The 72,089-nt window shown below is 41.8% G+C and overlaps 1 protein-coding gene and 1 long non-coding RNA gene across 2 annotated transcripts; one reads left to right on the top strand and one right to left on the bottom strand.

Annotated features, from left to right (window-relative positions):
• The first annotated feature begins 9,385 nt into the window (after positions 1-9,385).
• Positions 9,386-10,745, top strand: LOC118964840. Its single transcript, XR_005052020.1, has 2 exons — positions 9,386-9,502; positions 9,727-10,745. It is a non-coding gene; the product is annotated as an uncharacterized LOC118964840 (long non-coding RNA).
• LOC110524413 (eukaryotic translation initiation factor 4 gamma 2) lies at positions 10,144-38,258 on the bottom strand. Its single transcript, XM_036979394.1, has 21 exons — positions 37,841-38,258; positions 36,541-36,649; positions 29,954-30,019; positions 29,558-29,683; positions 29,192-29,294; positions 28,912-29,043; positions 28,675-28,741; positions 28,414-28,565; positions 28,115-28,225; positions 27,743-27,925; positions 27,063-27,198; positions 26,640-26,815; positions 26,323-26,436; positions 15,979-16,107; positions 15,647-15,751; positions 15,312-15,527; positions 14,920-15,178; positions 14,449-14,653; positions 13,503-13,729; positions 13,181-13,302; positions 10,144-11,511 (listed from the first exon to the last, which is right to left on the bottom strand). The coding sequence occupies exons 8-21, from the start codon at positions 28,495-28,497 to the stop codon at positions 11,446-11,448; spliced, it is 2,133 nt and encodes a 710-aa protein (XP_036835289.1). The 5' UTR covers positions 28,498-28,565; positions 28,675-28,741; positions 28,912-29,043; positions 29,192-29,294; positions 29,558-29,683; positions 29,954-30,019; positions 36,541-36,649; positions 37,841-38,258; the 3' UTR covers positions 10,144-11,445.
• Between the last annotated feature and the right edge of the window lie 33,831 nt (positions 38,259-72,089).

Here is a 72,089-nt window from a genome sequence, read left to right on the forward strand (position 1 = left end):
TGGTGATCCTAATTGACCTGAGACAGGGAATTTTTACTAGGATTAATAACTTTTCCTGTTTATAATTGTGTACTCTCCTCAAACCATAGCATGGTATTCTTTCCCTGTAATAGCTACTGTAAATTGGACAGTACAGTTAAAACATCTCTAGGGTAAGTGGGACGCTAGCGCCAAATTCAAAAACAGAAATACTGATTATAAAAATTCAGAAAACATACAAGTGTTATACATAGGTTTAAAGATTAACTTCTTGTGAATCCAACCACGGTGTCAGATTTCAAAAAGGCTTTTACAGCGAAAGCATACCATGCGATTATTTGAGAACATCGCCCAGCAGACAAATCATTAACAGTTACCAGCCAAGAAGAAGAGTTACACAAGTCAGAAATATAATAAAATTAATCACTTAACTTTGATGATCTTCATATGGTTGCACTCAGAAGACATTCATTTACTCAATACATTTTCATTTTGTTCGATAAAGTCTCTCTTTATATCCAAAAACCTCAGTTTTGTTTGCGCATTTTCTTCAGTAATCCACAGGCTCAAACGCAGTCACAACAGGCAGCCAAAATCCAAATTGTATCCGTAAAGTTCATAGAAACATGTCAAACGATGTTTATATTCAATCCTCCGGTTGTTTTTAGCCTAAATCGATAATACTTCAACCGGACAATAACGTGGTCAATATAAAAGGTAAACAAGAAACGCGAGCTCTCGGGATTGCGCATGAAAAAGCTCTGTGGCACTTTAGGGTCCAGTCATTCAGACTGGTCTTACTCCCTCATTTTTCAGAATAAGCCTGAAACAATTTCTAAAGACGGTTGACATCTAGTGGAAGTCATAGGAACTGCAATTTGAGTCCTAAGTCAATGGATACTGTAATGGCATTGAATAGAAAACTACAAAAAGAATAAGATCCTACTTCCTGGATGGATTTTTCTCAGGTTTTCGCCTGCCAAATCAGTTCTGTTATACTCAGACATTATTCTAACAGTTTTGGAAACCTTAGAGTGTTTTCTATCCAAATCTACCAATTATATGCATATCCTACCTTCTGGGCCTGAGTAGCAGGCAGTTTACTTTGGGCACGCTTTTCATCCGGAGGTGAAAATAGTGCCCCCTACCCTAGAGAAGTTAAATTAACAAGAATTTAAGCTTTATGCCAATATCAGATATGTCTATGTCCTGGGAAATTGTCTTACTTACTTACGACCTCATGCTAATCGCATTAGCCTACATTAGCTCAACCGTCACGTGGAAGGGACACCGACCCGAAGACGTTTTAAGCCCCCCCACACACACACACACACACACACACAAAGCAATACATTTCAAAGACACTCCTCTCTCCGTCATACTGAGCACCACCTAACCCAAACCCTTACCCTACCCCTTACCCTGAATCAGGTTTGAATCATAACTCCAGTCGCACCCCTTGCCTTAAACCGGGTTCATATCCAAACCCCAACCCTACCCTGCCCATACACTAATACATCCCTTCCTTGAGCCCATCCTTCTCTTGTTTTGTCTGATGTTGTTTTGATTCCTGTTTTTTGGGGGTTTAATTTCTACAATTGTAAAGTAAAAACTTTGGGTTCGTGCTATATAAGTCCCATGTATTATTGTGTAGATCTGAAAGACTTGGATAGGTTTAATCAATATAGTAGTAGCCACAATTCGTCAACTATCCAGTCCTCTCAGATGTTGGGATTAGAGGCTAGGTAATGTTTTGGGACAGGTCATATTTGTCTTCTAGCTAGTCTCTCGTCCCTGACTCCTAACCCTGGTGCAGTTTGATCTCGTGTTCACAGCAAAGGGAGACCGGAGCAGTCTGCTTCCTTTAACTTTTTATGGCTGGGGGGCAGTATTGAGTAGCTTGGATGAATAAGTTGCCCAAAGTAAACCGCCTGCTCCTGTGTGTAATCAAGTCTCCGTATAAATGCACCTGCACTGTGATAGTCTCAGAGGTCCGTTAAAAGCGCAGAGAGCATTATGAAGAACAAGGAACACACCAGGCAGGTCCGAGATACTGTTGTGAAGAAGTTTAAAGCCGGATTTGGATACAAAAAGATTTCCCAAGCTTTAAACATCCCAAGGAGCACTGTGCAAGCGATAATATTGAAATGGAAGGAGTATCAGACCACTGCAAATCTACCAAGACCTGGCCGTCCCTCTAAACTTTCAGCTCATACAAGGAGAAGACTGATCAGAGATGCAGCCAAGAGGCCCATGATCACTCTGGATGAACTGCAGAGATCTACAGCTGAGGTGGGAGACTCTGTCCATAGGACAACAATCAGTCGTATATTGCACAAATCTGGCCTTTATGGAAGAGTGGCAAGAAGAAAGCCATTTTTTAAAGATATCCATAAAAAGTGTCGTTTAAAGTTTGCCACAAGCCACCTGGGAGACACACCAAACATGTGGAAGAAGGTGCTCTGGTCAGGTGAAACCAAAATTGAACTTTTTGGCAACAATGCAAAACGTTATGTTTGGCGTAAAAGCAACACAGCTGAACACACCATCCCCACTGTCAAACATGGTGGTGGCAGCATCATGGTTTGGGCCTGCTTTTCTTCAGCAGGGACAGGGAAGATGGTTAAAATTGATGGGAAGATGGATGGAGCCAAATACAGGACCATTCTGGAAGAAAACCTGATGGAGTCTGCAAAAGACCTGAGACTGGGACGGAGATTTGTCTTCCAACAAGACAATGATCCAAAACATAAAGCAAAATCTACAATGGAATGGTTCAAAAATAAACATATCCAGGTGTTAGAATGGCCAAGTCAAAGTCCAGACCTGAATCCAATCGAGAATCTGTAGAAAGAACTGAAAACTGCTGTTCACAAATGCTCTCCATCCAACCTCACTGAGCTCAAGCTGTTTTGCAAGGAGGAATGGGAAAAAATGTCTGTCTCTCGATGTGCAAAACTGATAGAGACATACCCCAAGCGACTTACAGCTGTAATCGCAGCAAAAGGTGGCGCTACAAAGTATTAACTTAAGGGGGCTGAATAATTTTGCACGCCCAATTTTTCAGTTTTTGATTTGTTAAAAAAGTTTGAAATATCCAATAAATGTCGCTCCACTTCATGATTGTGTCCCACTTGTTGTTGATTCTTCACAAAAAAATACAGTTTTATATCTTTATGTTTGAAGCCTGAAATGTGGCAAAAGGTCGCAAAGTTCAAGGGGGTTGAATACTTTCGCAAGGCACTGTATGAATATTATTGGTATTAGATAGTTGAAATCAAAACAGGAAGTGAGAAATCTGATCTTTGTATGTATTCACCAGAGTCCCCAATGAAATCCCCTGGAGATGATGTTGCACTGCCTAGGGGTTCCACTAGATGTCAACCAATAATATACATTTTAATGAGACTTCTATGGTGTTGTGGGAGTGAATGAGAGCAGAATGTATCAGGTGTCCATCAAGCAGCCATTTTCTGATCACGCTTATTCCTCATGGTGCCCACTTGCGTTCCAGTGCTCATGAAGACAATAAGGAATACTCCATGTGGAACTTTATTGAAGCTATATGTTAAAAACATCCTAATGATTGATTCTGTACTTAGTTTGAAATGTTTCTTCGACCTGTAATATAACTTTTGGAAGTTTCTGTCCGATGTAACGCTGGCCAGAATGAGCGTTTGGATATGTATAACAAACACGCTAACAAAATAAGGTATTTGGACATAAATAACAGATATTATTGAACAAAACAAACATTTATTGTGGACCTGCGATTCCTGGAGTGCTTTCTGATGTAGATCATCAAAAGTAAGGGAATATTTATCATGTAATTTGTTGTTTATGTTGACGCCATCGTTGCGGCTATTGTGATTTTTTTACTTCTGAGCGCCGTCTCAGATTATTGCATGGCTGGCTTATTCCGTAAAAAAAATTGAAATCAGACACAGCGGTTACATTAAGGAGAGGTATAGCTATAATTCCATGTGTATAACTTGTATTATCATCTACATTTATGATGAGTATTTCTGTTGAATGATGTGGCTATGCAAAATCACTGGATGTTTTTGGAACTAGTGAATGTAACGCGCCAATGTAAACTCATATTTTGATAAATATGAACTTTATCAAACAAAACATACATGTATTGTGTAACATGAAGTCCTATTAGTGTCATCTGATGAAGATCATCAAAGGTTAGTGATTAATTTTATCTCTATTTGTGCTTTTTGAAACTCCTCTCTTTGTCTCGAAAAAAAAAATGGCTGTGTTTTTCAGTGGCTATGTGGTGACCAAACATAATCATTTGTGGTGCTTTTGCTGTAAAGCATATTTGAAATTGGACACTGTGATGGAATTTACAACGAGAATAGCTTTAATATGGTATGAGATACATGTACGTTTGAGGAATTTAAATTTTTGATGTTTTCAAAATGGCGCCCTACACTTTGACTGGCTGTTGTCATATCGCTCCTGTTAACGGGAAAGCCATAATAAGTTTGAACTACTATATAAAAAAAGCTTTTTTAATTTAAATCAGTATTTTGCACTGATTAAATGTTTTATTTGTCTGTTCATATTTTATTCATAATTATGATGGGACAAAAACAAGATGTTTGAAGTCAGCCTTTGGATGTACTTGGGTTGCTGCAAGTCATCTCTCTGTCTGAATACTGCAAGCATAGGTTTAAAAAAAAAATTAAGAGAATTTCTTAGCAATTAATAGTTGTATGAAGAGAATGGCTTTACAATGTTGGAGTGTATAAGGACTCTCCCGACAAGGTTGTTAAAAATATAAATATATTTTGAACCTTTTGTATCTATTTTTCAAACATTTATTTTAGTATTGTTTCAGATGAAAAAAATGCCTTTATTATATATGTTAATGTTGTACTTTAATGATTTACATGTGAAATTATCATTACACTATTTGTGAGAAAATGAAAGAATTGTATTTCATGTAAAGGTTTACCCAGTCATTAACCACGCCCATGTTAGCACAGACATTATGACCAAAGGAGAGAATGCCCTTGTTCCCCAATTGTTTATAAAAAGGACTCCTAACTAAATTTACATCAGACCAGCGTGACTGACAGCGTGAGATTAAATGGTTAGAAACTCTCAAACTTTCAACAGAGAAGAAGAACATCTCCACAAGACCAGAAAATGTGGAGACCCTGAAACTCTCTCGAAGAAGACTGCACAGGCACATTCAGCCTGCAGCTGTTTATGCACTGTTAGCCTAGGAAACTCAACCGAAGACAAGAGACAAATAACAATATCCTCTCACCTCTATAGGTATCTCTAGGGTATCTATTATAAACAAACAGAGCGAAGGACAAGGACCGCTGAACACCACGTGGTACACCTCTGGAAGATCCGTTCTGAAAGATACTCCGAGACCAACCTACTACAACTACAAAGGATACATCTGGTGGACAACCAGAGACTTTTACTCTCCACAGACTGATCTGGGGATTTCACCAGAGAGCGACGACAAAGACATACAAGCGTAAATATGTACTTTGCATTTCCAAATCCGAATGAGCGGTTGTTAGGGTGCTAAATATCCACATTTACAATGGTTGAATTCCTCTGTCTCTCCTCCTACCGCTCTTTCGTTCCCCACCCCCTTTCATTGTGTAACCAAGCCGTCATATCGGGTTAGTCCACTAGGGACTTTTCATTGCATCATGTTAGTAACCAATGTATAATCTATCCTGTGTGTGTTTATGTAATTCTGTGTGATTATTTAGTTAATTAGTAAATAAATAATTAAGGCAATTTTTGTATCGCTGATTCATCATGGAGACTAGGGTTGGTGCAGATTTGAAGTCAACGACATTCAGAATGAGACTGAGGTAATAATGATAAATAATGGTTGACTTGAAAACGACATATTTATATCGGTAGAGTTAATTCGGTAAACGGTAACTCACTAAACAAACTTTTTCCGTGGTGCCCCAAGATTGCTAATGAGTTAATTGTTACATGATTAATTTAATCATCGTAATAATTAAACATAGTTAATTGATTTGATGAAATAATCATCATCACATTAATGGTACTAATGTCACGACAACACCTATGTAATCCTCCTAGATTAGAGCACAGGGTTTAGATGCTAGTGGTTGATTTGGGACTGGGCTGTAGGCTAAAATAGAATCAGTCTAAATTCAGCCATCACTCAGAGCTTAGGTTAACCAGGGAAGACTAACACTGACATAGTTCTCTCACCTATTAATAGACACCAATACATAAAACATCTGTGTGAATTCACTTACCTATATAGTACATAACAAATATGACTGAAGCAGTGATATGGGTGTGTGTGGACTATGGCCGCTTCATGAGTTATGACAACTGGAATGATGATGAAAATGTGGTTGAACCATTGACACTGTGTTGATAATCGTCAATATTTGATGGTGATATTAGTGCTGGGGCCTTTCAGGGGAGTGCAAAATGTCACAAAATGTTCACATAGAAATGTATTGTGTAGCACAGATATGTGTAGAACAGATATGGGAATATCTGTCATGTAGAATAGGCTATTGTGTTGGCTCAATTCACTACATTTCTACATGCAGTTTTCAGAAAGTTTCTTTTTTTTAAACTAGGCAAGTCAGTTAAGAACAAATTCTTATTTACAATGACGGCCTAGGAACAGTCAGTTAACTGCCTTGTTCAGGGTCAGAACAACAGATCTTTACCTTGTCAGCTCGGGGATTCGATCTTGCAACCTTGCGGTTACTAGTCCAACGCTCTAACCACTACCTCCCGTCCCTGCCCCTGCTGCCTGGAGGCATGTCCATGTGCTTTGGTACAATGGATCCTAACAATACCAAAGTTGCAAGACAGAGAGGAAGAGGACGACAACAACAAAGACAAGTAATCTCAGATGAAATTTGTTCCACCCTAGTTTATCATGTGCCCAAACATGGGAGGACTATGAGAGAAGTTGGACAGCTAGTGCAACCCAACCTAAGCCGTTACACGGTTGCATCCATTGTCTGTACTTTCAGAAGGGAAAACAGGTCATTTGCCTTGTTGTTACTGTGGTACATGTAATATTGTAGTGCATATAGACTGAATCTCCACTTTGTTCTCAGTGTAGTTTTTACCACGGTAATGGATGACCATAATTTTTGCAGAACTGAGAGGCAGCTGAGCAGGAGACTGCCCTGGTGAATATGGGGATTGCCAATAATGCCATCCGTTTGAGGGAATTTCAAACCCAAATAGTTGAAGACCAGGTAGTCTTCCAAGGAATTGACAGCATCAGCATTTCCACCATTGACCGGATCGATCAGAAGAACCACATAAGGACAAAGCAGCTGTACCGTGTGCCTTTTGAAAGGAATGCAAACGATTCCAATATGTTCAGGTAATATGTGCTGTACTGTACAGAATTCTTACAGTATGTAGAGTATGGCCCATCTCTCCAGCATATCAATAAGGTACTGTATAGTAATGTGTTACAGTAACTTCAGTACACAATCTTTCATTCCAGTACAGTATTAAACTAAAATGTGTGGTTTTTTTTTATTACTTTTGTAGAGAATCTTTGAGCTGGATGCCATGGCTGACCCACAGGAGTACATCTTCATCGACGAGGCAGGGTTCAACCTAACAAAAAGGCACAAAAGGGGGCGCAAAATCATTGGTCATGATATCATACCGTGCCATCATACAAGTTCCTTGCCAAAAGGGAGGCAACATCACCCTATGTGCTGCAATCGTGGCGTCCTCCCAACGCCATGTCAAAGTGGGTCCATACAACACGGCACAACTCCTTCAATTTCTAGATCATCTGCACAATAACATTCTTCAACAGGAAGGGGAGCCAGGGCAACCAGAGCCCAATATGTTGTCATTTGGGATAACGTGAGTTTTCATCGGGCTGCTCTGGTTCGCTCCTGGTTCAATGACCACCCCAGGTTCACTATTATTATTTTTTGCCAGCATATTCCCCATTTCTGAATCCGTTTGAGGAATTTTTCTCAGCATAGTGGTGAAGAGTGTATGACCGCAACCCCTACGCACAGCAAAACCTCCTGGAGGCAATGGTGTCTGTGAAGTCTCTCCAGGGTTTTCTAAGTCACACAAGGGCATTTTCCCCATGCTGCCTAGCAAGAGCAAACAATGTGTGACGTTGATGAGATATTATGGCCTGACCATGATGAGAATGCAGATGTTGAGTAACCTGTACATTTGCTGCATTTGGAAATAAAGCTTTTAGAAATTGGGTATTGTACTGTGCATGGACTCTTACTTACATGTTCTGTCAGTGTGACATTTCAAAGGTCAGGTTTTTGACCAAAACAGCACATACAATAGTATTCCCTTATCCAGTAATGTAAGAGGTACTTATTACAGTACTGTTTTGAATTTCTCTCACCAGGGTGTTCCTGAAAGTGTTATCTGGATAGTTAGTGCTGTGATTTTAACACGTTCCAAATTATTTCTCTGAAAACCTATTCTAAACATTTTGGTAGCAGTGTTTTGAATTAATCCCTCCAGTGCGTAACAAACAGTCATGTAGTCTATGTTTTTGACAGCTTGTGTGTATTGTCGGAGGGAAAAGTTTGAATTGGGACCCAGAAGTTAGATGTTTAAATCGTTGGGTGTGAGTTTTTACAATTGTGTGTGAATGAGTTGTTCCAGGAATTGCGTCTAAGCAATTGAGAAACTATAATATGGACACAACCTTACATGCCATTCCAGGGTTTAAGGCTCAGCTATACTCGTTAGACCACACAGTTTGTGAATGAGACTATCCACTGTGATGTCTTTCCTTAGGAAGATGAGTTCCAGACCCAGGGCATTGGTGGCGGAGGAACAGAGGGCAGCCAGATGAAGCAGGAAGCTGACCTGGAGAAGCGCACAACTAAGTGTCTCAACTGGAGGGAGAAACAGGCGCTGCCAGACATCTTCAGCGCTAAGGAGGACCTCAAGTCTCAGAAGCAGAACAAAGCAGTGGGCCAGACTCTGACCCCTTCTGCAGCACCCAACGTATCAGCAATCATCCTACTTTTCTCAGGTAGCTGAGATGTGATCAGAATGACAGACAATAGCGCCATCTAGCTGTTGACCAAGCTAATGGTTGTCAGGCCATGGGTAAATTCCTCACTTACTAGTTATTCATTTGATTTGAGTTGACTTACTTCTCCCCAGTGTCGAGCTAATATGAGGAGCTTTTTCCCTGTGCATGAAGGAGTGACTAGAGGGTGAAGATTCTGAAAAACCAAGAACCCAGGAACATAATGGTGAGAAGGTTTAAACTACCATTTGACAGGATCAAATCAAATTTTATTGGTCACATGCAGATGTTATTGCGAGTGGAGCAAAATGCTTGTGGACATTAGCGAGTAGTATACTCAGAAGTGGTGGGTGGTGTGTGCGCCTTCGAAGTCTGACCAGAAGACCATTGTTTTGTGTCAGCCTCTGGAATCAGCTCAAATGCCCTGGGAAGTTCGGACAAAGGACCCGCTTCGGGAAAGCCGTATTCCTGGTCGTAGTGCTGGTAAGTTGACGCCGCTCTGATATCTAATAGTTCTTCCTGGCTGTATGTAATAACACTTAAGATTTTCTGGGCTAACAATGTAAGAAATAATACATAAAAACAAAATACTGCAAAGTTTCCTAAGGACTAAAAGCGAGGCAGCTCTGTCGGTGCCATTTTGAACATCACTAGGTCAAGTGATGAGGTTTGTACAAAGGTTATTCTACCCCACTCCCCTCTCTCAGGAAGGGGACCCTGTCTTAATCTCCACACGAGAGCCTGGGTTCGAGGATGCTGACAGGAGCTCATCCAGGTAACCAAGCGCATAATCAAATTTGGCACTCGTAAGATGCCTTGACCATTTTTTCCATTCCTTTAAATATTTTTCTTTCTCCTGGCATGGGGGGGGGGCATCCACAGAGAAGCAGGAAAGACTGCATTACACACGTCGTTCAACACTGACTAGTTACAACCCACTTCAGAATAGCCTCTTGATCTAATGATATATTGCAACAATGTTTTGTTTGTTATCCTTTTCTTTTTATAAAGGGAAAAATGTGAAGTCAACTTTCATCATGCAAAATAAAGCCAAAATTAATCATAATCAGCATGAGAAAATGTAACATTTGAATTAAAATAGTGCAAAGGACAACAAAAATGTGTCAGTGCTCAAGTATTGGACTTTATTGACGGTTAAGCAATATCAGTGCACAATACTCATCACTTGAATACAACATGATCAAAATCCATTGCTTTCTACATACACATGGTTTGTGAGCACATTGGCTAATCTTGTTGGGCAAAGTGAAGATTTTATTTCATGACTTCATTAAGATTTAAGTTCAGTATGGTAAGCCTTTATGCGCTATACAACTTTCTCACAAGCTTTTTTTTATTCGCCAATTAAAAGACAGTATAAAATTCACTTAAACATATCGGTATAAACTCAATATGCTGGGGAAAATATATTCCTGTACCCCCACCTTTGACAAACTTTACAGGCAAAAGGGGGAGGTAAGAAGTTATCCAATTAATTTTAAAAAAGGTGACTTTTGTTACGTTCTTAGACGTTCACACTAGTAAACCAGATCGAGCTTCATTGGAAGTCCAATACAGGGGTTGTATTGTGTTAGTAGGCCAGGATATTTATATCAACATTTCTGCATTGGGCTGGGCTTTCTTGTATAGGCATTTCTCTAAAAACAAAAAGGATATTCTGTATCCCAACATGAAACACAAAGCCCATCTAAGAGGTAAAAACAAAGGCAACTTTTGAAACGTTACGGCAGCACACCAATGATTAACTTACAGTTTATGTAACAATTAAAGAATGAGTATTGCAACCACTACAGCCTTGCGTGGGAAGAATAGAATTTCCATAAACAAAATGCAACATGCTCCTTTATCAGCAACAGGGCATTCGAAGAGATCTTTGGTTTAAAACAAAGATTTTAGGCAAGATTCAGTTGACTAAGACCATGGACTTACTCTCTAGATTGGACATATTTTGCATGCCCTTTAGGGAAAAGACCCTAAACAGGTGTCAAATAAACATTTTCTTTAAAGGGGATAACAAATCATATCAAATAGTGTTAATGCAATACTTGTCAGTCAGTTATTGTGGCAAAACTAACTCCGTGGTTACAGTAGGAGCAAAACAAGAAAATTACAGATGTGGTTTGAGACAGTCCATAGGCTACATTAAATTCATAATGCAGAAACGGGACAGGGACCCAAAACAAATCAACCATTAAAATAAAGGTGAAAGGCTTCAGTGCCTATACAGAGCTCGATGGTTATCTACTATGCCATGATAACATGCTTGGCTAATTATTGCAGGACATAAGCAGTCTCTAGCAGTGGTTAGTTAAAGGGGAGATTAGGGTGGTAATAGATAGATAGCTGTACTGTATGTCAAGGTATGTTTCTCTACTCTATGGTGCCTGACAGTTCTGGTTTGTTTCTCAGTCAGCCTCTTCTTCTGACTCCTCTTCCTCAGCTGTTTCCAGCCAGGTTAGCCACTGGTTGACCTAACAGGGGAGAGAGGTAGAGGGTTAGCAACTGGTTGACCTAACAGGGGAGAGAGGTAGAGGGTTAGCAACTGGTTGACCTAACAGGGGAGAGAGTGTTATACAGGGTCATGTTAAATAGGGCAGAATGTTAAGCAGAAATATGTGTTGTTATTGAACAAGTTCGGGTAGGAGGCTACCTCCCTGTTTCACTCAGTTTCCAAATGCTTTCCACATACTGAGCGTAACCCTGTTGTGGTTGCAAGCACAATTGTCATGATTTACTCACAAAAGAATAAAGGACTGGGTACACATGTTTAAGTGTATAATCGACTACAGCTCAGCATTTAACACCATAGTACCCTCAACTCGTCGTCAAGCTCGAGACCCTGGGTCTCGACCCCGCCCTGTGCAACTGGCTACTGGACTTCCTGACGGGCTGCCCTCAGGTGGTGAGAGTAGGTAACAACATCTCCACCCCGCTGATCCTCAAAACTGGGGCCCCACAAGGGTGCGTTCTGAGCCCTCTCCTGTACTCCCTGTTCAACCACGACTGCGTGGCCATGCACGCCTCCAACTCAATCATCAAGTTTGCGGACAGCAAAGGTAGCACCCCCCCTATCTACATCGACGGGACAGTAGTGGAGAGGGTAGTAAGTGTTAAGTTCCTCGGCGTACACATCACGGACAAACTGAATTGGTCTACCCACACAGACAGCGTTGTGAAGAAGGTGCAGCAGTGCCTCTTCAACCTCAGGAGGCTGAAGAAATTCGGCTTGTCACCAAAAGCACTCACAAACTTCTACAGATGCACAATCGAGAGCATCCTGTCGGACTGTATCACCGCCTGGTACGGCAACTGCTCCGCCCAAAACCGTAAGGCTCTCCAGAGGGTAGTGAGGTCTGCACAACGCATCACCGGGGGCAAACTACCTGCCCTCCAGGATACCTACACCACCCAATGTTACAGGAAGGCCATAAAGATCATCAAGGACATCAGCCACTGCCTGTTCACCCTGCTATCATTCAGAAGGCGATGTCAGTACAGGTGCATCAAATCAGGGCCCGAGAGACTGAAAAACAGCTTCTATCTCAAGGCCATCAGACTGTTAAACAGCCACCACTAACATTGAGTGGCAGCTGCCAACATACTGACTCAACTCCAGCCACTTTAATAATGGGAATTGATGTAAAAAAATGTATCACTAGCCACTTTAAACAATGCCACTTAATATAATGTTTACATACCCTACATTACTCATCTCATATGTATATGTATATACTGTACTCTATATAATCTACTGCATCTTTCCATCTTTATGTGATACATGTATCACTAGCCACTTTAAACTATGCCACTTTTATGTTTACATACCCTACATTACTCATCTCATATGGATATACTGTACTCGATACCATCTACTGCATCTTGCCTATGCCGTTCTGTACCATCACTCATTCATATATCTTTATGTACATATTCTTTATCCCTTTACACTTGTGTATAAGGTAGTAGTTGTGGAATTGTTAGGTTAGATTACTCGTTGGTTATTACTGTATTGTCGGAACTAGAAGCGCAAGCATTTCGCTACACTCGCATTAACATATGCTAACCATGTGTATGTGACAAATAAAATGTGATTTATAAGCTACCAGTTGGTCAACTGACAGATTTCTCAACAAAAAATACCTGGAATAAAGCTTTTCCCTTTCCAGGGAATTCTTGGGTAATATCTTCTTTCCATGCAAGGAAGGCTTCTTCTTCAATGATCTCCATATCGTAGAAGTGGACATAGTAGCGCAGCAGCATACCTGAAATAAACACACACAACACGCAGCAGCAGAGACGCAGTTGCAATGAAGTCGACAGAAGAATATCCTACTCGCATGTCCAAAAACGATCAAATAAATTCAAATCTTGATCACTGACAACTAAAGCAAAAGTTAATAGGTTTCCACCAAAATATTAGTTTCAATGACAGCCTGGCAAGTGGAGTGGGGCAGTAAATTACCTCTGGGAAAGTGGCTGGCATGGCAGTGCACCTGCAGGGCGTACAGGGCTGAGACCTGCAGCTGGGGTTGGTCGTGTAGGAACTTCTGCATGACGGGTTTGAAGGCCAGCAGCAGCTGCTTCTCTTGGTCCAGCTGCTCTTTGGAGGGCCCCACCGCCTGCTCCTCTCCACCACTGCCCTCCTCCTCCTCCACACAACACAGCTCCCCTGAGATGTACTGCAAGAAACTGGGAGGAGAGGGGAAGCAACAGTAAGAGCATGGTAAAATGGATACACTAATGAATGCTCCCAAAAGTGTATTTTACACATCCCATTAGTTTGTGTCTTTACCCACCACAGTGTGCATGAAATATTGTGCAAAAATAGACTGAAAGGGCAATTCTGTATTGTGACAAGTACAGTTTAGACTCCACTGTCATATTGGTCTCAAGCCTTGAATGAATACCTTTATTCAACCATAAGCAGTCTAAATAAGATTTCAAACGTAGTCTCCGGGCCTCCGGAGTGGCGCAACGGTCTCAGGCACTGCATCGCTACAGATCCATGGACGACCCCGGGCTGTGAAGCAGCCGACCGAGACCGGGAGACCCATGAGGCGGCGCACAATTGGCCCAGCGTCGTCTGGGTTAGGGAAGGGTTTGGCCAGCAGTAATGTTCTTGTCCCATAGCGCTCTAGCGACTCGTGGCGGAAGGGCGATTGCACACTGATTTCGGCTCACCAGCTGTACGGTGTTTCCTCCGACACATTGGTACGGCTGGCTTACAGTTTAAGCAAGCAGAGTGTCAAGAAGCATTGCTCTCGACCTTCGCCTCTCCCAAAACCGTATGGGAGTTGCAGCAATGGGACAAGACTAAATACCAACTGGATATCACAAAATTGGAGAAAAAGGAGTGACAATTTTTTTAAAACAAAAAGTAGTCTCCATCATGGAGGTTCAGTACCTACCTGGTCATGAGGATGTTGACAAAACCCTTGTCGGTGTGGAGCTTGGGGGAGATGTTGTCTTTGATCCACTTGTAGATGGCCTGCGGTGAGGGGTCTGCCTTGATCTGCAGCAGCAGGTCCTTCTCAAGCTTCAACAGGGGGAACAGGAAGCTCAGGCCTTTACCCTCCAGGATCTCCAACATGCGGTCCTTGTTCTGGTCAATCTCTGGAGGACCAGAACGGACAGACAGGTCAGATTAGCCATAGCATCACTGTCATGGAAGATGAATGTGCTGCAGTCTCTGCTGATACTGTTCAGATATTGTAATCATTAGTCTCTTTCGTTGGTCATCCGTGATATCAAGTGCCTTTAGTCTAATGATTATGAGATGTCATCACATGACAAATTTAAAATCACAGTGAAATCCTTCCATTTCAGTCACTAAAGCACCTTTAGAGGGAGTATGTGGAGAGAGAGGGTTGTCAACCTACCGGGTAGCATCTTTTGCATGTTGACCTTGCTCTGTTGGAAGAGGTCAGTGAGCCACTCCTTGTCCGTGAGCTTGGCAGTCTGCTGCAGACAGAGCAGGAAGAGGGGGAAGTGGGTTCCATTCTCCAGAGGGTGGGCCAGCTCAGACACGCTCACCAGCTCAGATATGAGGGCCAGGGCTGCAAACTGGGCTAGGTAGGATTTCACAAGCGGCACGTCCACCTCGATCTTAGGGCACTGGTCAAGCACATTGAGGAAAGCCTTGGAAGCGAGGATGTAGGGAGAGAGACAAAGTTAGGACAAAGACATTAGTGAGATGAAAACAAAGCTTTACCAAGCGCATCAAAAGTATTTGACATGAATGTCAAAAATATTGCGTGGAAGAGACACATACCTGCATGAAGTTATCCCCGGTAACGAGGCCTTCTGTGCGTAGCGTGTGTATGAGGGTGCTGGCATGCTCCTTATCCTCATCTGACCGGTCCAGCGATACCACAATGATCTTACTCAGCATCTCCGGCAGGAAGTGCTTGGGAGCCTTCATCTCTCTGACACCGTTCACAGCATCATCAATGTTTTTGCTGTTCAGGTATTCCGTTACAACAGTCTCCTAAAGGGGGAGAGTGAAAAGTGAACCTTGTTTAGTGTTGCACGGTGCCAATAATATACATTGTGATAAAGAGTCGTGATACCAGAATTCAGTCACATCGGTACTAAATTGTTGCCTACTGTCATTTTCAGCAGCTCCTCCCTAGCCGGCGGTGGTTTCTTGCTGGTCTTATGAGGTTTCTCATGAATGTGAGGAGGGTTGCTTTTGAGGCCGAGCTGTGGAGACTGGGGGAGAAGTGGGAAGACTAGGTGAACTACATTGGAACAACAAACATGGCAAGCCCTCAAAAGCCCAGTTGGATTCAGAGTTGGGGTCAATTCCAATTTCGTCATTGAACAGCAACGGGAAGAATTTGAATGTCAGTTTTCTTCCAGAATTGAAAATGAATCGACCCCAACCCTGGTTGGGGGTTTTAAAAGGTGAAGTGGGGTGTGCTCTGCTGATCCCTTACCTGTCCCAATGGAGGGGTGTTGGTGCGGGGGGGCTGGGCACTGGGGGGGATCATGGTGGGGATTTGGGGCTGCAGCTTGGGAACCTGGTTCTTATTCAGGAGGAACGACTGAGCTGGTCTCAGGCTGATCTACAACACGAGGGGGGGTAGCAGAATGGTTAGCATGTTAGAATGGAAACACGTGAACATTTTAATAACAATGTGATACTATGTCAAGTATCACGATACCGTGAAGTATCATCACACCACAGGATTTGCCCCGGCCACCCCTCCCCAGGATGCCTGTTCTTCTCTATACGTTCTGCACATGTGCTGCACAAAAACAGTGTCCATGATATTCACACCTCTACTCAATACAAGACATTGAATTTAACTTCATGCTTTTTACTTTATAATAGAAAAGGCAGGACTTGACATTAACTCTTTTTTTTGCCACTTGTCCCTTGGACAAGTAGGACAGATTTTTTTAGTTGTCCAAAAGATCAAGAGACTTCTAACACCATTTTAACGTCATTGTATGATGCAAGGAACCACTTTACAAAATTAAATGCATCACTATATTTTTTTACCATAGAGAATCAGACAAAAATGTAGCATATAAAATAGTGCAACATTACAATTACAACCAAATACTTATGGCTTAATAAAATGAATTCCCTCCAGGGCTCGAAATTAAGGGCGTCCGGTCGTCTGTGACCATAAAAACAAAGCAAATATGTCCACGGTTCAAAACAGAATCTGGAACAGTTCTGGGACCACTGCACATAAAAACATTTTAAAAAGCAAGTGAGGCTGATGCAACAAATCAAACCCTTTAGCTTAAACCGTTCATAAAGTTATATTTCTAAATATTATAAACTCAACAATGCGCTGTGTGTGAGAATGTCCCAAAATGCAATTAGCAGGAAAACACTTCCCAAAAGTGCACAGCACGCCGAGCGGTTATGTGACAGATGAAAATATTTCATAGAAATAAAGTGGAGATCTAAAGATGGGTCAACTAGCATGGGTTACTACTGCAATATGACTATGATTATGCCGTGGGCTGCTGGACAATAAAAGGAACATTGATTCGAAAAACAGTAGAACGTGAGAAATTCTGGTTTCAATGGCATATTTGTTAACTCGAAATGACACAATGACAAGGTTCCAGTTGAACAAAGTTTACTATACGAACACACTACAAGGTAGCTATTCCACTCATGGCTAGGTCCATCAACAACAAGACTCAGGCGTACTCTTGACTGAGTGATAGCCCCGTAATAACAGAAATATAGGGATACTTAAAACATTAACTTAACAATCTCCCCCTTTTCTTTAAAGACAAATAAAACATAATTAAATGTCTAAGTATTATTCAAGATCCCCATTACAAATGGGTTGTGTGACAGTTTTTAAATTTGTATTACTCAAGCTGCCACTTTCCATTACTGAGAGCCTGTAGGAGCACAAGACCAGATGCTCCTTTTTTAGTCAGACAGTCAGCAAGCTGTTCCTTTGTGGTCGACCACAGAATCCGCTGGATTCTCTGGGCTTGAATAAGTTCCTTGATGCTGTTAAGCTCAAGACAAAGTATTTTCTCTGTGACAGACTTGGTTGACTTCCCAGCATCAACTAATGAGTAGTTGTCAGTGACACAAACTACAGGTAGAAAGTGCCGTTTTGTCTCACCAGTGGTTAGCTCTGAGAACAGAATTGCATGAAAGATAGCATTGTCAATTCCATCTGCAAGAGCAAGGGTTTCTCCAGCAAGTGTGCTTCGGACAACCCTTCTGATCCTTTTTGACTGCCAACAGATAGGTGAGAATCTTCCTCCTTCACCTATTAACACGATTAGATGTCCACCGTGTGCCTCCATCTGTAAGGTTCCCTAGCGAAGCATCACTGAAGACAACTAGTTTCAAAGAGTCATCTTTTCCAACATGCTGAAACTTCAGTCACTTGTTGTGATTTCAGTTTACGAACAACTTTGTTCGCCTCATGAATGGTTTGTACAGTGGCGTGTTTTGTGTTAGATGCCAAGTTGCAACCATCAAACATTACATCAGGTCTACTCGGTCTAGCAACCCATAAAAGGTGTCCTATCTTTGACCTCAATTGATCAGCTTCAATTTCACAGAGGGGAATTCCTTTGTACGGCTTTTGAAGAATCCAGGTGAATGGGTTGAAGATTCTTGATATAGCTCTCCTGTTGCATCAGTATTTTTCCATCAACTGTAATAAACTCTATTCCAACATAACAAAAATGATCATGCCTCTCACGGCCGATGTAGAAAACAGCTTTGAGGTGTGGAATCACAGTTGAAGCAAAGGTCTGTGAGCCACCCCAGATGAAGTCATCAACATGACAGGCAAGTACTCCAGTCACATTGCAGTCTTGATCAAGCCAATAGAAGACTGCAGGATCCACTTGTGACATTTTTCCACCTGTATTCAGCATTGCTGCCTTGACTTTGTTGTACCAGTAGTGATGCATCTGCCAGTCCATACACACACTTTTTTGGTTTCCACAGTGTTCCTTCGCTTTTAGCTTCAGGTGGAGGTCGGATGTGAATGTCCCTTGACAGCTCTGTTCCCTACAAAAATGCAGATTTGATGTCTATGGAATTAAGTTTCAATTTTTTCTGGCAGATCACTGACATCAGCAATCTGAGTGACTGAGGCGCATGTCGGTGAGTCTTTTGGGAGTTCTTTAGCAGCCAGCTCCTCAAAACCTCTAGCCACTAGACGTGCTTTAGGCACTATTCCAGTTAAGGATTATTTTAGGGTACACACCCACCTTGTTGAGACACATTTTTGGCCAAGTCTTTGATTTCCTCAAACACTTCATTTTTCCTCCAATTACTGCACTCATCTAGCTTAGCTGAGTCAAATGACACATCCTTTGTTTCAAGTACATCATCATTTTGAATGTCATTGTTTTTCTAGATTTTCCATTGGTTCAATTCTGATATGATCTACAAGTGACAGGTCTAGACAGCTATTTCAGAGTACTACAAGTTGTACCAGTTCTGGTGTTTTCCTTTGGCTTTTCCTGCTCGTCCAATGACGGTTTCTGTATGTGGAACACCACTTTCTCTGTCCATGTATTTAAGTTTGTCCAGTTTTCAGATTGGAACAACCATGTTCTCTTAATACATGTGGTTGTTGTTGAATGTTTTCCTCATTTGAACACTCAACAGTATTACAGGGGCATGGTTGTAGGTCTCTGTTCCATTTCCTGTGTCAGTTTCAGTGTCCATATCATTGGATGCGACATCTGGTAGGTTTGTGTCTGTGTCTGTCATTTTCATTAGGAGACTGATTCTCAGCAACAGCCCCTCTATCTTGTTGATCATTTACTTTCCGCAATCTTGAGTGATGCACCCTGACAATGATGCCTCCGTACCTCAAAAAATATCACACCATCTTGACCAATGACTACTCCCAGTCCTTTCCACTCTTGACAGTCAACTCGTTTGTAGTACACTTTGTTTCCAGTTTCGTACTTCTCATCATCATTATTCCCTGAACTGCTGAGTAACTTCTGAAGTCTGTCAACTGTAGCATGTCCAAACTGTTTGTGAAGCTTGAACAATACTTTGTGTTTTTCTTTTGTTCATGTTCTCTGTGACTTTCAGAATCTCCATGTGCTCTGTCAGTCAGAATCTCATTTTTGCATGGACTCTGTGTGATGTCTGTGTCTAAAATGTTTACACAATAGTGGCCTGAGGTAGTAAGTTCAAGAGTCACTGGTTGTTTAAACATCACTACCTTGTCATTTTTATATCTAGTACAGCCTCTGCCTTCTTGAGGGTAGCTTTGCTACTCTCAAGGATCTGTAGGCTCCACCTCTGTTTCAATGTGACACTTTGTCTGACCAATTTTTGCTGGTGTCTTAACTCTTGGTAGAATGGACAATTCTCCCATCTCCAAAGTTGAAAGTTCTGTTGCTTGGTGTGTCAATCATATTTTGTACTTCTTTCATATTTAGTTCACTGACATAGCTATCAAGCCATTTTGCACCACACACTGTCCGTGTGCATGCAGTATCAATCACAGCAGATCCTAAGGATTCAACTATAAAAATCTCAGTGTCAGAAGCAGATTCATTTGAAAACAGTGTAATGATACACTGCTCTGTGTTTACATTTTCCTCTGTTAGTTTAACTAATTTTTATGAGGACAGCCCTTAACCCAATGGTAAGTGCTTTGACAAATAGCACATTTTGATCTTCCATATTTGTCCAGTGGATTTGTGCCGGGAAATGGCACCCTCTTCTGGTTGTCTTGAGAATGTGACTTGTTGGCGCCTTTTCTCTGCTGCTCAGTGTAATGTGCTGCGTCACTCACTTGCATTCCATCTGCTATTGGCGCGACAGACATTTTTTCACCAAAAATTATTTTAGGTGCCAACTTCATTGATGCAAAAGTCAGCACAGTACAAGCAGTCAAAGCCAACTGTTTCTCCCTACCATCCAGACAGGCAGTATCTAGCAACTTGAAAGATAACACTGCATCCGGGAGAACCATGTCGTACTTGCGCATCCTATTGTACCTCTGTTCGAAATCAATGATGTAGTCAGTCATTGCAACCGAAATATCTCTCGTAACACTGTCAAAGTTTGAATATGCCTCGTAGGCACAGTCTTTCTCTTCTTTAAGAAATATAGAATCCAGTGCTCTGATCAAAGTTCCCATACCGTCATCCTTGTTCAAATCCTCAACGGATATTTCCAGTGCTGTATCTCTCGCTCTTCCTTCGAGCGATAATACCACCGCAAGTGCTTGTTTTTTCTCGTCCAGATTAGTCCAGATTCCAAGTTCATTTTTCCAACTTTCGTACGGCCTCTTCTCGTCGAAGCGAGGTGGCACATTGGTAGCAGAGGATGGTTAATAACTACAATGTTAACTCAAATGACACAACGACAAGGTTACAGTTGAACAAAGTTTAATATACTATATGAACACACTACAAGGTAGCCATTCCACTCAAGGGTAGGTCCATCAACAACAAGACTCCCTGCGCAGGCGCACTCTTGACTGAGTGATAGCCCCGTAATAACAGAAATATAGGGATACTTAAAACAAAAACTTAACATATTACGTGTTAATAAAATAATTCCCTCAACATTTCTATAGTTATATTTTGGCTAGGCTACTTTGAAGGTAAGACATGTCTTCCGGCACTGACAGAGATGGCCGCCTCGCTTCGCGTTCCTAGGAAACTATGCAGTTTTTTGTTTTTTTACGTGTTATTTCTTACATTGGTACCCCAGGTTATCTTAGGTTTCATTACATACAGTCGAGAAGAACTACTGAACATAAGAGCAGCGTCAACTCACCACCAGTACGACCAAGAATATGACTTTCGCAAAGCGGATCCTGTGTTCTGCCTTTCACCCAGGACAACGGAATGGATCCCAGCCGGGGACCCAAAAAAGCGACTTCGTAAAAGGGGGAAACGAAGCGGTCTTCTGGTCAGACTCCGGAGACGGGCACATCGTGCACCACTCCCTAGCATACTTCTCGCCAATGTCCAGTCTCTTGACAACAAGGTTGATGAAATCCGAGCAAGGGTAGCATTCCAGAGGGACATCAGAGACTAACGTTCTTTGCTTCACGGAAACATGGCTCACTGGAGAGACGCTATCGGAGTCGGTGTAGCCAGCTGGTTTCTCCACGCATCGCGCCGACAGAAACAAACATCTTTCTGGTAAAAAGAGGGGCGGGGGCGTATGCTTCATGGTTAACGAGACGTGGTGTGGTTACAACAACATACAGGAACTCAAGTCGTTCTGTTCACCTGATTTAGAATTCCTCACAATCAAATGTCGACCGCATTATCTACCAAGGGAATTCTCTTCGATTATAATCACAGCCGTATATATTCCCCCCCAAGCAGACACATCGATGGCTCTGAACAAACTTTATTTGACTCTTTGCAAACTGGAATCCATATATCCTGAGGCTGTATTCATTGTAGCTGGGGATTTTAATAAGGCTAATCTGAAAACAAGATGCCCTAAATTGTATCAGCATATCGATTGCGCAACCAGGGCTGGAAAAACCTTGGATCATTGCTATTCTAACTTCCGCTCCCAGGCAGACTAAATAACTTTTTTGCCCGCTTTGAGGACAATACAGTGCCACTGACACGGCCCGCAACCAAAACATGCGGACTCTCCTTCACTGCAGCCGAGGTGAGTAAAACATTTAAACATGTTAACCCTCGCAAGGCTGCAGGCCCAGACGGCATCCCCAGCCGCGCCCTCAGAGCATGCGCAGACCAGCTGGCTGGTGTGTTTACGGACATATTCAATCGATCCCTATCCCAGTCTGCTGTTCCCACATGCTTCAAGAGGGCCACCATTGTTCCTGTTCCCAAGAAAGCTAAGGTAACTGAGCTAAATGACTACCGCCCCGTAGCACTCACTTCCGTCATCATGAAGTGCTTTGAGAGACTAGTCAAGGACCATATCACCTCCACCCTACCTGACACCCTAGACCCACTCCAATTTGCTTACCGCCCAAATAGGTCCACAGACGATGCAATCTCAACCACACTGCACACTGCCCTAACCCATCTGGACAAGAGGAATACCTATGTGAGAATGCTGTTCATCGACTACAGCTCAGCATTTAACACCATAGTACCCTCCAACTCGTCATCAAGCTCGAGACCCTGGGTCTCGACCCCGCCCTGTGCAACTGGGTACTGGACTTCCTGACGGGCCGCCCCCAGGTGGTGAGGGTAGGCAACAACATCTCCACCCCGCTGATCCTCAACACTGGGGCCCCACAAGGGTGCGTTCTGAGCCCTCTCCTGTACTTCCTGTTCACCCACGACTGTGTGGCCACGCACGCCTCCAACTCAATCATCAAGTTTGCGGACGACACAACAGTGGTAGGCTTGATTACCAACAACGACGAGACTGCCTACAGGGAGGAGGTGAGGGCCCTCGGAGTGTGGTGTCAGGAAAATAACCTCACACTCAACGTCAACAAAACTAAGGAGATGATTGTGGACTTCAGGAAACAGCAGAGGGAACATCCCCCTATCCACATCGATGGAACAGTATTGGAGATGGTAGTAAGTTTTAAGTTCCTCGGCGTACACATCACAGACAAACTGAATTGGTCCACCCACACAGACAGCATCGTGAAGAAGGCGCAGCAGCGCCTCTTCAACCTCAGGAGGCTGAAGAAATTCGGCTTGTCACCAAAAGCACTCACAAACTTCTACAGATGCACAATTGAGAGAGAGCATCCTGTCGGGCTGTATCACCGCCTGGTACGGCAACTGCTCCGCCCACAACCGTAAGGCTCTCCAGAGGGTAGTGAGGTCTGCACAACGCATCACCAGGGGCAAACTACCTGCCCTCCAGGACACCTACACCACCCGATGTCACAGGAAGGCCATAAAGATCATCATGGACAACAACCACCCAAGCCACTGCCTGTTCACCCCGCTATCATCCAGAAGGCGAGGTCAGTACAGGTGCATCAAAGCTGGGACCGAGAGACTGAAAAACAGCTTCAATCTCAAGGCCATCAGACTGTTAAACAGCCACCACTAACATTGAGTGGCTGCTGCCAACACACTGACTCAACTCCAGCCACTTTAATAATGGGAATTGGGGCCTCCCGGGTGGCGCAGTGGTTAAGGGCGCTGTACTGCAGCGCCAGCTGTGCCATCAGAGTCCCTGGGTTCGCGCCCAGGCTCTGTCGTAACCGGCCGCGCCCGGGACGTCCGTGGGGTGACGCACAATTGGCCTAGCGTCGTCCGGGTTAGGGAGGGCTTGGTCGGTGGGGATGTCCTTGTCTTATCACGCACCAGCGACTCCTGTGGCGGGCCGGGCGCAGTGCGCGCTAACCAAGGTTGCCAGGTGCACGGTGTAGCCTCCGACACATTGGTGCGGCTGGCTTACGGGCTGGATGCGCGCTGTGTTAAGAAGCAGAGCGGCTGGTTGGGTTGTGTATCGGAGGACGCATTACTTTCAACCTTCTCCCGAGCCCGTACGGGAGTTGTAGCGATGAGACAAGATAGATACTACAACAATTGGATACCACGAAATTGGGGAGAAAAAGGGCTAAAAAAATATATATAAATAAAAATAGTAATGGGAATTGATGGGAAATGTCAAATATATAAAATATCACTAGACACTTTAAACAATGCTAATATAATGTTTACATACCCTACATTATTCATCTCATATGTATACGTATCTTTATGTAATACATGTATCACTAGTATACATGATCATCTTTATGTAATACATGTATCACTAGCCACTTTGTTTACATACTCATCTCATATGTATATACTGTACTCAATACCATCTACTGTATCTTGCCTATGCCGCTCTGTACCATCACTCATTCATATATCTTTATATTCTTTATCCCCTTACACTTGTGTCTATAAGGTGGTAGTTTTGGAATTGTTAGCTAGATTACTTGTTGGTTATTACTGCATTGTCGGAACTAGAAGCACAAGCATTTCGCTACGCTCGCATTTGCTAACCATGTGTATGTGACAAATACATTTGATTTGATGCTTCATAAAATTACAAACTTAATTGTTTAAAACCTGGACGTTTTATGGTTAAAATGAAGGTTGCACAATATAATTTCCACAAATCTGACAACGTAGACGGATTATTTTCCATATAAAACTGTCTTTTGGAAAAGTGTAAACTACTATTTTCGAAATTAATTATATTTATCAAAAACTCAAACACGGCTTTGACGTCAAGAAAGGAACAGCGTGCTGGTGGTTTCGGTGCGTTCTTATTATACCTCAGTGATGAAGGCGAATCAGGCAAGTAGTACTAAAGTGACCAAAGAGTAGTAATGTCATGTTGCAAGCAGATAGCAAGCCAATAAGTGCACCAGGATATGTAAAATGAACTGGCCCACTCAGATCTAGATGGTAGGGGTAAGCCAGCAGGGGTGTAAAAAAATGGGCTATACTAGATTTTTTGCTGATACAGAAAATCACAGGATATGGTCTGATGATAAGTTGTCTTGAGGACTTTGTATTACTTGGGTCTTCACCGTCTTTTGTGGACAGTGGCTTCACTCCTGCTGTGCATTCACTCGTGTTCTTCTCGATGTCGCTTTTCCGACATGACTTTGCTCAAATTTGGATTACATTTTTTGGGGGCCCAAAATACTAATGTAAAGCGATATGTCAAATCGAGACTTTTAGTTGGAAGGATGAAACCAATCAGAATGTTTGGTGGGAAAGGTAGTTAGTTGGTGGTTTGGGCTAGAAACTTTAGCTTTTCAGTAATGTAAAGGTGCAAGCATGACTGTCACTGTGCTCCGTTTTTCCTGTATGGCAGTGGCACCCAAGCCTAGTCAGACTGGCTTGACTGTTCTTACCGGCGAAATGAAAAAATACGTATCCGCTTCGCTCGTGCTGAGTGCCGCTCCAATAATTCAACAAATGTAAGAAACCACATCACGGTCTGCAAACCCATGCTCGCCATCACGGCTAGATAACTTCTTAAAACTGATGGGAGATGCACAGAAAGAACAAACGGAAAGAAGCAGCAGAGTATGCTAATGGCTGGTTAGAGGATGTGGCTGGCCGCTCACAGTTGTCAGACATTGGATGAAGGACTCATTCTGATGTGACATATCTGACATCACGCTCTGAACTGTGCTCAGCCCTCAATTTCAATGAGAAACATACAACACTATTTAACGATCATACAAGAAGATCCTTTCACTTCTCTTTTATAGCCCAATGGGTGATACACTGCAGACGTTATCAGGTTATTTTTCAGTGTTTAAAACAACTAATTGACAGAGGTCGGTTCAATTATTTGAATTCCATTTAGTTCCGTTTTTTGTTTGTTTTGTGAGCTCATTGCAAGGTGCACTGCAGTTTCTTTATAGATAAATCAGATCATGCCCAAACTGTGCAATGTAGTACTTGTCCGTTCTGTGTTTCTTTTACGCCTGCTATGTAAGAGAGAAGAATGCGCAATCAAAAGGGGATAAATAGAAAGCAGTTGCTTCGTGAGGTAGGTATTGGTATTCAGCATTCATTAAAGTATTCCTTTTTAAATTTGAAGACATACTAAAATTGTGATTTTGTCAGACAACATAGGTAGCAGCTCTATAGAGATTATACACAATGACCGAAATATTTTATTACATTTATGTGAATAACTAATAAACAGCCATAGGCAGTCACTACCATCATGGGATTTGTATTAATTAGCGCAGTTAATGTTTTTTTATTTGTTTATTATCGAAACCCAAAATTGTGATTATTATTTTTTGTATAGTCAAACAAATCTCAAAAAGCACTAATCGCTCAGACTGGTGGGGAGTGGGTTAATGTACCTCTTCTAGGTTGAGTTGTCCCTTCTTGCTGAAACGTGGAGGCATGTCCTTGTTGGACTGGACCTGCTGTTGCTGGCTCTGGTGGTTCTGGTTCTGGAAATGCTGATTCTGAACCTTTAAAACAGACCAGACAAGAAACATAAATTGGTGGCGCTAGCGGGAAAAGACACATTTCCTTTCCACAAGCAGGAAGAAAGGACAGCTCATCTCTGTTGCACACACATGCTGCAAGTTTACTAAACCATTAATATGGCCAAAATGCTCACGTTATTAAAAATTTAAAATAGCATTGAATCAAACCAAATCCAGTTATTTACCTGGTTGGACTTGATAAAAGACTTGTTGGCTCCAATTTCAAACGGAGACTGTGGTTGGGGGGAGGTGTTGTGGCCGTTATGTCCGTTGACGTTGAAGAGCGGGTTGGAGCGATGACGTCCCAGAGTGGGAGAGAACCTGTCCTGAATGACCCCCGGGCCCGTCCCTATCCCACCACCTGAGGAGACAGGTTAGAGAGGAGTGAGAATTTACATCTGGCTGTCACATTTTCTCAGTCACAGAGCATGTTTGAAGTAGACTTTATAAGTCAGACTGGGTAGAATCACTGGCCTACAAAATCATGTTACATCCCAAATAACTACTCATTTTGTGATAAATGATCCCCTCAAACACGCTGGCAGACAATAAGTGGTTAATGGACGAGACCTAGACAGGCAGATGGACAAACCTACGCCCGTGCCTACCTGGCATTTGTCCAAACATGTCAGCCAGTCCCCCGAGAGTCTCCATTTTCATCCTGTTTGGCATAAAAGGGCCTTCCAGGAAGAAGTCCATCCTCATTCCCTGAGCCATGGTCGCTGGGATGAAAACACCCAAATCCTGGGGAGACAAAAACACACTCCAGTGAATAGTGCTCAAAAAGACACAAAAAATACATCCTATTTGTTGCTTCTTGATGTTGTAGTTATATAGCCATGTGCATTCTCTGTCACTCATCACTCTTAGATACACTGGGCAACTACTGAATAATCATATGCTTCCATTAGTAGATGTGTGAAGGCATTCTCTCTGTTGTGTAATAAGTGAGAGTTGCTTTGGAGAAGAAAAAAAAAGAGACCCGGAGGGGTTGTCAGGAAGCTCCAGTTATAAAATAAAAAGCATAGGGTTGCTGTACCAATAAGCTTGGCCTAAGAAGCCACAGGTAGGGCATCACAGGTTCAAATATGCTACTTTGACTTAGATGGTGATATACACAGGCTTGTTCTCAATTGGTCTTTCCTCAATTCCTCATGTCCTCTTTCCTCGCCTCCTTCTCAACTGTACTGGATGAAAAGGTCCAAGGTCTCTCCTCCTTTTGAGGATGCGGCAAAGAGAGAGGATGAGATGAACAGGCCATTAATTCCAGTTCTCTCCACTGACTCACTTTCACTGCCTCTTGACGGATCTGGTTTATGGTCTTTGGTCCGTTGTCGATGAAAGCTTTGCGGGGGACCCAGTTGTTGTCTCGCAGCTCTACCGTGTCCTGCAGCAGGAAGCGGATCCTGGCGGGCAATTCCTTGTTGTTCATTAAGGATAACATACGGCCAAAGTACTGGTCCATTAAAGACTGTAGGGCAGAGATAACAGTGGTGTTAGGAGATGGACACATTTCTCACACAGCGGGCGTATTTGGCCAAAGTACTGATACATTTCAAACTGGGGGAGAGATGAACAGTGGTGTCATGACAGAGAAAGAGACAGACATACAGGCCGTAGGGATGACAGCAGACAGACCGCTAGGAACAAGAGAATGTACCTTAGCTTTTTCATGGTCGAGTCTAGGCCCCACTGTTCTCATTATCTGACAGAGGCACTCCAAATCCTCCCCCATATCCTTGAGTTGGACTCTCTTCTTCTTTTCCAAAAGCTAGGAAGGGGGGGATGATGGTATTATACAAGTGGCATATTAGGGACCAGTGCCAGTAGAAAAGTAAAAACTACGAAGAATGTCTAGTTGAGTTCTGCTTTGCAAAGTTGTTTCTTAAGTTGCAAATAATGATAAAAAGGTATACAAAACTAAATCCAAAATAACTACACTGAAATGGTTGAACATACTGTTTTGATGCACTTATGAAGGATAGATTCATGGATGAGGTCGAGTTTGCCAAGTTCCGAGATGAATTTAATGTTGCCAAGCATCTTGATCTTGGCAATGGCACGCTGCTCCTCCTCCTCAGAAGTAAGAGGGTTGTCATGTTTGTCATAGACTGGTAGAAGGAGAACATCAAGTTAGTACAAGTACAATAGGGAGTCAATGAGCGGACTTGTGGTGGGCCTTGTCCCAAAAGAGCCGTGTTGGGGAGTTGTGGTACTCACTTTCAACATTTCTGCTGCGGTTTTCAAATTCATCTTGAAGCTTGGAAATTAGAAGTCTTCTGAAGGTCTGCAAAATCAGGACAACATTTGAGATTGAACATCAGAACCAGTGACATTCTATACAGGCACTTGGGACATAAAGAGAAGACCAGAGTTGGTTCTACACTATTGTACAGCACATACAGATTCCCATACAACTAGACATAACCGTGCAGAAAATAAAAACTTGATGCTTACAGTGCTCTGCTTTTGGGATGTTTGGATCTCGGGCGAAGGGCCATCAAAGTTTGGTGCGTCCTCTGCCAAACGCAGACATAGCTGCGCATAGAGTGAGCTATACTTCGGCTCTTCTAGGGCTTTGTCTACAATCTAGATGGGAGGGAGGAGAGGGGAAAAAATATATTTTCTTTTAATCCATTAAAGCATCAGTTATACATGGAGGATGCCAGGAAATTATAGATTACATTTGCAAAGAGCAGACACGGTTAACAGGAAAATAAATAAGAGGCTTACTTACCAGCAAGATGATTGCTTTAAGGACGAGTTTTGTATCTACGCCCACATTCAGGAGCTCAAGGCATAGCTTGTCAAACTTCTCAGGCGTGAGCTTGTTGAGTATGCTAAAGAGTAAAAGGAGGAGCGGGGAGAGAGAACAGGGACATGTCAACTCATGGGTACATGCATAATCAAGAGGGGTTGGGAAATCAACAAGATTTGCTTGTTAGCCATATAAAGTTGGTGGTTTGCTCTTGTAAACATCTGACAGAGAAGCATGTGCTCATGCAGGCGGCAAGGGCACAGCATAAAACCAAACACATTGAGAACTTTTGAGGAAATAAAGCTTAAACCAATTTGTGGACAAATTGTGTTTCTTGACACTCACCCTCTCACTTTCCTAAAGATTGCATCGTGTCGCTCTTTTTCGTTGCTGGAGTTGGCATCTCGTCTAGTGCTTCGTGAAGGAACCCATTTCGGAGCGCTGTGCCCGGGGGTTTTCCCCAGGAACTCGCTGGAGTAACAGAAAGGAGACTTTGTTGAGCTACGGCACTAAGTGATCATACACCACCAGTACTACATACAGGTGACAGCAAATCACATCTGCAATGCTGGAGAGCAAATACACTGAGGATGACGTTTATCATTCTAGAGAGCATCAATTCCACTCAGATAGAGATCGCATACAAAAAATGCCTTTTAGCTGAAACAGGGTTCCCAGTATGTATTATTTGTGGATCCCTTAGGATGATTTCTGGGAATCATGCCTGTGTGGTAGGCCTACCTGTTGCCGACAGTCTTGGGATAGTGCTGAGGTGCACCCCTACCAACACCTCCCCCCGAAGAAGCACTGTTAGGGTAAACGGAGAACAACTTTGAATATGCAAGAGCAATGCATAGGAATTTTACATGTTTAACTGATTGAAAGAGTTGATCACAGTTTCACACTTTATGTCCTGTAAGTGAGAGTTAAAAAGTGTTGATTGATTTAAGCAACATATGGTTGGTTCCACAAGATTAGTCAATACATTGTCACCCAGAGCCCTATAATTTGCATACAAGACTCTGTTGGCATCTATTCATCTAGGACTATAGCCTACTTCAAGCTAAAGTTACTGTCAAGATGAATCTGGACATACACTGAACAAAAATAAACAACATCCAAACATTTTGAAAGATTTACATTTCATATAAGGACATCAGTTAATTGAAATAAATTAGGCACTAATCTATGGATTTCACATGATTGTGAATATAGATATGCATCTGTGGTCACAGATATATTTTAAAAAAATTAAAAGGTAGGGGTGTGGATCAGAAAACCTGTCAGTATCTGGTGACTACCATTTGCCTCATGCAGCACGACATCTACTTCGCAGAGTTGATCAGGCTGTTGATTGTGGCCTGTGGAATGTTGTCCCACTCCTCTTCAATGGCTGTGCGAAGATGCTGGATATTGGCGGGAACTGTCGTCCACGTTGATCCAGAGCATCCCAAACATGCTCAATGAGTGACATGTCTAGTGAGTATGCAGGCCATGGTAGAACTGGGACATTTTCAGCTTCCAATAATTGTGTACAGATCCTTGTTACATTGGGGCTGTGCATTATCATGCAGAAAAAGTGGTGATGGTGGCAAATGTGCCTCAGGATCCCGTCACGGTCTCTCTGTGCATTCAAATTGCCATCGATAAAATGTAATGGGTTTTTTGTCCGTAGCTTATGACTGCCCATACCATTACCTCACCATGGGGCACTCTGTTCACAACGTTGACATCAGCAAAACGTTGGCCCACACGACGCCATGTCTGCCCGGAACAGTTGAAACCGGGATTCATCCATGGAGCCTACACTTCTCCAGAGTGCCAGTGGCCATCGATGGTTAGCTTTTTCCTGCTGAAGTTGGTTACGGTGCTGAACTGCAGTCAGGTAAAATCCTGGTGAGGACAACGAGCACGCAGATGAGCTTCCCTGATACACTTTCTGAAATTCTTTGGTTGTGCAAACCCACAGTATCATCAGCTGTCCTGGTGGCTGGTCTCAGATGATCCCGCAGGTGAAGAAGCCGGGTGTGGAGGTCCTGGGCTGGCGTGGTTACACGTGGTCAGCAGTTGTGCGGACAGTTTTAAAACGTTGGAGGCAGCTTATGCTAGAGAAATTAACATTCAAGTCTCTGGCAACAGCTTTGGTGGACATTCCTGCAATCAACATGCCAATTGCACGCTCCCTCAAAACATGAGACATCTGTGGCATTGTGTTTGACAAAATGGCACATTGACTGGCCTTTTGTCCCCAGTACAAGGCGCACTTGTGTAATGATCATGCTGTTTAATCCGCTTCTTGATATGACACACCTATCAGGTGGATGGATTATCTTGGCAAAGGATAAATGCTCACCAACAGAGAAGTAAACTAATTTTGGCACAACATTTGAGAGAAATACGCTTTGAGCGTATGGACAATTTCGGGGATCTTTTATTTCAGCTCATGAAACCAACACCTTATATGTTGCGCTTATATTTTTGTTCAGTATAAAAAAGGCCCATCAGCCATAAAGACATGACAAATCACAATGGACTGACATCGGACCGTGTTACCATCACCATAGTGATATCGCCACTGTGGACCAGAACAATGGCAGTTATTCACATTCAACATCTGGAGCATAAAGAGTAACCCACTTTTCCTTGTTTTTGCTGAAGCCATTTGTGTTGCATAATATCCACGGTCTTAATCTTCATGGAAAGCAAGTACATACCTTATTACTAATTATTAAATTAGGCAGATCATATTCTTTGGATAACTCCTGGGAGGGTAAGGAAGTGAGTCCAAATAAATGTTCCCATGTCATAACGATTCATAGCAATATTGACTGTGAAACAACGGTGGAAATTGGGAGAAATTAAGTATTGCCATCGCTGGTTATCCAAAAAGCTCAGGCTCTGGTGCAGAATTAAAAATCAGTACATCTGAAATGGTAGTGGCAGGGGAAAGAGTGACCCCTGAAATCTTTATTGATAAACATTGCTGATTACCATCTCCAAAATATAGAGGAAGAAAAATGTGTCACTGTCTGGTATGACAATGTGCACATTCAGAGTAAGACTACTCATTGCAGCAGTACATTTACCAAACCTAATACTGTAGCTAAAACCCCTTACTAAATCAATGGTGCCTGGTACATTGTTGGTGCTCAGGACATTAAAGTGGCACCCACTCACATACCATTGCACCATTCTTAACAAAGGGCCCATTGAACACAAATATTCTCCATATTTGGCCAAATCACAGTTGATGCTATACTATTTTATGTTATACAGTGTCAGCTTTAGTAATTTTTGGAGCCACGGCTTTCAATGTGGTTTGACTGCATCCTGACCCTAATGCCTCTGGATAACATCAATGTCAAGTGACATGTCCTAGTTTCGTAGATACACTATATACACACACAGAAGTACATGGACACCCCTTCAAATTAGTGGATTTGGCTATTTGTTGCGGACAGGTGTATAAAAATCGAGCACACCGCAAAAGATGGCGCCGAAGAACATGGCTGACGTTTTACATTCTCCCAACCACTTGTGCTATTTTTTTTTTTTGCGTAACTTATTTTGAACATAATGTTGCTGCTACTGTCACTCATGACCGAAAATAACTTCTGGACATCAGTACAACGATTACTCACCGCAGACTGGAATAAACTTTTACCTTTAACAAGTCCAACGAGAAGGATGTACTGCTTTCACTGGAAAAGGCCCAGAACAGGACCTGTAATTTGCTTGAAGAAAAGACGCAGGAAAAGGGGACGCAGATGGGGCTGCCTTTGAGAATCCGTAGGCGAGCGAGTAAACTCCCACTACTATTCTTTCTTCTTGCTAACGTTCACTTATTGGAAAATATAAAATGATGATCTACGATTAAGATCATCCTACCACCTGGATATTAAAAACTGTAACATCTTAAGTTTCACCGAGACGTGGCTGAAAGACGTTACGGATAATATAGAGCTGGCGGGATTTTCCATGCACCTGTAGAACAGAGAAGCTATGTCTGGTAAGTTGAGGGTGGGGGTGTGCGTCTATTTGTAAATAACAGCTGGTGCGCAATGTCTAATATTAAAGAAGTCTCGAGATATTGCTCGGCTGAGGTAGAGTACCCTACGATAAGCTGTATACCACAATATCTACCAAGAGAGTTCTCATCTATATTATTCGTAGCCATCTATTTACCACTACAGAACGAAGCTGGCACTAAGACCGCTCTCAACCAACTCTGTAAGGTCATATGCAAAGAAGAAAATGCTCACCCAGAAGAGGAGCTCCTAGTGGCTGGGGACTTTAATGCAGGCAAACTTAAATCAGTTTGAACACATTTTTACCAGCATGTCATGTCACATGTGCAACCAGAGAAGAAAAAAAATCCTACACCACCTTTACTCCACACACAGAGATGCATAGAAAGCTCTCCCCCACCCTCCATTTGGCAAATCTAACCACAATTCTATCCTCCTGATTCCTGCTTACAAGCTAAAACAAAAGCAGGAAGTACCAGTGACTCGCTCAATACGGAAGTGGTCAGATGACAGATGCTACACTAAAGGACTACTTTGCTAGCACAGACTGGAATATGTTCAGGGATTCATCCAAAGGCATTGAGGAGTATACCACCTCAGTCATCGGCTTCATCAATAAGTGCATCGACGACGTCGTCCCCACAGTGACCGTACATTCATATCCCAACCAGAAACCATGGATTACAGGCAACATCCGCATCGAGCTAAAGGCTAGAGCTGCCGCTTTCAAGGAGCGGGAGACTAATCCGGATTCTTATTAGAAATACCACTATGCCCTCAGACAAACCATCAAACAAGCAAAGTGTCAATACAGGATTAGGATTGAATCCCATTACACCGGCTCTGATGCTCATCGGATGTGGCAGGACTTGAAAACTATTACGGATTACAAAGGGAAACCCAGACGCCGAGCTGCCCAGTGACGCAAGCCTACCAGACGAGCTAAATGCATTTTAGTCTCGCTTCAAGGCAAGCAACACTGAAGCATGCACAAGAACACCAGCTGTTCCGGATGACTGTGTGATAACGATCTCGGTAGCCAATTTGAACAAAACCTTTAAAACAGGTCAACATTCACAAAAACGCTGGGTCAGATGGATTACCAGGACATATCCTCAAAGCATGCGCCGACCAACAGTCAAGTGTTTTCACTGACAATTTAAACCTCTCCCTGACCGAGTCAGTAATACCTACATGTTGTTTCAAGCAGACCACCATAGTCCCTGTGCCCAAGAAAGCAAAGGTAACCTGCCTAAATGATTACCGCCCCGTAGCACTCACGTTGGTAGCCATGAAGTGCTTTGAAAGGCTGGTAATGGCTCACATCAACAGCATCCTCCCGGACACCCTAGACCCACTCCAATTCGCATACCGCCCCAACAGATCTACAGATGACACAATCTCAATCCACACTGCCCTTTCCCACCTGGACAAGAGGAACACCTATGTGAGAATGCTGTTCATTGACTACAGCTCAGCGTTCAACACCATAGCACCCACAAAGCTCATCACTAAGCTAAGGACTCTGGGACAAAACACCTCCCTCTGCAATTGGATCCTGGACTTCTTGTCGGGCCGCCCCAGGTGGTAAGAGTAGGCAACAACAAGTCTGCCACGCTGATACTTAACACTGGAGCCCCTCAGGGGTGTGTACTTAGTCCCCTCCTGTACTCCCTGTTCACCAATGACTGTGTGGCCAAACTCCAACACCATCATTAAAATTTGCTGACAACGACGAGACGGCCTATAGGGAGGAGGTCAGAGAACTGGCAGTGTGGTGCCAGGGCAACAATCTCTCCCTCAATGTGAGCAAGACAAAGGTGCTGATCGTGGACGATTGGAAAAGGCGGGCCAAACAGGCCCCCATCAATATCGACAGGGCTGTAGTGGAGCGGGTCGAAAGTTAAGTTCCTTGGTGTCCACATCACCAATTAACTATCATGGTCCAAACATACCAAGACAGCCGTGAAGAGGGGACGACAAAAACCTTTTCCCCCTCAGGAGACTGAAAAGATTTGGCATGGGTCCCCAGATCCTCAAAAGGTTCTACAGCTGCACCATCGAGAGCACCCTGACCGGTTGCATCGTCGCCTGGTATGGTAACTAACGGCATCTTCCCGCAAGGCACTACAGAGGGTAGTGCGTACAGCCCAGTACATCACTGGGCCAAGCTTCCTGCCATCCAGGACTTATATAATAGGCGGTGTCAGAGGAAGGCCCTAAACATTTTCAGCGACCCCAGTCACCCAAGTTATAGTTCTCTGCTATCGCAAGGCAAGCGGTACCGGAATGCCAAAGCTAGGACCAAAAGGCTCCTCAACAGCATCTACCCACAAGCCATAAGACTGCTGAACAATTAATAAAATCACCACGGGACTATTTACATTGACCCCCCCTGTTTGTACACTGCTGCTACTTGTTGTTTATATTATCTATGCATAGTCATTTCACCCCTACCTACATGTATAAATTACCTCAACTAACCTGTACCCCCGCACACTGACTCGGTACCGGTACCCCCTGTATATAGCCTCGTTTTTGTGTTACTTTTTGTTACTATTTTTTACTTAAGAAAATATTTGCCAAATAGACTAAACTCTTCTTGAACTGCACTGTTGGTTAAGGGCTTCTAAGTAAGCATTTCACGGTAAGCCCTACACTTGTATTCGGCGCATGTGACGAATAAAGTTTGCAATCTCCATAGATAAACATTGGCAGTATAATGAATGACCTTACTGAAGAGCTCAACGGCTTAATGTGGCACCGTCCCAACGGGTCTGTTCGTCCAATTTCTGCCCTGCTGGAGCTGCCCCGGTCAACTCTAATACCCTGACTACACCGATCGCGTCGCGTGCGTGAGCGTTGCAAAATAAATGTAGGAATCTATGCTATTCAATTATTGCGCACACACACTGCACGCGAACGTCTGCGTTGCCAAGGGCTAAAATATAAGTAATTCCTATTGCTGATGCAGATTGCGCTGCAAGTCCTGCCCCTCCCATCTCCTCATTGGTTTACAGAAGCAGGTACCCACATGCCATCTCCTCATTGGTTATACCCACGTGGGTGACAGAGACTATGCTGTTGAATTGCTGTACTATGTTGTAATAGCAACAATATCAGACATTATAAGAAGTCAGGGACCCGATTTTCAGAAAAGCAGCATACTGATCCATGACAGGTGGGGTATGAGGTACAAATGACACAGCAAAGAGGATGCTGCTTGATGAAACCCCAGTGTGTGTGTTTGGAAATGTCCCCTCAATATTTAAAAGGATTCCTATTGGGGGAAGAACATACCTGAAACGAGAAGCACCCCCTACTGCAATCACACTCTCCACTTTGGCGGCTTGACAAAGATGAATCTTTAAAAGAATAATAATAACAGGGAGGGGTGGGGAAAACAGTGCTGTAGGAGAGAAAGATATGGATCATGCATTAGTATCATGAGTTACCAAAAATGATGATGTATTCAACTAAGATAGATTCTAATGCTGACTTTGTCTGGTGCAACGACTAGGTAGCTAACTTCAATTATACGGAACAAAAAAGATATATAACGCAACAATTTCCTTGATTTTACTGAGTTACAGTTCATGAGGAAATCTGTCAACTGAAATAAATTAATTTGGCCCTAATCTATGGAATAAAAATGACTGGAAAAAGAGATGTATCTGTTGGTCACAAATAGAAAATTAAAATGGGCCTCAGGATTCGTCACGTTATTTCTATACATTCAAACTGCCATCGATAAAATGCAATTGTGTCCGTTGTCTGTAGCTTATACCTGCCCATACCATAACCCCACTGCCACCATGGGGCACTCTGTAAACAACGTTGACATCTGTAAACAACGTTGACATCTGCAAACCGCTCGCTCGCCCACATGCCATAAAAGCGGTCTGCGGTTGTGAAGTCGGTTGGACATAGTGCCTCATTTTCTAAAACGACATTGGAGGTGGCTTATGGTAGAGACATCTATGTTCATAATTCTATGGCAGCAGATATGGTGGACATTCCTGCAGTCAGCATGCCAATTGCACACTTATTCAAAACTTGAGACATCTGTGGCATTGTGTTGTGTGACTAAACTGCACATTTTAGAGTGGCCTTTTCTCCCCAGCACAAGGTGTACTTGTGTAATGATTATGGCATTAAATCAGCTTCTTGATATGCCACATCTGACATGTGGCTATATTATGTTGAAATATTATAAAATGCTAAATAAAACATGTACTCGCTTTGGTAACGTGATATCAGCAATTTGTGATATAAGCTAGCTAACAATAACTCATGCTACCTCAAACGTTAACTACCCAGCATACATTGAACGTAGCCGCGAGATAGTTAGCTAGTAGGAAGTATTGTGTTCAACTGCTGGTCATGTCATTAATTTGTGGAAAACAAAGATGTTCGTAATGTTTCAATATGTGTCGATAAAACGCCGGTAACCGCATGGCAGCATTAAAACATGACCATGTTAATCCATCACGACGCCATTTTATGCAGTAACGTTAATCAGCTGGCGAGGCTAGCTGGCTTGCATCGGGCAGCCATTTTGGATAAAATGATGCGAATTTGTAAGGAATTGCAAACTTACCTTCACTAAAAGAACTTCAGTTTTATTGTTTGGGTGGCCACCAAAGAAGAAATGTAAAATCTTGAAAATAAAAGCTAATTTGGAAGCGTGCGAAAGCCAGCGATATCAGGTACGAAAAGTAGCTAGCTAGCTAGACGTATACTGTCTGCTGCTTCGTGCTGGAGAATAATGATGCGTTCAAGACAACTGGGAACTCGGATATTTCCGACGTCAGTGCGTCCAAAACAACAGAACTCGGAGGGGAAAAAAACAGCTCAAACTCGGGAACTGTGACTTCTTTCTTGAAATATGTTTTGCCGACCACGAAGATCACTGACGTTATGGTTCGACCTTTATTTTTCGAGTTCCCAGTTGTCGTGAACCGATTGAAGTCAGAAGTCGGAGTTTTCCGAGATCCCAGTTGTTCTGAATGTGACATTAGACTAAAAAGTAGCCTATCTACGACGTCATTCTTGAAATTTCACAATATGCGGTGTCATTTTTAAGAAATGGGGTGTTATTCAATTGTTGTGGAGTGTGCAACTTTTCTCCAGTAAAATTACCCATCAGTCTAAATTTCACGAACAAGCCCGGAAACTTTTATGTCCACAGCTTCTCCCCACACACACCACCTATGTAGAACAACAAATATTTTTGTTAAAACCAAGTCTTTATTCTTCCCTAAGTGGTTAGAAAAATATTTGAAATTGATTTACTTGATAAAGGGAATATATGCTCTTATAGAACATTTTTAGAAACGACTTCCCAATACATGATTCTATATACAGTTGAAGTCGGAAATTTACATCCACCTTAGCCAAATACAATCCTAGTACAAATTCAAAAGAATAGTAAAAATGTGTAGGCCACCTTGTTCGCACTTGCTTTTTCAGTTCGGCCCACAAATGTTCTATTGGATTGAGGTCAGGGCTTCCTGATGGCCACTGCAATACCTTGACTTTGTTGTCCTTAAGCCATTTTGCCACAACTTTGGAAGTATGTTCTATTTTTGTTTCATCAGACCAGAGGACATTTCTTCAAAAAGTATGATATTTGTCCCCATGTGCAGTTGCAAACCATAGTCTGTCTTTTTTTATGGCGGCTTTTGAGGTTGTGTCGATATAGGACTTGTTTTACTGTGGATAGAGATACTTTTATACCTGTTTCCTCCAGGATCTTCAGGTTCTTTGCTGTTGTTCTGGGATTGATTTGCACTTTTCGCACCAAAGTATGTTAATCTCTAGGAGACAGAACACGTCTTCTTCCTGAGCAGTATGACGGCTGCGTGGTCCAATGGTGTTTAATACTTGCGCGCTATTGATTGTACAGATGAACGTGGTACCTTCAGGCATTTGGAAATTGCTCCCAAGGATGAACCAGACGTGTGGAGGTCTACATTTCTTTCCTGAGTTCTTGGCTGATTTCTTTTGATTTCTCCATTATATCAAGCAAAGAGGCACTGAGTTTGAAGGTAGGCCTTGAAATACATCCACAGGTACACCTCCAATTGACTCAAATGATGTCAATTAGCCTATCAGAAGCTTCTAAAGCCATGACATAATTTTCTGGACTTTTCCAAGCTGTTTATAGGCACAGTCAACTTAGTGCATGTAAAGTTCTGACCCACTGGAATTGTGATACAGTGAATTATATGTGAAATAATCCGTCAATAAACAATTGTTGGAAAAACTACTTGTGTCATGCACAAAGTAGATGTCCTAACCAACTTTCCAAAACTATAGTTTGTTAACAAGGAATATGTGGAGTGGTTGAAAAACAAGTTTTAATGACTCCAACCAAAGTCAAGTCAAATCAAATTTTATTGGTCACATACACGTTTAGCAGATATTAATGCGAGTGTAGCAAAACACTTGTGCTTCTAGTTCCGACCATGCAGTAATATATAACAAGTAATGTAACAATTTCACAACAACTACCTTATACACACACACACAAGTGTAAAGGAATGAATAAGAATATGTACATAGAAATATATGGATGAGCGATGACCGAAAGGCATAGGCAAGATGTAGTAGATGGTAAGAGTACAGTATATACATATGAGTAATGTAGGGTATGTAAACATTATATAAAGTGGCATTGTTTAAAGTGACTAGTGATACATTTATTACATCCAATTTTGAATTATTAAGTGGCTAGAGATTTGAGTCAGTATGTTGGCAGCAGCCACTCAATGTTAGTGATGGCTGTTTCACAGTCTGATGGCCTTGAGATAGAAGCTGTTTTTCAGTCTCTCGGTCCAAGCTTTCATGCACTTGTACTGACCTCGCCTTCTGGATGATAGCAGAGTGAACAGGCAGTGGCTTGGGTGGTTGTTGTGCTTGATGATCTTTATGGCCTTCCTGTGACATCGGGTGGTGTAGGTGTACTGGAGGGCAGGTAGTTTGCCCCCGGTGATGCGTTGTGCAGACCTCACTACCCTCTGGAGAGCCTTACGGTTGTGGGCAGAGCAGTTGACGTGCCAGGCAGTGATACAGTCTGACAGGATGCTCTCGGTTGTGCATCTGTAGAAGTTTGTGAGTGTTTTTGGTGACAAGCCAAATTTCTTCAGCCTCCTGAGGTTGAAGAGGCGCTGTTGGGCCTTCATCATCACGCTGTCTGTGTGGGTGAACCATTTCAGTTTGTCTGTGATGTGTACGCAGAGGAACTTAACACTTACTACCCTCTCCACAACTGTCCCATCGATGTGATAGGGGGGTGCTCCCTCTGCTGTTTCCTGAAGTCCACAATCATCTCCTTTCTTTTGTTGACATTGAGTGTGAGGTTATTTTCCTGACACCACACTCCGAGGGCCCTCACCTCCTCCATGTAGGCCGTCTCGTCGTTGTTGGTAATCAAGCCTACCACTGTCGTGTCGTTTGCAAACTTGATTATTGAATTGGAAGCGTGCATGGCCACACAATCATGGGTGAACAGGGAGTACAGGAGAGGGCTGAGAACGCACCCTTGTGGGGCCCCAGTGTTGAGGATCAGCGGGGTGGAGATGTTGTTTCCTACCCTCACCATCTGGGGGCGGCCCGTCAGAAAGTCCAGAACCCAGTTGCACAGGGCTTAATGACGAGCTATGGTGTTAAATGCTGAGCTGTTGTCGATGTACCTGTGGACCTATTGGAGCAGTAAGAAAATTGGAGTGGGTCTAGGGTGTCAGGTGATATGATCTTTGATTAGTCTCTCAATGCACTCCATGATGACGGAAGTGAGTGCTACGGGGCGATAGTCATTTAGCTCGGTTACTTTAGCTTTCTTGGGAACAGGAACAATGGTGGCCCTCTTGAAGCATGTGGGAACAGCAGACTAGGGATTTATTTAAGTTTTTGTAAACTTCCAACTTCAACTTTACAAAGCAATACCTTCAGGACTTAATTAATTACATCTCATTTATGTTTTGGAGAACATTTCAATATAGATGCCCATTTTATATTAGAATGTTGCACCCTGCTGGATAAGAAATGTAATAATACATTAAGGGGACTACTGAAATTGAATGAAAGAAAGCTTGGTTGCTCCCTCACAACTGTTTTATATGAAATAAAGTAAAAAGTTCACTTTATTATATTGCACAAAATATACCCCTGTAATAACGTGTTGTCTAAATTCATGGACTTAGATTACATCTGCCTGTGATTTAAAAAAAGGGGGAAACTATTAGACAAATTTTTATTAGTCTGACTCTTTGAAGTTGTTAATAAGGCCCATGTATTTACAATTAAATATTTAATGTTATTATTGAAATGAGAACAAAGCTACTGAATTAGTCATACATTTTTTTCATTCCCTCTGGTAAATTTTACATCCACAAAAACAAACATTTGAAATCTATCCCCAAATGCAATATATTTGTGCTTATAAAATCTCTAGAATTAGACAATAACAAAAAAAATATGTATTCTTACAACTATATAATAGGTTTATACAATTGTAACCCCTGACCTTATTCAATTTCTTTTGAGGTACTTTAACTTTTGAAACTGCAATTAGCTTGTAGTTATTTTGTTGTTTTTGTTTATTTGCCTTAATTTTATTTTATTTTGTTTCTTAAAACATCCTGTTTTTATTTGTTATTGTATTGTAATTAAAAAAACAAAAAACAATCTTCATTGTTCACGCAATTCATTGCTATGTCTCTTTTAGCAAATCACAACTAAGAAATATTTTGTAGGCGGTACCTAGTCTAGGAACATACATACTCGGTATGTTCATATCTTACAGTCATAGACAGTATCCTTGCTGTAGTTACACAATTAGTGGTTATAAAATAAAGGTAACCGCCCCTTGTGGTTGATTGACGTATCTTTCACTCAGCAGCAGTGCAGGAAAAGGGATTTGAAAAAGTTTATGAAATCTACAAGAAATAGCAGCAGTCCAGTGGTGTAAAATACTTAAGTAAAAATACTTTAAAGTACTACTTAAGTATGTTTTTTTGGTATCTGTACTTTACTATATATATTTTTGACTAATTTTACTTCACTACATTCCTTAAGAATTTGTTTTACTTTTTACTCCATACATTATCCCTAACACCCAAAAGTACTCGTTACATTTTGAATGCTTAGCAGGACAGGAAAACAGTCCATTTTACGCACTTATAAACCAAACATCCCTGGTCATCCCTACTGCCTCTGATCTGGCGGACTCACTTTTTAATTTATTTATTACACCTTTATTTAACCAGGTAGGCCAGTTGAGAACATGTTCTCATTTACAACTGCGACCTGGCCAAGATAAAGCAAAGCAGTGCGACAAAAACAACAGAGTTACACATAAACAAACATACAGTAGAAAAATCTATGTACAGTGTGTGCAAATGTAGAAGAGTAGGGAGGTAAGGCAATAAATGGGCCATAGAGACAAAATTATTACAATTTAGCATTAACACTGGAGTGATAAATGCGCAGATGATGAATGTGCAAGTAGAGATACTGGGGTGCAAAAAGAGCAAAAATAAATAATAATATGGGGATGAGGTAGTTGGGTGTGCTATTTACAGATTGGCTGTGTACAGGTACAGTGATCGGTAAGCTGCTCTTTCAGCTGATGCTTACAGTTAGAGAGGGAGATTTAAGACTGCAGCTTCAGGGATTTTTTCAATTTGTTCCTGTCATTGGCAGCAGAGAACTGGAAGGAAAGGCGGTCAAAGGAAGTGTTGGCTTTGGGGATGACGAGTGAAATATACCTGCTGGAGCGCGTGCTATGGGTGGGTGTTGCTATCATGACCAGTGAGCTGAGATAATGCAGAGCTTTACTTAACAAAGACTTACAGATGACCTGGAGCCAGTGGGTTTGGTGACGTATATGTAGTGGGGGCCAGCCATTGAGAGCATACAGGTCACAGTGGTGGGTAGTAAATTGGGCTTTGGTGACAAAACGGATGGCACTGTGATTGACTATATCCAGTTTGCTGAGTAGTGTGTTGGAGGCTATTTTGTAAATGACATTGCCGAAGTCAAGGATCAGTAGGATAGTCAGTTTTACAAGGGTATGTTTGGCAGCATGAGCGAAGGAGGCTTTGTTGCGAAATAGGAAGCCAATTTAATTGTGGATTGGGGATGCTTAATGTGAGTCTGGAAGGAGAGTTTACAATCTAACCAGACACCTAGGTATTTGTAGTTTTCCACATATTAAGTCAGAACCATCCAGAGTAGTGATGCTAGTCGGGCGGGAGGGTGCGGGCAGCAATCGGTTGAAGAGCATGCACTTAGTTTTACTAGCATTTAAAAGCAGTTGGAGGCCACGGAAGCAGTGTTGTATGGCATTGAAGCATGTTTGGAGGTTTGTTAGCACAGTGTCCAAAGGGCCAGATATATACAGAATGGTGTCCTCTGCGTAGAGGTGGATCAGAGAATCACCAGCAGCAAGAGCAACAACATTGATATATGCAGAGAAAATAGTCGGCCCGAGAATTTAACCCTGTGGCACCCCCATAGAGACTGTCGGAGGTCCGGACAACAGGCACTCTGATTTGACACACTGAACTCTGAGAAGTAGTTGGTGAACCAGGTGAGGCAGTTATTTGAGAAGCCAAGGCTATTGAGTCTGCCGATAAGAATGCGGTGATTGACAGAGTCAAAAACCAGGTCAATGAAGACGGCTGCACAGTACTGTCTTTTATCGATGGCGGTTATGATTTCATTTAGGACCTTTAGCGTGCAGAGGTGCACCCATGACCAGCTCGGAAACCAGATTGCATAATGGAGAAGGTGGGATTCGAAATGGTCGGTGATCTGTTTGTTAACTTAACTCGAAGATTTTAGAAAGGCAGGGCAGGATGGATATAGGTCTATAACAGTTTGGGTCTAGAGTGTCTCCACCTTTGAGGAGGGGGATGACCACGGCAGCTTGCCAATCTTTGTGGATCTCAGACGATACGAGAGGTTGAATAGGATAGTAATAGGGGTTGCAACAATTTCGGCAGATAGTTTTAGAAAGAGAGGGTCCAGATTGTCTAGCCCAGCTGATTTGTAGGATCCAGATTTTGCAGCTCTTTCAGAAAATCAGCTGTCTGGATTTGGGTGAAGGAGAAGCAGGGGGAGCCTTGGGCAAGTTTCTGCCGGGGGTGCTGAGCAAAACATCTGTCATTCCTTTTTTCTGGCTCATATACAGTTAATGAACTGTGGCTATGGCATTGATGACTATGGGAGAGCCACCCCTTAAAGGACAATTCAGCCACTTGAAGTTATTACGCTATTCGTATATACTGTATGTACTGTCAGATTTTATGTTTTATAGTGTTTGTTAGTCATACTGCACAATTAGTTTGTCATTTTGAAGCTTATGTATTGCCCTCATCTTCTGCAAACTATGATTGCATTTAGTCTCCCATGATGAAATGCTTCACTTAGTTAGCTGGCTATCATTGGTTTTGCCCAGAAGGGGCTTTTAGCAAAATTGTCTTTTCGTAGCAGGTTTAGAATTTACGCAGCAGGTTAGGAGAGTTAGGTTATGGTTGGGAAAAGGCTTAAAGTTAAACTTATCCTACTCTTGACCAAAAGCATTTGACGTTAAATAGGTTCACTGCCCTTATAAAAAATAGGCTTCTGACAAACAGTTGCGGCAAGCTCATATTTTCACATGAAAATATTTTTGGGGCAAACTTTCGGCAGATTTTCAGCGACTTCTGAATATTTGGCAAAATATCACATGAAATTTGTGGCTAACAATCTACAGTTTGCAGAAACCTCAGGATGAATATTGTAGCGTTTTCAGTGCCGGTTCTTTATATGGCAGGGTAGACACATACAAACACACAATACCAGTCCACGTGAAAGGTTAACACTTTATATACTATCAGGCTTTGGCAACGTTCTTGATATACAAAACCCAAAACAAAGAAAGTAAACACTTCGTCACCAGTGGACGGTCCTAAAAATGTGGTCTTTGGGTATTCAAGCCTTGTTGAAATCATAATTTAATTATTTAAACCTCCTCCACCATACACTCTGTCTCTCCAATAACCTCCTACTACTTCAAAAATAATGAAAACCCAGGGCATGGATAAGTAGAGGAACTGATTGGTTTCACCTGTCTGCAGTTTGGCTCTGATTTACAAATGGAGACAGGTGTGGCTGTTCTGCTGCAGTCTGGAAGTTTCCTCTGAGTTGTCCGTGGTCCTGCCTCTGGGGAATATTTCACATTGCTGTCTGTGGTCCTGGCTGCCAAAAACAAAGGAACATCGCAGGCATATAACGTCCATCCACAACACAACCCCTGAAACTGCTATAATATGCAAATTAGATCAGGTAGTAACAACATTGAAATGCTGTATCTACATAAACCAAATCATGTATAACTTTAAATGATCTTGCCTCTCACAGAGAAAACTAAACATACTAGGTATACTAAACAACATGCATTCAATGTCTTAATAGATCAAAATAAATCCTTGGACTGGATACTTCCCGAGTTAATTGATTATTTTATTTATGTAGCTACAACATTTACATGAGAGAAACGTGAATGCTATGTTTAAAGGGGCAACTACAGAATTTACATGAGCCAAGTGATAACTGAGCAATAGCCTTCAACCAATAAAAGTTTTAAAGATAATTAACAAAATGTTAATAATTAAAACGCAGACTAAATTTATCACAGTACAGAACTATAGCCTTTTTGAGTGAACCATGTGGTTCCTCTCCCTGTTCGATCGGTGTCGCCGGCATACTAGCCATCAACGGTCCCTTTTCTTTTTCCATTAGTTTTGTCTTTGGTTCATTCACAGCTGGTTTCATTTGCTGTAATTTCTGTGTGTATAATTACCCATGTTGCCTGCTTAGATTTGTGCGGGATTATTCGTGTTATGTTGCTTGTTGAGGTTGTGCCTGTTTATTTTCACATTTAATACAGAGTGTGTATAAATTCTAGGAGCGTTGTTTTTCCTCCTTCCGTGAGTAACTGGTTTCTCTTTTGTCAAGAGCGTTTATTTTGGTATTGTACCTGACCTATGTTTTTGTGGACTTGCCTATTAAAAACCGCTACTCGGACATCTCTGCTCTCCTACGCCTACATCTAGACACAATAGCGTAACATAACCATTAATATCAAATAAATCAGGTAAATACGTAATTCTTCTCACATTCCCCTCTCAAGAAACTCAGATTCTTCTATAAAAATTCAAGATTGTTAAGTATACATTAAAACTAACAAAATACATAATTCTGAAGCCTGGCATTTCATCCACAGTAAACAATCTTCCTCTGGGTTGCTGAGCTTAATACCTTCTTTATCAAAACGCAGTCAATTTTCAACATAATAAAAACCATAAAATTAACATCACACACAAGCTTCATTACAATTGATAGGACAGTCATCACGCTGGCACCACGCACAAAGGTAGTGGTCAGCATCATAAAAATATCCACCCGGTGAGAACCCTTCCTACACCAGTGACAGAGACCCCTCTCTGAGCACTTTGTGCACTCAGATAGCTTCAAAGTTCAAACCCATGATCATGTTCTGATTTTGTCAAACAGACTGTCTCACTTGAGCCCCACCACAATGCCTATTATGTCATTTCCATTTGCCAACTAATTTGTCAGCTCAAGCCATGTCTGGTGACTACACGCCCAGATTATCTGCAGGGAACTAGAGTGTAGACCATAAAAACACAGACACTAGTGGAACTGAAATGTGTCATTATTAGTTAAATATTAATGTTAACCATTAATATCAAATAAATACGTAATTCGTCTCTCACAGATGTTACAAAGACGCCTTGATGTTGCTATGCTTCTCACTGAAACTGGTATTCTATATATTTTTCAACAAGGAAACAATGTTTCTTCCTTGTATAAATGCTATATAAACAAATGATGTAGCTAGCACAAACTGGGATTTAGGCCTACTAAATCTACCTTTTAATGTGTTGCCAACTGTTCCTAGAGAGCCACAGTATACAATGTTTTTCTCCAGCTAAGCCTCAACACAATTGAATCAAACTAATCAACTTATTATGATATTAAATCAAGACTGGAGACTTCATAATTAATAGACAGTTGTCTACTAATTGTCTCTTCTTCCTGACTCAGGTGTATAAGGTGTAAGAAAAGTAACAAAGTTATGTATAATATGGCAATTCATATCTTTTTACTAAACTAATTATTGGTCATTTACAGCTCAAAGCCATGCATGCAAGAAGCCTTGACCTGGTGCACACATTTATCTGGCCTCAATCTGCCTTTTTGCCTTGTAACTGACTGCTTCTAAAAAGAGAGAAGGAACAACACATGATCGCAATGTGCTAGCTACCAGTTTAAAGCAATAGAATAACAAATTAATATATGGGTTACATTTATGAGAATAATACATGCATTTGCCTACCTTATCAATTCATTTATCTCTCAAAAAAGTGTTATGAGGGAGTGCACTACAAACAGGATGTTGATGCATCCTCCTACCAATTCAGCCTCTTCCAACACCACGGGTAGGGGAAGGGTATCCATCTGCAAAAATAAAGTTTTGCCAGATCATATTGTTGCTATCTAGATGTTGTGCTAGCTAACATGCTACTGAACAGTGATACTAGCATATTGACATGCATATTGGTATTAAAAGACAGCATAGTGTTTAGGAAAATCATTAGTTAGTTAGCTATCACATTAATTGTGCAGAAATATGCTAGCTAAGCACTAGCCAGTCACTAGCGCTGAGAGAGTGAAACTGGTATCAACAAAATGTGTTTCACCCTATCCCATAAAACATGACATTGCTAACTAGACATATATTAGCTAAATTTATTAGGAAGTTTAATGAATAAGTTAGACACTCACCGGACAACTTTGGTAGGTAGCTAGCTTGGTTTCCATTTTCCAACAGATTTTTCTAATCCCCCTGATTGGTCGTCAGTCGTTACTGGTCTTGGAAATCATGTGTTCACCAGAAATGGCTTCTGGTAAACTGGCCAAAGGAGGTAGCTCATTTATTTGTTTGTTCATCTATTACTGAACAGAAACATTTAGCATGCAATAATGTGTATAATTAGATTTTCTGGTTTTAAGCATTAAACTTTCAAATAGCTCTTTGTTGACTGTTGTTGGGTGTTATCATCCTCCATCAGCACCAGCCTGTACCCTACCTGCCCTAAGCTCTCTCCTGGCCCCTTACACTAAGTCTGAATTTGTCCTGCTAGGTGATCTAAACTGGGACGTGCCTAAACTACCTGAACAAATTCTAAAGCAATGCGACTCCCTAAATCTTTCTCAGATTATTACCAATCCCACAAGGTATGACTCCAAACACCCAGAAAAGGCTACTCTCCTCTAAGTTATTCTCACAAATAATCGTGATAGGTATCAGTCTGGCGTTTTCTGCAATGACCTTCGTGATCACTGTTTTACAGCCTGTGTTCATAATGGCTGCTCAGTGAAACGACCTGTTCTAATTTGTCATAGATGCTTACTTAAAAACTCGAATGAGCAAGCCTTCCTTCATGAACTGGCCTCTGTCAAGTGGTATAGAATCAGCTTGATCCCCTCTGTTGAATACACTTGGACATTCTTTTTTAGGTTTTCAGTGGTATTGTTAACAAACACACCCCCATAAATAAAATGCTAATTAAAAACAGGTACAGCCCCTGGTTCATCCGTGATTTTGCAGAGTTACACCACCTCAAGAATTGCATTTGGCGAAAGGCTCGGCACACGCTTACTCAGGCTGACTGGCTTTCGTTCAGGAAAATGAGAAATAAGTGCACTCAGGCTTTCCGGAAGGCCAAAGTTAGTTACTTTAAGGAGCCCTTCTCTCTCTGTGGGTCTAACCCCAAGAAGTTCTGGAAAAGGGTTAAAGACCTGGAGAATAAACCCTCCTCGTCACAGATGCCCATGTCCCTTAAAGTTGATGTGGTTGTTACTGACAAGAAGGCTAAGCTTTTTAATCACCACTTCATTAAGTCATGATTCCTATTTAACTCAGCCATGCCTCCTTGCCTTTCCAACACTTCCTCATCTCCCACCCCTTCTATTGCGACTAGCCCTGATGCACCTCCCTCTTTATCCCCTGCCCCGTTACAAAGTTTCTTCTTAAAGGTTGCTGCCCTTATAATCACAAAACCCATCTTTTACCTTTTTAACCTGTCTCTCATCTCTGGGGAGGTTCCCATTGCTTGGAAGGCAGCCACGGTTTGTCTTTTATTTAAAGGTGGAGATCAAGCTGATCCTAACCGTTATAGGCCTATTTCTATCAAAAGTGTTGTAAAAACTTGTCAATAATCAACTGACAAGCTTTCTTGATGTCTATAGTATTCTCTCTGGTATGCAATCTGGTTTCCTCTCAGGTTATGGATGTGTCACTGCAACCTTAAACATCCTCAATGATGACACCATTGCCCTTGATTCTAAGCAATGCTGTGCTGCTGTTTTTATTGACTTGGTCAACGCTTTTGATACGGTAGACTATTCCATTCTTGTGGGTCGGTTAAGGAGTATTGGTGTCTCTGAGGGGTCTTTGTCCTGGTTTGCTAACTACCTCTCTCAAAGAGTGCAGTGTATAAAATCAGAACATCTGCTGTCTCAACCACTGCCTGTCACCAAGGGTGTACCCCAAGGCTCGATCCAAGACCCAATCCCTCTTAGGCCTCACTCCCCACTATCTGAGATATCTACTGCAGCCCTTATCATCCACATACAACACCCATTCTGCCTGCCACATTCTGTTAAAGGTCCCCAAAGCACACACATCCCTGGTTCGCTTGTCGTTTTTATCCCAGCTCCTGTCCCCACAGGAGGTGTTTTTCCTTTTGGTAAGCCATCAATGTAAATAAGAATTTGTTCATATTAATAAAATGTAGCCTAAATCAAGTGTATTATTTTGCTCTTGACTCATGTTCAGGCTATAGTAGCCTCATACAGTGGCTTGCGCAAGTACTCACCCTTTGGCATTTTTCCTATTTTGTTGCCTTACAAATCATTTGATTTACACAACATGCCCACCACTTTGAAGGTGCAAAATATTTTTCATTATGGAACAAACAAGAAATAAGACAAAAAAAAATAAACTTGAGCATGCATAACTATTCAAACCCCCCCGAAGTCGATACTTTGTAGAGGCATCTTTTGTAGCAATTACAGCTGCAAGTCTCTTGGGGTATGTCTCTATAAGCTTGGCATATCTAGCCACTGGGTTTTTTGCCCATTCTTCAAGGCAAACTGCTCCAGCTCCTTCAAGTTGGGTGGGTTCGGCTGGTGTACAGCAATCTTTAAGTTATACCACAGATTCTCAATTGGATTGAGGTCTGGGCTTTGACTAGGTCATTCCAAGATGTTTACATTTCTGAGCTTTTGCAAGGCAGTGAATAATCTATCCACCATCGAGCTGTGAGAGCGTATCCTGTTTTATCTAACGTAACATACTTCAATATAATTGATTCATGTCATTACACAGCGTATAAATCATTCATGCCTTTAAATTAAGCTGCGCTGCCTGTCGTGGTCTTGTAGATTAACATTCTCCCGAGTGCACTCCAGCGTATTCGTATCGCATCTTGGCTTCAAATTTCTCTGGCCCAGTCAATATTGGAATCCTCAGCTGTTGCTGAGAGAGATCCGTCGTAAAAGTTGCGCAGACACGCACACCCACCCAGCCCGAATCAATTCACAGAATTGGGCTCCATTGGGTTCAGGGAGAACTCTAATTTATTATATTAGTCATTTCAGGGATCCTTCTTGAAAACGTCAAATAAACGTTAAATTACACAAAAACCATGTAGGATATCATTAAATACTTCATAATAACAACCCAAATGTTAAAAGTGACAGAGTTGTAGCAATGGGTAGAACCCAGCTAACAACAAACGTTCCCACAACTTTAAAGCACATTCCCTTATTAAGGGTTTCAGTAGCAATACCTAACATTTTCATAGGAATGTATGTTCCAGTGACGTGCAAGGACTGTTTCCAAGAGACCATTCCCTTAATGTCAAACAGAACTTACCTAGAACGTGGTTACCATGTTCTCAGAATATTATTGGCCTGACAGTAGCAGGCTTTGGTTGAAGCTAAGCTATTAAAATATATTGTCCGGGATTGTCCGTAGAGCTCTGAGACAGGATTGTGTCGAGACACAGAGCTAGGGAACGGTACCAAAAACATTTCTGCAGAATTGAAGGTTCCCAAGAACACAGTGGACCCCATCATTCTTAAATGGAAGACGTTTCTGACCACCTGGAAAAATTGATCAATCGTGGGAGAAAGGCTTGGTCAGGGAGGTGACCAAGAACCTGATGGTCACTCTGACAGAGCTCCAGAGTTCCTCTGTGGAGATAGTTGTCCTTCGAAGGTTTTCTTATCTCTGCAGCACTCCACCAATCAGGCCTTCATGGTACAGTGGAGAGATGGGAACCAATCCTCAGTAAAAGGCACTTCGCAGCCCGTTTGGAGTTTGCCAAAAAGGCACGTAAAGGACTCTCAGACCATGAGAAACAAGATTCTCTGGTCTGATGAAACCAAAATTGAACTCTTTGGCTTGAATGCCAAGCGTGATGTCTGGAGAAGCATAGGGGTGGCAGCATCATGCTGTGGGAATATTTTTCAGTGGCAAGGACTGGGAGACTAGTCAGGATTGTGGGAAAGATTAACAGAACAAAGTACAGAGAGATCCTTGATGAAAACCTGCTCCAGAGCACTCAAGATGTCAGACTGGGGCTAAGGTTCACTTTCCAACAGGACAATGACACTAAGCACCCAGCCAAGACAATGCAGGAGTGGCTTCAGGACAAGTCTCTGAATGTCCTTGAGTGGCCCATCCACAGCCCGGACTTGAACCCATTCGAACATCTTTGGAGAGACCTTAAAATAGCTATGCAGTGACGCTCCTGTAATCGCTGCCAATGGTATTTCAACACTGAGTAAAGTGTAAAAATACTTATGGAAATGTGATATTTCAGTTTATTTTTAATACATTTGCAAAAATAAACAACTTTTGCTCTTTCATTGTGTGTAGATTGATGAGGGACAAAAACAATTTAAAACATTTTAGAATAAGGCTGTAACGTAACAAAATGCAGAAAAAGTCAAGGGATCGGAATACTTTCCGAAAGCACTGTATATAAATGATCTTGCACTTGCTTTCCCACAAGTTAACATGCAGATATATGCAGATGATACAGTCCTGTATGTACACTCAAAATATCGACAACAATTTAACTGGAGCTATGGTACATGTTTCTAAATGGATGACTGATTGTTGCTTGCATTTACTTCCTTAAGAAATCCCATTTCCCGTTTCTTCCCAACGAGCTGTTCTTGTAAATGGGGAGAATCTGAAAGTTGTGTCTAACTTTAAGTATCCTTTTGGACTCCAACCTGACATTTAAGACACGTGAAGAAGTTTGGATTATAAGAATTGACCTTCCTCTGGAGGCCGCCAAACTCTTAAACGTATGTATGCTATGATCTTCTCACATCTGAGATATTGCCTCACAAGCTTGTCACAAGCAGGAGCAACTATTCTGAAACCAATTGAATCACTCTACAAACACTTCAGATTTTTGATAACAAACCAAACAGTTACCATCATTGTCACATCATTCACAAACATAATTTATTCAGAATTAACAGCTTTAAGCATTATGTAGATGCAAGCCTTGTCTCTAAGATCCTGCATGGTCTTGCTCTTCCACACCATGCTCAAGGAAAGCACCTCCAGGATAAAAAGTGTAGTAACTAGAGGGGATTGCATTGTCCCTTTTCAACACAGTAAATTCAGTCAATTCAGCCTTCTCTGTTAGAGCTACAATATACTGGAATGCAATTCCCATGGAATTGAGAAGCTACACTGATTATTGTAGGTTTAAATTTAAATGGAAAATATGGCTAAAATCTATCCAAACCTGTACACATGAGTTATGTGGTTCCTCATATGTACATTGCCTTGCGAAAGTATTCGGCCCCCTTGAACTTTGCGACCTTTTGCCACATTTCAGGCTTCAAACATAAAGATATAAAACTGTATTTTTTTGTGAAGAATCAACAACAAATTATTAATAAAAGTGGTATTCAATCAAATCAGATTGTATTTGTCACATACTTCGTAAACAACAGGTGTAGACTAACAGTGAAATGCTTACTTACATGCTTACTCACAACAATGCAGAGAGAAATAAAATCGAGAAATAATAGAAAAGTAATAATAGGTAATAATAAACGTACAATGCGTAATGATAACTTGACTATATACACTGGGTACCAGTACCTCGTCGATGTATGATGATGTATGGTATGAGGTAATTGAGGTAGATATGTGACCAGGCAACAGGATAGATAATAAACAGTAGCAGCAGTATATGTGATAAGTCAAAAAAGTGAGTGCAAAAACGGTAAATGCAAATAGTCCAAGTAGCTATTTGGTTAACTACTTAAACTAGCTTTGGGGTAGAAACTGTTCAGGGTCCTGTTGGTTCCACACTTGGAGCATCGGCATCGTGTACAGAGAGGTAGCAGAGAGAACAGTTTATGACTTGAGTGGCTGGAGTTTTAGGGCCTTCGTCTGACACCGCCTGGTATAGAAGTCCTGGGTGGCCCCAGAGAGCTCGGCCCCAGAGATTTACTGGGTCGACGCACTACGCCTTGTGGTCGGATGCCAAGCAGTTGCCACACCAAGCGGTGATGCAGCCAGTCAAGATGCTCTCAATGGTGCAGCTGTAGAACTTTTTAAGGATATGAGGGCCCATGCCAAAAATGCATTTTTGTGCCCTCTTCACCACTTCACAGCGAGAGCAGCAAATGTTAGGTAGCTGTATTATCTATTAAGCCTTACAAATATGCAACACTGTAATAACATTTATCTTAAAAAATGATTGGACGGCCGCTTTTAGTACTACCAAGTGACTCGTGACTCAAGTATTAAGGACTGACTCAAACACCAGGGACTTGGGACTCGACTTGGACTCAAGGTTATGTGACTTGTCTAGATCACTGCACTTGCCCAAAAGAGAGACTGAAGGAAGTGCTTATTTCAAACTACTGTGTAATTTAAAATGGGGATCAGACTGAGGAATAATTCAATCAAATTCAATTCAAGACTGTGAGTATGTTTAAAAATATATACATGTATATATATATTAACCCATCCACCGCCCCTCACTTCAGTGGACACCTTTTTTTTTTTTTTTTACAGCTTTTCTGCAGCATATACATACATTTGACATGTACAATTTATATACACATTTTACATACATGGTACATTGCTTTATATAAATCACATAACCAAACATAAACTCTTTAATCCCACCCATCAGCCACTCAGCCCATCCCACCCATTGACTGACTATGGCTCTCCAAATCGCTTAACACTGCTATTTGTAAGGTTAATTTTAAGTAAGTGTTGTGACTTTTTAACCATTCCTGAACCTGTGACCAGAAACAAGTTACATAGGGGAATTACCAGAACAAATGGTCTAGGGATTCTGTCTCTTTGCAGCAAAATCGAATGAACTGAGATTGCTGTATGCCCCATATATATAGCATTCTGTTGGTGGCAATGGTACAATAATTAAAATGTCAAAACTTGAAGTGTTGAATCCAGTGCTATTTTTTGTACCGGTTCATAAACCATGTGCCATGGAATCGGTACATCGAAAACCTCTTCCCATTTATTTTGCAACCTGTATTTTTCTATTTATGCCAATTCCTATCAGCCAATGTATCTCATTAAATAGTACCTGCTAAACAGCAGTCTCAAAGTCAACAGTGAAGAGGCGACTCCAGGATGTTGGCCTTCTAGGAAGAGTTGCAAAGAAAAAGCCACATCTCTGACTGGCCAATAAAAAGAAGATGGGCAAAAGAACACAGACACTGGAGAGAGGAACTCTGCCTAGAAGGCAAGCATCCCGGAGTTACCTCTTCACTGTTGACTTTGAGACTGGTGTTTTGTAGTACTATTTCATGAAGCTGCCAGTTAAGGACTTGTGAGGCATATGTTTCTCAAATTAGACACTAATGTACTTGTCCTCTTGCTCAGTTGTGCACCTGGACCTCCCACTCCTATTTCTATTCTGGTTAGGCCAGTTTGCGCTGTTCTGTGAAGGGAGTAGTACACAGCGTTGTACGAGATCTTCAGTTTCTTGGCAATTTATCGCATAGAATAGACTGAGTCTTCTGAGTTTCAGAAGAAAGTTATTTGTTTCTGGACATTTTGAGCCTGTAATCGAATCCACAAATGTTGATGCTCCAGATACTCAACTAGTCTAAAGAAAGCCAGTTTTATTGCTTCTTTAATCAGAACAACAGTTTTGAGCTGTGCTATCATAATTGCAAAAGGGTTTTCTAATGATCAATTAGCTTATCCAAGTTTATCATTTTAAAAGGCAAACACAACGTGCCATTGGAACACAGGAATGATGGTTACTAAAAAAAATCTGCCGTTTCCAGTTACAATGGTAATTTACCACATGAACAATGTCTACACTGCATTTCTAATCAAGTTGATGTTATTTTAATGAACAAAACATGAACATTTCTAAGAGACCCCAAACTTTTGAATGGTGGTGTAATATGGTACACTTGTCATATTTAGGATTTAGTACAGAGAGGTGAGAAAAGTGATCTTCAATGAGACTGTGCAGGGATCCAGATTGCAGATTTAAGAAACAACTTGAGTCATTGGCGTACATTGACACTTTTGTTTTTATCCACAGGATTTCTGATGATGTTCTTGTTGGATCTCATTTTAATAGCTAACATTTCAATGGCCATAATAATAGATATGGAGTCAACGGAAAGTCTTTATTTACTCCTATTAAAAGCTCACTACTTTCTGAGTTGTAACCTTTATTTACTCTTTTACATTTGGGGTTGCTGTAAATAACTTTAACCCATTGTTGAAGAGATTCACTGAAATTAAAGTTCATGCAAGCATTTATACATAAATTCTAGTCATACTGTATCAAACGCCTTTTCCAAATCTGCTATGAAGACCAGGCTTGGTATCTTTGATGTTTCATAATGTTCAATTGTTTCATGTAATTGTCGTATATTATCTCCAATTTATCGTCCATGTAAAATTTAAAAAAAAACCCGTCTCATTAGGATGAACAATATCTGTGTCACGTTCTGACCTTTATTTCCTTTGTTTCGTCATTATTTAGTAGGGTCAGGGCGTGAGTTGGGGTGGGCAGTCTGTGTCTGGTTTTCTATGATTTGGGTATTTCTATGTTTCGGCCTAGTATGGTTCTCAATCAGAGGCAGGTGTCATTAGTTGTCTCTGATTGAGAATCATACTTAGGTAGCCTGGGTTTCACTGTGTGTTTGTGGGTGTTTGTTTCCGTGTCTGTGTTTTTCACCACACGGTACTGTTTTGGGTTTCGTTCATTCCACGTTTATTGTTTTTGTATTCAGTTGTTCATGTGTACATCTTCGTATTAAAAGAACCATGGACACTTACCACGCTGCATATTGGTCCTCTGATCCTTTTCGCCTCTCCTCTTCGGAAGAAGAGGAAATCCCTTACAATCTGCAAAAAAACGTTTTTTTCTATGTTTTATGCATTTCTCAGGGATTTTTGCATCACAACATTGACGTGTAAGAAGCCTCCAATTTTTTAAATGGACTGGATCTTTATACTTACCACCTGGGTCCTGTTTTAGTAGTGATGAAATCTGAAAGTCAACCATTTTTATAGGAGTAATTAAAACATGCTAATTATGTATCTTTAAGTACATCAAAAAAGGCCTGATATACCTCTACTAGTATACCTACCATCAAGCCCTTTTGTAACGCCTGTCGTCGGAAGGAGTGGACCAAAGCGCAGCGTGAAAAGTGTTCATGATTTTTTTATAATAAAAAAACAAACACTCGAACAAAGTAAAAAAACGAAAGCGAACAGTTCTGTCCAGGTACCAGAGACTAAACAGAAAATAACTACCTACAAACACAGGTGGGAAAAAGGCTGCCTCTGATTGGGAACCATACTCGGCCAAAACAAAGAAATAGACAACAGAATGCCCACACCAAATAGAGACATAAAACGTCTCTCTACGGTCAGGGCGTGACACTTGTGTTTTTACGAAATGTTCCTCTTCTGTATGTTGGCCTTCACACAGGTCTTTCTGTAAATGTGTTCATTTTACATTATTAATATTATTGGGAAGGAAATCCTTACAGTTTAACATCATTTATTGGAAATGGAGGAGACTGCAAAGATAACATTCTTAAAAGATTTTGCGAATCATGGATGACTCCATTTGTAACGAGTTTCTGTCAATTCTTTTTGGTAGCATTTCTGTGTTGAATATTTATGAAAAATGTGAATTTTTCAACATTTTCCATCCAATTAGTTTTCTTTTTGTAATACATTACACTTGATCGTTCTTGAATAAGTAACTACAATTAGTTTTGTTTTTCCTCTAACCTATTTTGTGTCTCTATGGTAGAGTTATTTTCTTTATTAGTCTAATCTCTTTTGACCTAAACTGCTTTAGTTTTAATGATGAGTATTGTATTGAATACCTCTAAAAGTACATTTAAATGTGTCCCATCCAATGAAGGAATCTGCTGTACCTATGTGCAGAAAAAAAGTCAATTATTCAGTCTTAGTGAAGAACAAATTGTTATCCAATAGGCTTTGATTAACTTTTCAATATCTCCTACAACGTGAAAATTCTGTATGAGTTACAAGGAGGCTAGCTTGATTAAGCCTCCTCCATGTGTATCTCACTAGGTCAGTGTTTTTCAAACTACATATGTCTACTAGTTCTAATGTATTCATGATCTCCTTAAGTGTTTGAGGGTGATATTTTGTAGTGTGATTTCTTTTACGATGCATTGCAGTACTTAAAACCATATTATAACCTCCCACCGTAATAATATATTCATTTGTTGCTGGTGAGCTCAATAGATTATTATATATATTTTCAAAGAAGTGTGGATCATCATTATTTGGCCCATATAGATTAATTAGCTAGATCTGTTTTTGGTCCAATAGCATATTTAAAAGAAGCCATCTTCCTTGAGGATCTGTTAGTGTCATAGAGAGGCTTTTATTCTCTATTTTGCTTTAGGCCAGGGTGTGACTTGGGTGGGCATTCTATGTTCCATGTTTTTGGCCGGGTATGGTTCTCAATCAGGGACAGCTGTCTATCGTTGTCTCTGATTGAGAACCATACTTAGGTAGCTCTTGCCCACATGGGTTTTGTGGGTAGTTGTTTTCAGTTTTGTATCTGTACCAGACAGAACTGTTTCGGTTATTCTTTGTCATTTTCGTATATAGTGTTCAGTTGCTAATAAATAAATAATGAACACGTACCACGCTGCACCTTGGTCCTCACCTTCTTCTTGCCGTGACAGTTAGCACCATTTGCACAATCAAATCAAATGTTTTATTAATTAGTATAATCACCCCTTTTTGAGTTTCTTTGCCCATTACACAAATATATTTCTCCCCCCAGTTCTTTTCCACCCAACCTCATCTATATTTGTTCCTGAAAACGATATTATATTTCTCTTTTAGCCAGGTACAAATGTATCTTTTTTTATGATCTGCTAAACCATTACAGTTGTAGCTGGCTACACTTATTTCCCCACTTACCATAAAGATACCCAAGTTTCAATTATACTTAACACAACCAATGTTTGTAAACGTACCATTAAAAAGCACCGCGATGATTAAGTGCCCATATAGCTGTACAATAATATTTGCACTGTGCATACTGTAGCTGCAACTTTGTAAGCCTCCAATTTTCCTAAAGCACAATCACACCTCATGCTTCACGGTGGGAGCCACACATGTGGAGCTCATCCGTTCACCTACTCTGCGTCTCACAAAGACATGGAGGTTGGAACCAGAATTCTCAAATTTGAACTTGTCAGACGAAAGGACACATTTCCACCTGTCTAATGTCCATCGCTCGTGTTTCTTGGCCTAACCAAGTCTCTTCATATCATTTGTGTCCTTTAAAAGTGGCTTATTTGGCAGAAATTCACGCAGTCTCCTCTGAACAGTTGATGTTGAGATGTGTCTGTTACTTGAACTCTGAAGCATTTATTTGGGCTGCAATTTCTGAGGCTAGTAACTGAACTCATCCTCTGCAGCAGAGGTAACTCTGGGTCTTCCTTTCCTAAGACGGTCCTCATGAGAGCCAGTTTCATCATAGTGCTTGATGGTTTTTGACTGCACTTGAAGAAACATTCAAAGTTATTGAAATGTTCCGCATTGACTGACCTTCATGTCTTAAAGTAATGCTGGACTGTCGTTTCTTTTTGCTAATTTGAGCTGTTCTTGCCCTAATATGGACTTGGTCTTTTACCAATTAGGGCTATCTTCTGGAAACCACCCCTACCATGTCACAACACAACTGATTAGCTATAACACATTAAGAAAATAAATATGAACTTTTAACAAGGCACACCTGTTAATTGAAATGCATTCCAGGTGACTACCTCATGACGCTGGTAATTGCAATTAGCTAATTCATATTATGGTTTCTGTCAGCCGAGAGTTTGCTAAATATGACCGCTTGTGTTAAGTTACTCTTTCCTCAGTTAGCACTATGACTAGGGCTGTTGCGGTGACCTTATTACCGCCACACCTTATTACCGATACACAAGACTTCCGGCGCCGACAGAGATGGCCGCCTCCCTTCGCGTTCCTAGGAAACTATGCAGTTTTTTGTTTTTTTACGTGTTATTTCTTACATTAGTACCCCAGGTCATCTTAGGTTTCATTACATACAGTCGAGAAGAACTACTGAATATAAGATCAGCGTCAACTCACCATCAGTACGACCAAGAATATGTTTTTCGCGACGCGGATCCTGTGTTCTGCCTTACAAACAGGACAACGGAGTGGATCCTATGCAGCGACCCAAAAAAACGACTCCGAAAGAGAGGGAAACGAGGCGGTCTTCTGGTCAGACTCCGGAGACGGGCACACCGTGCACCACTCCCTAGCATTCTTCTTGCCAATGTCCAGTCTCTTGACAACAAGGTTGATGAAATCCGAGCAAGGGTAGCATTCCAGAGGGACATCAGAGACTGTAACGTCCTTTGCTTCACTGAAACATGGCTCACTGGAGAGACTCTATCCGAAGCGGTGCAGCCAACGGGTTTCTCCACGCATCGCGCTGACAGAAACAAACATATTTCTGGTAAGAAGAGGGGCGGGGGCGTATGCCTCATGGCCAACGTGACATGGTGTGATGAAAGAAACATACAGGAACTCAAATCCTTCTGTTCACCTGATTTAGAATTCCTCACAATCAAATGTAGACCGCATTATCTACCAAGAGAATTCTCTTCGATTATAATCACAGCCGTATATATCCCCCCCCAAGCAGACACATCGATGGCTCTGAACAAACTTTATTTAACTCTCTGCAAACTGGAAACGATTTATCCGGAGGCTGCATTCATTGTAGCTGGGGATTTTAACAAGGCTAATCTGAAAACAAGACTCCCTAAATTTTATCAGCATATCGATTGCGCAACCAGGGGTGGAAAGACCTTGGATCATTGTTACTCTAACTTCCGCGATGCATATAAGGCCTTGCCCCGCCCCCCTTTCGGAAAAGCTGACCACGACTCCATTTAGTTGATCCCTGCCTACAGACAGAAACTAAAACAAGAGGCTCCCACGCTGAGGTCTGTCCAACGCTGGTCCGACCAAGCTGACTCCACACTCCAAGACTGCTTCCATCACGTGGACTGGGAGATGTTTCGTATTGCGTCAGATAACACACATTGACGGTTGAAGATGTCGTTCCCATAGCAACGATTAAAACATTCCCTAACCAGAAACCGTGGATTGATGGCATTATTCGTGTGAAACTGAAAGCGCGAACCACTGCTTTTAATCAGGGCAAGGTGTCTGGTAACATGACCGAATACAAACAGTGCAGCTATTCCCTCCGTAAGGCTATCAAACAAGCTAAGCGCCAGTACAGAGACAAAGTAGAATCTCAATTCAACGGCTCAGACACAAGAGGCATGTGGCAGGGTCTACAGTCAATCACGGACTACAGGAAGAAATCCAGCCCAGTCACAGACCAGGATGTCTTGCTCCCAGGCAGACTAAATAACTTTTTTGCCCGCTTTGAGGACAATACAGTGCCACTGACACGGCCTGCAACGAAAACATGCGGTCTCTCCTTCACTGCAGCCGAGGTGAGTAAGACATTTAAACGTGTTAACCCTCGCAAGGCTGCAGGCCCAGACGGCATCCCCAGCCGCGCCCTCAGAGCATGCGCAGACCAGCGTGTTTACGGACATATTCAATCAATCCCTATACCAGTCTGCTGTTCCCACATGCTTCAAGAGGGCCACCATTGTTCCTGTTCCCAAGAAAGCTAAGGTAACTGAGCTAAACGACTACTGCCCCGTAGCACTCACATCTGTCATCATGAAGTGCTTTGAGAGACTAGTCAAGGACCATATCACCTCCACCCTACCTGACACCCTAGACCCACTCCAATTTGCTTACCGCCCAAATAGGTCCACAGACGATGCAATCTCAACCACACTGCACACTGCCCTAACCCATCTGGACAAGAGGAATACCTATGTGAGAATGCTGTTCATTGACTACAGCTCGGCATTCAACACCATAGTACCCTCCAAGCTCGTCATCAAGCTCGAGACCCTGGGTCTCGACCCCGCCCTGTGCAACTGGGTACTGGACTTCCTGACGGGCCGCCCCCAGGTGGTGAGGGTAGGCAACAACATCTCCTCCCCGCTGATCCCCCACAAGGGTGCGTTCTGAGCCCTCTCCTGTACTCCCTGTTCACCCACGACTGCGTGGCCACACACGCCTCCAACTCAATCATCAAGTTTGCGGACGACACAACAGTGGTAGGCTTGATTACCAAGAACGACGAGACGGCCTACAGGGAGGAGGTGAGGGCCCTCGGAGTGTGGTGTCAGGAAAATAACCTCACACTCAACGTCAACAAAACTAAGGAGATGATTGTGGACTTCAGGAAACAGCAGAGGGAACACCCCCCTATCCACATCGATGGAACAGTAGTGGAGAGGGTAGCAAGTTTTAAGTTCCTCGGCATACACATCACAGACAAACTGAATTGGTCCACTCACACAGACAGCATTGTGAAGAAGGCTCAGCAGCGCCTCTTCAACCTCAGGAGGCTGAAGAAATTCGGCTTGTCACCAAAAGCACTCACAAACTTCTACAGATGCACAATCGAGAGCATCCTGGCGGGCTGTATCACCGCCTGGTATGGCAACTGCACCGCCCTCAACCGTAAGGCTCTCCAGAGGGTAGTGAGGTCTGCACAACGCATCACCGGGGGCAAACTACCTGCCCTCCAGGACACCTACACCACCCGATGTCACAGGAAGGCCATAAAGATCATCAAGGACATCAACCACCCGAGCCACTGCCTGTTCACCCCGCTATCATCCAGAAGGCGAGGTCAGTACAGGTGCATCAAAGCTGGGACCGAGAGACTGAAAAACAGCTTCTATCTCAAGGCCATCAGACTGTTAAACAGCCACCACTAACACTGAGTGGCTGCTGCCAACACACTGACACTGACTCAACTCCAGCCACTTTAATAATGGAAATTGATGGGAAATGATGTAAATATATCACTAGCCACTTTAAACAATGCTACCTTATATAATGTTACTTACCCTACATTATTCATCTCATATGCATACGTATATACTGTACTCTATATCATCGACTGTATCCTTATGTAATACATGTATCACTAGCCACTTTAAACTATGCCACTTTGTTTACATACTCATCTTATTTGTACATACTGTACTCGATACCATCTACTGTATCTTGCCTATGCTGCTCTGTACCATCACTCATTAATATATCCTTATGTACATATTCTTTATCCCCTTACACTGTGTACAAGACAGTAGTTTTGGAATTGTTAGTTAGATTACTTGTTATTACTGCATTGTCGGAACTAGAAGCACAAGCATTTCGCTACACTCGCATTAACATCTGCTAACCATGTGTATGTGACAAATAAAATTTGATTTGATTTGATTTTGATTTGACCTGCGATCACAAGTCATGAATGCAATCAAATTCCACGTGACTGTTTAGTCACGGTAATGTGTTCTCCAAGCTCTGATGCTGCTGATGGTCATTAGTAACCTACCAGACTTGCTAACTGCCTGGTACTCAGCACCCTATTGTCCCTCTAATCACTCTGACATCAAAAATCTAAATCAAACACTTAATGAGAGCCCATGAGCTCATATTGCGCAACATTTCTATAGGCTATGAAATTATGTGAGAAAAACAAACAAACAGAGGAAAATCCCATCAGCTAGGCCTTCTATATTTATTTCTCAACTTTTCCTAATATTAAGCAAATATTAAGTCATTGCTTATCTTTATAACAGAGTATAGCCTACCTGGCTGGCATGAAAATTAATCACGTGAAAAGCATCCTCCATTTGCTGTTAAAATGCAGACATGACATGCCTCTGTTTCGAGACAGGTGCATAATAATGGTCTATTCCTAAATCAAAACGAATTTCACACATATTAGTTAGTATATGTAAAGACAATATTAAATCAATAATAGTCTGAGTGACAATATTATATTATCACTTGTGAATGATACCCAGTTTAAGGCAAGAAACAATGCCATTTTTTAATCATAGTCACACACCCCATGTAGCCTAGCCCATAGGGCTATATGTTTTGATAGGTTTGTATCACAACGAAAGTTTCCAAATAACTTCTTAACTCTCTGGGATTTGTGGGACGCTAGCGTCTAACCTCATTAGAAATTGGCGCGTTATGTTCAGAAATGCATTGTCTCAAACAAACATCCAGTGAAATTGCAGAGAGCCACATCAAATTACAGAAATACTCATAAACATTGATGAAAGATACAAGTGTTACACATAGGATTAAAGATAACCTTGTTAATCCAGCTGCTGTGTCCGATTTCAAAATGGCTTTACAGCAAAAGCACACCTAACACTATGTTAGGTCAGCGCCTAGCCATAGAAAACCATACAGCCATTTTCCAACCAAGGAGAAGTGTCACAAAAGTCAGAAATAGCTTTAAAATTAATCACTTACCTTTGATGATCTTCATCTGATGGCACTCCCTGTTCTCCATGTTAGACAAATGTTCATTATGTTCGATAAAGTTCATCTTTATGTCAATTTTTGTTCGCGCGTTTAGTCCACTAATCCAAATGCACAAAGCGCGGGCACAAAGTCCAGAGAAAAAGTAAAAAAAGTTCAATTAAAGTTCGTAGAAACATGTCAAACGATGTATTTAATCAATCTTTAGGATGTTATCATAAATCTTCAATAATATTCCAACCGGACGATTCCATGGTCATTAGAAAGGAAATGGAAGGACCGTCGTGCTCACGGCCCGCTCGAGACTGAACTAAAGGATTTCAGCCTGACCACTTGTTGAAACAGCTGTTATTCTCTCCCCTTTCACAATAGAAGCTTGAAACAACTTTCTAAAGACTGTTAACATCTACTGGAAGCCTTAGGAAGTGCAATCTGACCCCATTTACACTGGATATTGGATAGGCAATCACTAGAAAAACTACAAACCTCAGATTTCCCACTTCCTGGTTGGATTTTTCCTCTGGTTTTCGCCTGCCATATGAGTTCTGTTATACTCAGACATCACTCAAACAGTTTTAGAAACTTCAGTGTTTTCTATCCAAATCTACTAATAATATGCATATCCTAGCTTCTGGGCCTGAGTAGCAGGCAGTTTACTTAGGGCATGCTTTTCATCCGAACGTGAAAATACTGCCCCTATCCCAAAGAAGTTAAAATTAAGCACATTAATAAGCTTCACAAGGGATGTAGAGCCTAACTGGTATACATCGCATCCCACAACTGTCCCAGACTATGTTTGGCACTTTATTTCTCGCACAGAATATAATAGGTCAACGTTTGTACTATGGGGGATAGTAGATTGACATAGACTGGTGCTTTTGCTGTTCGTTAGGCCTACTCATCTTGTTGGCTGACAAAAAGTAAATGTTCACAGTTCTTCCAATATCTTATGCATCTCGGAATTGGATAAGAATGCACGCAGTTGCATCCCTGATGTGTCTGTCTTCACCTGCAGCCTGTGGGAAAGATCAGATCAGCTAATGCGGTGTGAGAGAGAAGTGCTTGCAGCAGGCAGCACTCAGGGAGAAGGGCTGCAAAAGGCATGGATTTTTCTAGGATGCATTATGGCCACACAAAGGGGATGCCACCAGGTAATTGCTTCTCAAATTGTGAAGAGCCTGCACAACAAAGCAGAGCTCATGCCTTTCAAGCTACTTTTTCAAATCATCATTAGAGTCACATCATGCAGCCTTACAATGTATAAAACATCTATTCATCTTGTTCTACAAACATATTATATGTTTGTAGAGCAAGTAAAGTCACATTAACAACTCTAAATTAAGCATACAGGACTACCTATTTCTTTGTTAACAGCTCAAAACAGAATAGCCGCATGTGTGCACTCCCTCAAAATCCTGACAAAATTTTGTGATCACCACAGCCCTAGCGACAACTAATGTAGCCTACATTTTCCAGTTTGGATGAGAATTGTGTTATGCTGTTGCTACTTCTGTGAATGTCGGAACATTGCATCCAAAAATAAGCTGCTCTAACCTTGAGGATACCTGCCACCCATGTGAGCAATTATGTGATTTGTGAGACATTGAAAAAAAGTATTTTAAAGATAACTAACGTTGTAGTGTAGATCCCAAAGTTGCCTCGGTTGGTATTTGCCCACTTACACTGGGTTCCACTACAGTGTTTCTCAACCTCTGTTGTTCCCTGCTAGTATGATTTAAATTAGTCCCGGACATGACTTGCTGACACTGATTTAGTCAGTACCACAAAGAAACACACATCCTCTTTTCAATGAACATGTTCAAATAAAATAAAATACAATTTCATTGGTGGCGTATACATATTTTCCAAATGTAGCAAAATGCTTATCTTCCTTGCTCCAACAGTGCAGTAATGCAAAACATGTTTAAGTTTGTACTCAGCACTGTCAACACTTTTATAAGCCAACAACAAGCAGTGCAGCAGTAACGAATGAGTAGGCTTGCGATGGTGTTATTATTATGCAGTGCAAGTGGCGTTTCCCCATCAGCTGGAAGACAGTGTCCCTTTTTACTTATTTTCCACCATAATTTGCAAATAAATTCATTAAAAATCCTACAATGTGATTTTCTGGATTTTTTTTCTCATTTTGTCTGTCATAGTTAAAGTGTACCTATGATGAAAATGACAGGCCTCTCTCATCTTTTTAAGTGGGAGAACTTGCACAATTGGTGGCTGACTAAATACTTTTTTTGCCCCACTGTATATCCGTAATTACTCTAGCCAGCTGGTCTGCACATGCTTTGAGGACGCGGTTAGAGATCCATCTGGGCCAGCAGCCTTGAGGGGGTTAAAACAATTAAATGTCTTACTGATGTCAGCCACGGAATGAGAGCAGTGGTGGCCCACGTCGGCGGCATTGTGTTTACCTCAAAGCGGGCAAAGAAGGTGTTTAGCTTGTCCGGGAGCAAGACGTCGGTGTCTGCGACGTGGCTTGTTTTCCCTTTATAACCCGTGATTTTCTGGAGTCCCTGCCACATAACGTCTCGTGTCTGAGCAGTTGAATTGGATATTGTATTGGATATTGTATGGCTGTGGGCTCTTTTTTATACACTTGTCAGTAATGGGTGTGTCTGAAATAGCCGACTCCACTCATTTGAAGGGGTGTCCACACACACTCCACCTTTCTTTTCCCCAGAGTTCTATATTCCTGTCTGTGCAATGTACTGAGAACCCAGCTGGCTGTATGGATGGGGACCGTATATCCTGAGAGAGCCATGATTCCATGAAAGAGTATTACAGTCCCTGATATCTCTCGAAGGAGATCCTCGCCCTGAGCTCATCTACTTTATTGTCCATGGACTGAACATTAACAACTAATATACTCTGAAGCAGTGGATGGTATGCACACCTGAGTTGGACTAAAAGTCCACTCCAAATACATCTTCTCCGCCGGCAGCATCTTGCTATAAGTGGAATTGCCTTGGGAGGTATGAACAAATGGTCCAACTCAGGAAAGTTGTATTTCTGGTCGAAATGCAGGTGAGATACCACCGCTCTAATATCCAACATTTATTTCCACCTTATGTAATAGTGCAAAGGACATTCTTAGCTAATAATGTGAGGAATAACACACACAACAAAGTTGCTTAGGAGCCATAAACAGGGCTACCATCTCTATCAATGCCATCTTGTGAATTCACTTTTTGAGAACATTCCCAATGTCAAACTAGTTGGATACTGTTCCTAGAAAAGTATTATATATATTTTTTTGCGTAACCACGTTTGAACTTTTAGGAAACGTTCTGTTATTGAGTTTTGAAATACCAAGAAAATTAGGTTATTTTGTCAAGTTCCTTAAATATGCTGAGAAGGCAACTATCCTGCATCATTCCCATAATGTGGTGGGAAGGGTGTATGCAAAATAACCATAGGACAATCACACTCTCACCAAGCTCTAACAAACAAGCTGGAATGCGCACCATAAGCAAGTAATCAAGTTAATCCTGCAAGTTCTTTGAATGTTTTGTGAACGGTAAAAATGTTTTCTTGTTGTCTTCATGGAAACATTGAATATTCTGAGAACGGAATTTATATGTTTTTATAGGACATTCTCTGAATGTTACTAAAGTTTTCAGAAATTCCCACAGAATAACTTTGTTGTCTATGCCTGCGACTTAATTTGGTGGCCTAACCATATCGATGTAACCTAGTACAGACAGACACCACCCACACACAGGCCAATCAGAAATTATGTCTGCGTACTGTTTGCAATGTAATCAGACACATTAAACATGTCTGACATGATTATAAATGTGACTGTCAAACCTGGTCCAATCTTTGTGATTGCAGCATCTCATATGGAGATAGGAATCTCCAACCAAGACTCATACAATGTGGGAATGGGTCCTTTTGCAATACAGGAACAAGAGATGAGGAAAACACACACAACACCATCCTTTGATTTATATTCAAATGAGCTGGACACAAGAACATTTGATTTGATCTTCCAAAGGCGTCGTTCTTTCTATGTTATTATTCATCTAGATGGATAAGAGTCGATTCCTCACTTTGCAGTGCAATACATCCACAAAAGAACATCATGCACCAAAATTAACATCTGCTTCATCTAATTCTCTCCTTGAAGGAATTGCTAAGCTAACACAATAACCCATGGCCCTTTAAATAAATCTCTTTCTTATACATTTACACATAAAAGACACTTTTTATTTTTTTGCTAAAGACAGACTTAAACATCAAAACTTTCCATAAAAACCACAAGAAAACATTAATAACGTTCAAAGGTTCCGAGAATGTTATTTAAAGGATACATAGAGGTCCATAGTAGCAATAGCACATTGAGCCTACACCATGTAGTGCACTAAATATTGTAACATTTCATCCAATGCATCTCAATTTATCAAGGAGAGATCCATATTTTGCATTTCCTTGTGTTATGTCACCACAGTACCTAGTATAAGCAAACTTATGGAATAGACTTGGAGCAACCAGAAATGTTTTATTTGTAAGATATGGCACACAAAACAAGATTAGTCAGGCCAAAATTTTAATATATTACCTTTATTTAACCAGGCATGATAACCCACTGTTCCTAGGCTAACTGCGTTTTTCAGGGACAGAACGAAGGATTTTGTACCTTGTCAGCTCTGGGATTTGATCTTGCAACCTTTCGGTTACTAGTCCAATGCTCTAACCACTAGGCTACGCTGCCGCACCGATATTCCATGATAGACGATCAGAGAATTGGCTCTTGTTGGTAATTAGACGCTATGATGGGGTTTTCCTCGGTTGACATCACACTGAATGGTATTCTTCTTTCCTCCTGTGATTAATCATTAGATTTTAAGTGTATGTGTCAGCTGGGAAAAGGTAGGATAGTTCAGATTTCTGTTGTTGACATTCAGGTCGGTGTTCTCGCTCTCTCTCTTGCTCTTTCTCTCTCCAGCAGCTACAGTAGCTCCCTTTTGTAGTTGACAGAACTCTCTCTTGCTCTCCCTCTCAGCTAACACCCCTCAAAAACAAAATGCTTGACAAAATGTGGTGATGGATTTTCCATGTCGAAAATGCCACTTGATATAAACCAAATATAACAGGGGACCATAAGTCAGCTTTGTGACATTTTAGTTCTTATACTTCCAAGTGGGGGCCATGTTTTTTATTTAGAACAGTGATGATTGCCCTTGACATCCTTTGTCAACACCTGATTAAAATGTCACCGTTTTCTGCTCCCCCGTCTCTGTTGGTTCATTCTGCACCTTGCTGTGTCCCGACACAACGCAGCAGCCCTCCAGCGATCTGAGCAGGGACCTGCTTCCAAACACAAATAAGAAATCACAAACTGGTTTGGTTTCCCACCGTGCTAATGCCACAAAGTAGGGAGCAGTGTGGGGGAAATGGAGGGAGAGGAGATGTGAGACTCTCTTGAAAGTCAACTTGGGCATATGCAGTTGGTATTATTTGGCCACAGCAAGCTAAGCATAATGTTTTTGAGTGTATGTGCTGCAGCTCTATTCGTCTCGTTGTGCCATGGCTGTCGCAGCTGGGCACGTAGTTTGTCATTCCGGGGTTTTAGTTGGTCGCCCCCCCGAAAGATCAGCCTGCGGAAGAGTCAAGATTCCATTGACCTACCTCCTGCGGAGAACCCACAAATTCTCATCACAGGTTAAACCATTTTTTAAATTGTATTTAAAAAAAATCTCAAATAGCAAATAACACTTTATGGACCATAAGCTATATACACTGCTCAAAAAAATAGAGGGAACACTAAAATAACACATCCTAGATCTGAATGAATGAAATATTCTTATTAAATACTTTTTTCTTTACATAGTTGAATGTGCTGACAACAAAATCACACATTATCAATGGAAATCAAATTTATCAACCCATGGAGGTCTGGATTTGGAGTGACACTCAAAATTAAAGTGGAAAACCACACTACAGGCTGATCCAACTTTGATGTAATGTCCTTAAAACAAGTCAAAATGAGGCTCAGTAGTGTGTGTGGCCTCCACGTGCCTGTATGACCTCCCTACAACGCCTGGGCATGCTCCTGATGAGGTGGCGGATGGTCTCCCGAGGGATCTCCTCCCAGACCTGGACTAAAGCATCTGCCAACTCCTGGACAGTCTGTGGTGCAACGTGGCGTTGGTGGATGGAGCGAGACATGATGTCCCAGATGTGCTCAATTGGATTCAGGTCTGGGGAACGGGCAGGCCAGTCCATAGCATCAATGCCTTCCTCTTGCAGGAACTGCTGACACACTCCAGCCACATGAAGTCTAGCATTGTCTAGCATTAGGAGGAACCCAGGGCCAACATATGGTCTCACAAGGGGTCTGGGGATCTCATCTCGGTACCTAATGGCAGTCAGGCTACCTCTGGCGAGCACATGGAGAGCTGTGCGGCCCCCCAAAGAAATGCCACCCCACACCATGACTGACCCACCGCCAAACCGGTCATGCTGGAGGATGTTGCAGGCAGCAGAACGTTCTCCACAGCATCTCCAGACTCTGTCACGTCTGTCACGTGCTCAGTGTGAACCTGCTTTCATCTGTGAAGAGCACAGGAAGCCAGTGGCGAATTTGCCAATCTTGGTGTTCTCTGGCAAATGCCAAACGTCCTGCACGGTGTTGGGCTGTAAGCACAACCCCCACCTGTGGACGTCAGGCCTTCTTACCACCCTCATGGAGTCTGTTTCTGATCGTTTGAGCAGACACATGCACATTTGTGGCCTGCTGGAGGTAATTTTGCAGGGCTCTGGCAGTGCTCCTCCTGCTCCTCCTTGCACAAATGCGGAGGTAGCGGTCCTGCAGCTGGGTTGTTGCCCACCTATGGCCTCCTCCACGTCTCCTGATGTACTGGCCTGTCTCCTGGTAGCGCCTCCATGCTCTGGACACTACGCTGACAGACACAGCAAACCTTCTTGCCACAGCTCGCATTGATGTGCCATCCTCGATGAGCTGCATTACCTGAGCCACTTGTGTGGGTTGTAGACTCCGTCTCATGCTACCACTAGAGTGAAAGCACCGCCAGCATTCAATTTTTATCATCTAATCACAGCCTACTTTGCCAAACAGGGAATGATTTAAGAAAAGCACAATCGTTGCACGAATGTACCTAACCATAAAATCAATACACAGAAGTATATATTTTTAAACCTGCATATTTAGTTAAAATAAATTCATGTTAGCAGGCAATATTACCTAGTGAAATTGTGTGTCTTCTCTTGTGTTCATTGCACGCAGAGTCAGGGTTTGGGCTGCCTGGCTCATTGCGAACTAATTTGCCAGGATTTTACATAATTATGACATAACATTGAAGGTTGTGCAATGTAACAGCAATATTTAGACTTAGGGTTGCCGCCCGTTTGATAAAATACATACATGAAAGAATAAACGTTTTGTTTTCGAAATGATGATTTCCGGATTTGATCATATTAATGACCAATGGCAAGTATTTCTGCGTTTCTTATATTATAATTAAGTCTATGATTTGATAGAGCAGTCTGACTGAGCGGTGGTAGGTGGCAGCAGGCTTGTAAGCATTCATTCTGTCACGAACCGGCTCGAAGCCTGTAACAAAAAGGGAGACAACGTGGCGATAAAGAATAACAAAATATATTTATTAACTGAAGTAAAGTAAATACAATTAGCAATGGTGTGTGCATAGTCAGTTGTGTAAGTGAGTGGTTGCTTGTATACATGTGATAATGAGGGGTGTTGAAA

Source organism: Oncorhynchus mykiss, chromosome 1 (assembly GCF_013265735.2).
Source record: "Oncorhynchus mykiss isolate Arlee chromosome 1, USDA_OmykA_1.1, whole genome shotgun sequence".
In the NCBI taxonomy this organism is placed as follows: Eukaryota; Metazoa; Chordata; class Actinopteri; order Salmoniformes; family Salmonidae; genus Oncorhynchus; species Oncorhynchus mykiss.

What these genes read in the sequence shown, in the direction of transcription:
- LOC110524413 (XM_036979394.1), bottom strand. Translation starts at nt 28,497, where the DNA reads ATGCTTGGCAACATTAAATTCATCTCGGAACTTGGCAAACTCGACCTC. An exon ending in CCGGGGATAACTTCATGCAG is followed by an intron (nt 15,179 to 15,311) that starts GTATGTGTCTCT and finishes CTCGCTTCCAAG; the next exon opens with GCTTTCCTCAATGTGCTTGA. An exon ending in TGCCAGCCACTTTCCCAGAG is followed by an intron (nt 13,303 to 13,502) that starts GTAATTTACTGC and finishes TGTTTATTTCAG; the next exon opens with GTATGCTGCTGCGCTACTAT.